Below are 62,629 nucleotides of genomic sequence, written 5' to 3' on the forward strand. Positions count from 1 at the left end.
GGTTGTAGTGAAGTGGGAGTTGGCCTCTTCTCCCAGGCAACTAGCGATAGGACAAGAGGACACAGCCTCAAGCTTCGCCAGGGGAGGTTCAGGTTGGACATCAGGAAGAATTTCTTTACAGAAAGGGTTATTAGACATTGGAATGGGCTGCCCAGGGAGGTGGTGGAGTCACCATCTCTGGATGTGTTTAAGAAAAGACTGGACATGGCACTTAGTGCCATGGTCTAGTTGACAGGGTGGTGTAAGGGCAATGGTTGGACTCGATGATCCCTGAGGTCTCTTCCAATGTGATTGATTCTGTGATTCTGTGATTCTGTGATTCTGTGATTCTGTGAATGTGATGCTTGCAACCAACAGGGGACAGGAATTATATCCCATCCCTTAGCAGAAAATGGAATCATATGTCTGTAGGCATTTGATATATGAGAAAATTCAAGAAAAAAGAACAGCAGAAAACAAGGAAGGGCTTCACATTCACTTCTAGGTATAGCTGTCTACTAGGTGACGTGTAAAATGTAGCATGGAAGCTGAAGTATTTAATGAATGAAGAAACAGTGTCAGGCTCATCTTCTCTCTTTGGACTGTTAAGTGCAATTCAGGCTGCAGGCTGCGAGTTCTGATTGCGCCAGCTCTAACAGTTTGGTATGTGCTCTTCTGTCCTCTGCTTTTTCCTTGTTGCTTCTGACTCTTCTCTTGCATTCCGCATCCCTGCAGCAGCTAGGTTTTTCTCAGACTGAAATCTTCTTGAAGAAGGCTACATCTTACTGCAGGCTGTAATACGATAGAGCCTCCAACGGCAGCAAGGTCTCCAGGAGTTGTATGACTATGAATGCCCTCATTTGTATATGTTGTCTTTTGCATTTGATAAATAAGCTGTGCAATGAGAGAGATTCCCAGATGCAAGAAATTCTCTGAGAGCTTCCTTAATACAAAAAACATTTGATGCTTGAAAGAGCATAGTAACAAGTTGGCACTGCATGTAAGCCTTTTATAACAGTTTAATTCACACCCTCTCTCCAAATGTAAATTAATCCAGACTGGGAAGTGTTGGAAATCTGAAGCAATGTATGTAATTTGGTACTAGTCTAGGGGTGGGGAAGGAAGAATAAAAGAAAATATCTTGCTCAAACCCGAACATTAAGCCAATTTTTTTAAGCCTTCTGCTCTTGAGGCTGATAGTGTTGCTGACCCCAACAATCAGAAACTGAGAGTCAGACCCCAAACTTCCATCCCCAGACCTGCTGAAAATTTCTCTAGTGTTTGAAACTTTACAGTTCGCCGTTCCACATTTTCTTCACAATCAGGAAGGCAAAAAAACAATCTAAGTTAGGACTTATGAAATTATGTCTCCAGAGCACAGACTTTGAGGAAAAACAAACCTCTCCAGGTTCTTTATAAAAACAGTATGATAGAAAAATATGATTCTTGCATAAAAGACCTTGCTATGCACATATAGGAAAAACACACACATAACAGACTGAGTCACGTTTGGAAATGCTTTGTTCTGTTTGCACGGATATTCTCTTAACACGGTTGCATTTTTTTTTGAACAAAATTTTCCCCTCTAATGGTGGCTCTTTAAAAGCCAGGCCACTTCCCATTAAAATGTTCCTAGGCATACCCTAGCAGAGAGCAAAGGCTGGCATCCTGCAGTCAGTCAGACAGGTGGCAGGGCACTGGCATAAAAGCTGCCATTAGCATAAGCACTCCTCTTCTGGTTCTGCTTTTTGCACTTTACTCTTTTCCATCCTCTTTTGAAAGGATGGGTGGATCAGGCCCCTAACCTGGGAGCTGTCTGCGGGGTGAGTCTGTGTTTGTACAGGTGATACAAATGAAATAGAAGGTGTTTTGGTTACTGCAGGTTACCATTTGAGAAATACACGATGTAGAAAACAGGACTGATTCAGGGTGGCTACAAGAGAAGTTAATTAATGAAGATAGCGATAATTTTGCAGTCCTTGTGCTAATGCAGCACCACTGCATGCAAACTCACAAAACCGACTTCCACATACCTATGCTACATCCAGCTCTACTGCCAGGAAAGGACTTGAGGTTTTTAACTTGGTCGAAGTTGTCTATGATTGTGGAGTACTCTGTAAGGTCGTTCATAATTATGCAGCGTTACTCTCTTAGGGGGAAGGCAACCTATATTACTTTCCTCTGATGTCTTTACTAGATGCACTGTTATTTCTGCAAATGCTTATGTCCCTGTGTTCCTGTCTGTCTCTTTAGGTTTCTCGTGGTCAGTAAGATACTAGAGATCCACACACAGGAAGCAGCAACTTCTTTATCTTTTCCAGCTAGAGGACAACACAAAGAGTGCAGTTCCCTGTCTGAAAACATTAAGTAGAATTTTCTGCTGACTTTTTGGATAACCTGAAGCAGGATGACCAGTAAGGGAACTGGGATTTGTCTGAAGCCAACAGACAAATCTAGAACAATTCATCAAGCTTGAAATTAAAAAGATTTACAACAATTGCTGCCAGCATTTTGGCAGTCATTCTAGTGAATGAATGATCACATTACTTATTTCTGGGAGAGGAAGGGGGCACAAATTGGAACATGCAAGAAGATATCCAGTTCCATTTAAGAACTTGTGAATTCAAAAACAAACCCATTTTGACTTGGGAAGAAACAGCTCTCTGAAAATATTTTGCCTGGTTCTAATCACACTTAATCACTGGTTGCCACAGAAATCTTCCTCAGGGGGAGTGTTGGAGTTGTCTGTGCCTGAAATCCTTTTGCTCCTTTCTTGCACTGCTCAACAGCACAAAGGCCATGTAAAATTTATTTCTAAAGCAAGATCTGCTTTGGTTGGATTCATCCGCTGACCAAATTCAGACATCACAGAAGCTCATGCAACTGGGCTGACTCATGCCACCACTGAATTCTTTTCAAAGTCTATTACTATAAGGTAAAGTCTACATCAGTTTTATCTCCTTGAGCTGTTGTTATTGCCCAGCATCAACTGTCACTCTCTGATGATGGTTTAATGGGTGGAAGGAGCAGTGAATTTGGTAGCAGTGCACTCATGCATATTCATGAATAGATGAACTGCTGAGGTATTTTGTCATTCCTAAGTGGCATGGTAATACCAGTTTTCCAGTGGAAAATGTTTCTTCATGTTATTCTTTAAAAATTTCATTTTAAATGCTTGAATTGATCTTTAAAACATTTTTTCCTTGCCCTTGTCACCACAGCTTCTTCCAGCTATCCTGGGAGGAGGTTTTTCAGGTTATGGAAATGGAAGCTCGAGAAGGTTGTAGGCACCTTTGAGAGATAGCTGTGGTATATAGTTTACTTCAGAAGATGGAGGGGGTAAGAGGTGTGCATCCCCTGTTTCCACTGACACCACTGATTCTTCACACCTATTATCCTGTCAACATTAATGACGTGCCACAGCATTTCCATCCTATCTTAGAGAGGTAGAAGTGAAAAAATAAGTGATGAGTTCATGGCTGAGTTTTGACAGACCTTGGACTAAAGGGTTAGACTACCTGTAGTCCTAGGTCAAAACTTCAGCTTCACTCTATTTTTAATCCATACACAGCTGGGATCAGATTTTTAAAAGGTGCTCAGGTACCACGCAAAGAGCTCACTCAGGTACTTCTGAAAATCCAGCTGTAAAATGTGACAGTGAGACCCACTGAGTATTTTGGGATAACTATCCTTCTTTTTTCTTTTTTTCTTTTTTTTCTTCAAAGAGATAGGAGCTGAGCTCTGTTGAAAACTGGTGCAGTGTTTGCAGCTTCGAACAGTTATATATACATTTTTAAAAGCTAGTTTCTCTATATATACCTCCTAAAGAAGCCTGCTCATCCTTAGCTCAGTGTTTTCTGACGGCCATTAAAAACAGAACCCATGAAAGCAATAAAGAAAATAGCAAAACGGTGGTGAACCCCACCACTGGTATAAAAGAGCCAGTCAGCAGGAAAACGTTCAAAACCAAACCACCACTCCACACACAGCAAAAAAACCCCCTCAGCCAACCATTCCCTCATGCGTCTGGTCCTCACTAGAAACTTCAGGACTCCAGTAGCTTCAGATTTTTTTTCTCATCCTTAATCATGGACCAACACATTGCAAAGATGCTCTCTCAAGCTATATTCTGAGGATCAAGGACAGCGTGAATTTCAGGTCCTTAAAGCATCTTTCCTTCTTACTGACTGACAAAACCCCTTAATTAATGCAGAGTTGGGATTTCCTGGCAGTAGCTGGAGCCCTTATAAAATATCAGCTTCAGCAAAATTCAGGCTTTTGGAAGCCAGGAATACAGAGTTGAGGTCAACATTCAGGCAACCTTTATTTTTCCCTCCTGGGAGCTGGCAATAGGAACAGGGAACTGGCAGTATTTGCTGAGTTGAATATTGCTGTGTCAAATGGTAGCAGACTTAGTAAACTATGATAGTAGGAAAGACGGGATGCCATACCTCTCAGATGGGGCCTCAGCCCCACAGTGCTCATCACTTCTGTGGATGGGATCAAAAGAACAACATATATATACATCCCCCAAGATAGCTGCATGCCTCTTTTCATGACTGAGTTCTGTATGATGAATCAGCGCTGGGAGACAGAGACGTTTTAGCCACTGGCACTTGTGTAACGTAACGTAGGGAAAATATTCCCTGGGCTAATAATATTCATGTGACTAAATATTGTTATCTGTGAGTAGTGGGAAAGATAAAATTTAATTACTATGGTATTGTTTCTAGGAAATTGGGTCAGAGCTTGCATGTAAAGAAGTGTCACTGCAAATACAGCCCACTTTTCCAAAGAGAAGGTATGCCTGTGCTATAGTAGTTACATACGATGTCCTCTGAGAGACACTCACTGAAAAGGTGGATTGTTTCCATTACAGATATATTGAGACATTGCTATGAAGGTTGGAGTTAATATTGCTTTATTATCCTCTGTATTTCTTGGTTTCTCAGAGGTTTGAATTATGCTGAGCTCAACATTACAGAAGCAAGTGAGCAATCTTAACCATATGTTAGCAAATCTCTTGAGCAAAGTAATGTTTTTAATAGGGACATATTTTTTGTAGATCTTAGAGGCTCTTTAAGTGCTTGTAGTTACTATTGCAACAACAGCACTACTGATGAAGTAAAGGGAACCCTGTGTCTCTGAAGCCCTGTTCTCTCCATTGTTACAGGGAAGGGGCTTGTCACCCCTCACTGAAATACTTGGAAGGTGAAGTTATTGACAGTGTGATGAGAAAATCCTCAGAAATTATGGTTCCATGTTGAGATTACAATAAACACCTGAGAAGAAAATGATGGGTCTCTCCCCTTCTCCCTCCCCTCCGTTTCCTATCAGGATACACATAACCCTGCCTGAGAAAATTTCCAGCACGCTCTTCCAGCCCTATTAAGCCATTAACTTTTCAGAAGCTATTAGCACTTAAGGTGTTTCTCACGCTTCACAGTGAGCCACTTACAGCCCATGCTCCTCTGCATATCCTAGATTCCCCAAGTCTGGACTTCTGTCCTCAGGTCTGTTTTTGAATCCCCTCCAGCATTCTTCACATGCCAAATTACATGACAAGTTGTTGAAGACGACAGCCAAAGAAGGACTTATCCTTTCCCTCCTAGTGCAGGGTGGGTTCGGGTCCTAGAGCAGGCCTGAGCAGGGATACTGCGGGGTTCCCTGCCTTCCCATTCACTTCTCCCGTTCTCTGCCATCCACTCCGATTTCCCAGTATCCTATCCATCACCATCCTTTACCTTCACTAGACTTTACTTCACTAGGAAGCTGATAACTGGCATGGGTTAAAATATGGCTACATTTTTCTGCGTGAAACATCCTCAAATCAAGAAAGTTGTTTGATTCAGCATTTGGCTTTACAATTGACTCTTACTGGTGTACAAAAGATTAACTAGTTAAGGGGCGTGCTTCTGTCTATAAAGCAAATCAAGAAAGAAGTTGACGAAAGAAGTCCAGACTTCATGAAAATTCAAACCCAAATCCAGACTTCATCAGAGCTGGGGAACATCCAGAGGTCAGTTTTAGGCACAGATTCATTCATAATAAGCGGAATTTAAAAAGGTGTCTTTTCCTGTATATATGTTTAGAGCTGGAGAATTTGCTGTTTGGTTGGTTGTTTTTTGCACAGAGGGAAATATTACCACATTTACCAGAATTAATCAATAATAAATAGTGGCAAGAACCGAGGGAAATAATTTGCATTGGAATTAGCACAGCTCAGTAAAAATGAGATTTGGAACACGTAGGCCTTGCAATGATGACATCTATCCTAGTAAATTAAACAGAGTCAAGGTATATTCTTGAATTCTAAGACTCAGTTGTCAGCACTGTGACATCCCTAGGACATTTTTGGGGGTAGTTTTGGGTGGAGCAACACCAGGACTCTCCCAGGGAACTCACCAATGCCACACAGGAGTCAGTGTTGACAAGGCACCATTCCCAACAGGGTTCGAGACATCAGTGTCATGGACATGGCCAGATGGTGCCTGCTGGTCCCAGGGCCATGGAATAGGCTCAGGCACAATTTAGTTTAGTTGAAGGATTATAGTTTGTGGCCTTTTTGGCTCCTCAAAGATTGTTTTCATTTAGCTAAAATGAAAGATTGCTAAAGCTTTGATTTTGCCCTCCAAGAGCCACATTTGGGATAACCACAGGCATGAGCAGCAAACTGAGACACAACACGGCAGTGATCCTGGTGCCCTCTGGAAGTCTAGTGTACAGCAAAGTACAAAACAGGAAACCTGTTATCTCACGGATTCATCATGTGATGCCCTTATAACTTCCAATAAGGCCAGTGGAACTGGAGGATGATTTGTAATGTACAAAAGACGCTCAATTTTAACTTTACAGAACTAGATGGTTCAGGGGATTAGTTTCATTCCAAAATACATGGTGTCAGGAAGGAGTCAGTATTCCCTATGCAAATCCTGCCCCATTCGTGTAACAAGAATACCTCTTCTGGTCTCTGGTAGTGAGCCAAGGTCCAAGATTTTATTTCATTCTCCTTTTCGTACACCATGGTACATAATAGCCATGCCAGATTATACAGTCTTGAGCAGTGGAATGAGTCAGAGATCTATATTTCTTACCCACCATGAAAGGGAAGTTCTGATACTATGGTGATGTATGGAGCCATGTAGGTGGCATCAACAGAGGATGTTAAGTGCTTAGAGGAAGTGTTTGCTTGCTTGTTCCTCTCTTCTGTGCCTGGGAATGGTGGTGACTCTAGCTGTACAAAGAGCCCCACCATGATACAGATTTTAGTTCCAACAAAATGTCTGGTGAACTGCAAGTAATTGTCAGCAAGTTGGCCTGAGGAAGAGAACTGCTTTTTTTTGACACTTAGCCCAGTGCTAAATAGCTGAGTAGAGATATATTCTGTTCAGGCTCCTTCACTGAAAAGGGAATAGCAGCAAAAGAGCTCTAGCATCATTTGTTTTACAGTTCAATACAATATCTTGAATTCCCAGATTTTTCAAGAAACCTGTGGGAGGTAGGTACCCTAATATCACCAAGTTTCCAAGGGATTTATTGTCTCTGGTTCTTTAAATTCTTGTGTAGAAAACTGCAATTTATGTTGACTTGAATAAACCACAAGCTTAATTTTAGGCATTCTCATATTTTAGGACTTCTCATGTTTGAAATTAAGTACCCTCTCAGAGGTTAACTGGGTTAACACTTGTGTTCCTTTTTTGGTTGGCTGTTTCTTTTTTCTTTTTTTTTAATATCTCTTCTACCTCTACTTTCCTATCCATCATTTTCTCATTCTTCTATCATCTCCCTCCATTTCCTGCAGCATCCTTCACCCTGCTTTGGCTTTCGCTCTCTTTTTTCCTTCCTTTCTCCCTAAGGATTCTTCTTTTCCAACTGTAGTAAAGTAGTGTTGTATTTAATGTCTTCCTTACTTTCCTAAGAGGGGCTGGTAAATAGCATGCTAATGAATTTGGCAGCAAACACTAATTTGGGAGGTATTACAGGGGTCAGCATGGGATAAATAACCCTAGAGAAATCAAGATAAAGATTAAGTAAGGTCTTAAGAAATGTATTTGGGGAAAACCAATCAAATTCACAGCTATTTCTTAGGACAGAGAAACACAGAAAGCAGGGCGTGTACCCATGGTTTGTATCAGCTTGATCCTGTCAATTTTAACCCTGACTTCACTCACTCACTCTCCTTTTTATCTGTTGTGTGTGGTTGAATTTCTTCAGGGACTGGACCATAAAATTCACAGAAGAGAAACTGTTTTTCACTCTATATTTGAGCAGTTGCTATTAAAATCAAACACTCGCCTTAATTAAGGACACAAGACTCTGTTGTGATACAGTAAAATAATTATTAATATCAATGTGGCAATACGGCATTGCTGCAAAATTGGATGTATTCTTGGAATGTATATCTAAAGGAATCACAGTTCAGAAGTGGACAGCACTTGAGTGCTTATACTTGGACGATGATGTTCTGTGTTTTCAGTGTTACTGAAAACACTGACAGAGATTTCAAGGAAAAAACGTATTATGAGTTAGAAGGGAACATGCTATCTTAGCATAGTTTAGCATGTCATGAGCATGAGAGAGTGCATAAGCTGTGCAGAGGATAAAAATTCACTTTTATGAACATTTTTGAGATTTGTCTATGTCCTAATTAGGAATGTAATCTGAAAATTTTGAAATCCCTTAAAAAAAAAGACTTCTGGAAGAAAAAGGAAGCTGATTGATTGAAATGTTTAATGATGGCACCTTTTCATTTATGTTACACTGTATTCTAACACTATGCTAACAAATTGAAACCATAGTGATTTAGAAATGAAAAAGTTTTGCTCTAAAAATATAAAACCTGGATGCTTTGAAGCTGTCAGAACGTTTTTCTGCCTTTCTTGAAGCATTTTCATGGAATTCACATGATTTCAAGAAATATTCACCTCAAAGGAGCTGCCTTTTCAGAGAAAAGGGTTCTACTGATGTATTTCCGGTGACCATCTTTAAAGCTCCTGCACTACAGTTATTAAGAAAAAGCACGTAGAGTAGTGATTATGACACTTTCCAGTGGCTAGTGCCAAATTTATTTTTAAAACATTGTATCTCATTCTCAGCAATGGGTTCTAGCTTTGGTCCTAGTGCCACTGTTTCGCTTTAGTCAACTAAAGACTCCCATCTCAGTCTTGCAAAAGGAAGGAAATTTTTTAGTGTGGTTAATAAAGTATCATAAGGTGTAATTAGCATGACAGAATAAGATGAGACAGTTAAAGAGACCTGTGCAGGAGCTTTCCATCTAGTGGACCACACTAGGTTGCTCCCTGAAGAGAACAAGTGATGTTTCCCCTGCTTGCGACATTCAGCCTCATTCTGAGAAGAGGACCACTCCATGTACAGTAAAGAGCCAGTGTGCTCTAGCAATCAGATGATTACAGCTGACCTAAAATGTGTCATCCTGTTTTATTCTGATTTTATATACTGAGTGCCTTTGCTTGGAGACATCACTGTGTTCATGAAATATATTATGAGGGAAGCAAGCGCACAGTCGGGACCCTTTAAGTTGAGAGGAAATTAGTACCAGTGCTCCTGTAAATGATTAAAAAAATATTGGGGATAAAGTACAGACTGACATTCAGAAGGAATGTGATCTGCAGCTATCGAATTGCCTATCCGTTGTTGGCACATAAAAAATATGTGATTTGTTTCCTCTATATTAGCTGGAATACATAAACATTCTCTGCATTACATAATCTTGGGTAGAGAAGCAAAACTGTAATGATCGGATTCATAAATTGTAAAAATGGCGTCCTCACCATTTATGACAACAGTAAATCATTCTGACTGAAAGCCAGGCTTGTGTTATGTCCATTCGGGTGTTACCTGCTGCTGCTTAGGGACAGCTCTACTCGAAAATGAGAGATTGATTGGTCTGAAAGATGATATGCTGCAACCGGGGCATTCAGATGACATTGCCCTTTTCACTGACTTTCCTATAGACTTAACATTCCTTGTAAGTCTAAAGGTTTTTTTAGAGAATCATAAACCATGGCTCCAGTCTTGCACAGACAGGGATGCCTAAAAAAATGAATCCTCTGATGGACTTTTGTAGGACTAATTTGAGTGTTTTTCACACATCACTTTGAGCTTTGGCTGGGACTTGGCATTTTTAGGGGTATTTCCTCAAATATTGTCTACTCCCATCAAGTCATTTCCCCAACATGGGAAGATGTCCACCTCTGTAGTGAGACGCACAGACACTCTCTAGCGGTGCACATCAATCTGGTGACAAAGTGAAGCACCGCGGCTTATCTGGCAGGGTTAGCAAGAAGATTTGGACAGAGAAACGCTGGAGTGTACTCACAACACAGAATGGCAGCACAACTGATGAAAATAACCATATTGTGTAAATTTTGAGGTTAAATTTAGAGACATGTTAATAACTGAGATGGACAGATTTATCTTTTCAAAATGTGTTGAGTTTAGATGATTAACAACAATTACTCCCTGGTTCCATAGACCAAGCAGGACTTTTGCTGCTTACTGAGGCCTGGATCCCATCACTTTCTCTTCTATTTTTCCTGCTGCTGGTAATTTCCAGTGAAGGACTTTGTGATTCTACTTCACAGTTCCACTTCATGTTCTCACTTGCAAAGTCTGTATGCCCCAGAAATTGCTTCCAAGAAATGTTTATCTTCTGTCATGTAGCTGCATGGTCGTCTGGGGGGTTTCACTAGACTTGTGTCCTCATAGGCTTCCCATCATTGATAAGACCTTCTCCTCTACACACTTTCTTCCATTACTGACTTGAATTATTTGGAACAGGTCTTATTTCTAAGGGTAATCTAGCTGTGTTTCTTCCTCTTAGTGAGTGCTCAGCCTCATATGTATAGAGAGGTCTTACAGAAGTCCTACAAAGCAAAAGTTTAATTCCTAAAATTAAAAAAAATTGGACATTTTAGAACTCATACATGATGCTGAAGTAACTGTTCAGTGCGTAAGCTAGAACTAGTCACAAACTGTCCTTAGAAATTAATTTTTTTGTGAAAAATTAGATTTCTCTGAACTGTTTTTCATTTCCTAACGACTTTATAGGAAGCAATGAGAAATAAAAATACATTTTAAATATCACTGAGATGGTACGAGTTTCCTTTTAACATTTCATGAATTTTATTTTACTTCCTTGAAAGAAGTTAGGGAAAAGTGGTTAGATTTAGTGTCTTTAATAAAGATGTTTAAAATAATATTTGTCATAGGTAGGTAATTATTTTATCACATTTTTTATATTTGTACTGCTGAAAAATGGAAGTGTATTACACAGAATAGATTGTTAATCTATCTGAAAGAAGGTTGTGGTTCCTGGCAAGGTATTCGTTGTGCTAAGATAGAGATGAGTTGAATTCCTCCACAGAGCCATGCCAGTGGACACCAGCAAAGGCTCTAATGCATTCTTAGGGAGCTGCTGAAATTCACAGAAGTTTAAGAGAAGAAATCAATTTCCAGGACCTCTCGGTGAGTATATTCACCTTATTGTTGCACTGTCCTTATCGCAGTGCTGTGGATGCTTGCTGGAAAACGACATCTGCAAAGGGTGAAAAACAAGCGCAAGAAATATGCTGCGGATGAAACCACCTGAGCACTTAACAGTCCTGTTCCCCTATGGGTGATTCCATAGAGCCGTATCAGCCGTGGGGCTCGCATGATGTTTTATGAGGTCCCACTCCTGCAGCCATGTGACTCCCCATGGCTGTGTGACCAGCCAGGCTGGTGAGGAGAGCCGAGCCGAGCGTTTCAATTTACCAGTTCCATATCTTCATTTTCTCTAAATATTTAGCGCAGACTAATTTGCCATCCATTGTCTGAGGGAGATGGGGGACTGGATGAGAATCATTTGGCTGAGATTGTGCCAGTTCAAAATGATGATTACAGGATTTGAGAAGCAACACTAGCAACTAAGCAAGCAGCAGACCGGGGGAAGTACACTTCCCATTGACTGCACAGGCGGCGCCCTGGGGTGCTGCTGCCCAGGGATGCAGGTGTTGGGTGCTCCTAAATGTACATATGGGCAAGTACAGCAAGAAGGAAGTGGACGTCACCTGAGCCACTGAGTATTTGCATGCTTTCAACTCCCTCATGGGTACCTGGGAATGTGTAGCCTCAGGTAGCCTGAATCAGATCACTGTAAAGCAGTTTTCCTGGACCTAGTCCCAAACCCCATCCCGAAAGAGCTGCTTATGCAGGACGTACCTGCTCATTGGGCACAGTTGCTCTCTGGGAGACCTGTGCAATGAGCCCTGCGCGCTGAGCCCTGCGCTGCCTGCGAGCTGGCGTCTCGGTAAATCCAGCTTTCTTTTATAGCTGGCATTTTCCAAAGGGCTGAGGAAATACCTCCTGGGGCAGCTTCTGTCTGCTCCTGGGTTTGGGTTGACGCTCTCTGGATGAATCAGGAGGCGATGGCAGCAGAGCAATCTTGCATGTCCTGCTTTCCCCCTCTGTGGTCTGAAGGCATGAAAGTTCGATTGACTAAGCTGAAAAACTTGCAAAGTAATAACTTTTCTATTTTGTCCTGATTTGAAAACATGTTTTATTGAATATTCAGATAAGCTTTGTGCAATGTGGGATTTGCATTTGTTTTCTCCCTCAAGCATGTCAGATCAAATAGAAACACCAACTATATGACACAGAGGTCTCCTCGCGGTTTGCACTGTTGTGTGCTGTCTTTTATTGTAATTGGATAGGGCTTATAGCATAAATCTGCAAAAAAATATAGGCTAGAAAAAGCAATTGGGTTTTTGTCTGACTGTAAGTGTATTTCACATCATTTGAAAATGTGTAGTTGGATACAGCTTGCTAGGGTGAAAGCCTGGCGTCACTGAATGGTGGGACTTTTGTCATTGACATGAGTGGGAGCATGGTTCCCCTCATTTTTCAGGCAGTATCTGCTCTCTTTAGCTCTTGCTCTCTGGTCCTTTGGCCTTTCAAATGGGTACTCAGGGCTGTTTAAACCACTCACGTTAATATTCTTAAATATGCGCCCACTCCTGAATTTCAGACTCAAAGACAATAAAGTCAGTGCAGGAACAGATCCTTTCTCGCCCCGTTGATTGTTTTCATACCGACTCAGTTACGGGCTAACGCCAGAGGATGCAGCCAAAGTTTCCTTTGTACTACAGGGTGATGGTGGGGGGGACGGGAGGGGTCAGCACAGGAGAATTAACGAGCCCCCGCTGCTTTCACGGGGCAGGGGCTGCCCGCAGCGCCCAAGTAACTTGCGGAGCGAGCCGGCCCCCCGGGAAGGGCTGGGTGCCGCTGTGCCTGCGTCTGCGGGCAGCGGGGCCGGGGCGAGCAGCCGCTCCCGCACTCCGGCTCCAGCCCTGCGGCCCCGGCCGCCACCCGGCCGCCTCGCCCCGCCGCCAGCCCACGCGTGGGGCGTCCCTCCCCGCTTCCGCCCGGCCCCGCGCGGGCGCGTCCCCTGCGCGGCGTGGCGCGGCCGCGGCCGGGGAAAGGCGGCTCCCGCCGGGCCCAGCGCGGCGGCGGATGGCGGGGGGGCCGCGCCCGGCAGGGGCCGGCGGGGGCGCCCGCTGAGCAGCGGCGGCGGCAGTGGCGATGCCGGGGGGCCCGGCGCGGCGGGGCGCGCCCGCGGGGCCATGAGGGCGGGCTCCGGCCATGGCCCATGGCAGCGCGGCGGTCATGCTGAAGTGCGTGGTGGTGGGGGACGGCGCCGTGGGCAAGACGTGCCTGCTGATGAGCTACGCCAACGACGCCTTCCCCGAGGAGTACGTGCCCACCGTCTTCGACCACTACGCAGGTGAGCGGGCAGGGGGCCCGGCCGCCGGCGGTGGCAGCCGCCCTCCCACCCCCCTCACCCTGCCGGGGGGCGGAGGGGGGGGTTCGGCCAGGGTTTGCCCCCCCTTCACCCGCTGTGTTTCTCCCCCCTCGCAGTCAGCGTTACCGTCGGGGGCAAGCAGTACCTGCTGGGGCTGTACGACACCGCCGGCCAGGTGAGTGCCGACCGCTGCCCGCGGCCCCCCGACCCGGCCCCGGCCCCGCGGCGCTCCCGGCGCTGAAGTTATTCGCAGGGCTGCGGTCCGGGCTGGGTGATTCAGAGGCGGGTCGGCGCGGGGAGCGGGGGGGGCGATTGATAAAAACCGGCTTTAAAAGAAAACTATGGATCCAACGCATGTGCCCGAGGGCGGGTGGAGACGGGCTTTATTTTTAGCGGTGCGCGGCCGGCTCCGGGGGAGCTGCGGCCGGGGCTCCACGGCATCGCCCGGCGCTGGGAGCGGGGGAGGCGGCGTGCCCGGCCCAGGCTCTGCCGGTGCTTGCAGCGCTCCGGGCCGGGCAGGGCCCCGGGTCCACCCCGCGGAGTGCCGACCCTCCCGCCGGCCCCCAGGTGGGGGGCAGTGTGCCCGCTTAGCACGGGGGGGACCTGCCGCCTCCAGCGCGTCGGGTCGGATAGAGCCCCAGGCAGCAGCAGCTTGCCTTGTTTACGGTTTACAGCTCTTAAATAGCTAAAGAGAGTTGTTCAGGTGGAAAATAATAAAATGTAACTCTCCGCCACTGCCTTTCAGATAACGTGGGTTTCCTCTGCTATCCCAGGCAATTCAAGTGATTCATTTGGTTAAGATTGTTACAGCCTGTTTTGTAAGATGCTATGTCAGGAGGTGTCCTAAGTAACTTTAATGATGGATAAAATACTTGATGTTTGGAGGGGTCACTGGTGTAGCGGCTACTAAAGGGCTCCATTATTCAAGTCACTTTTTGGTCAGCTTAACTTGCACAACACCAGCCGTGGGCCGAGCCCGGTCTCCTGGGTTAAAGATCAGAAGCAAAACAGTTTGGGAAGGGCCTGACCCCGGGAGGTGCAGGCATCTCCCAAGGAGGCGCGGAGCATATACAGAAATGCTGCATGGGTTTTTGTCAAGTTGTGTATTCCTTACATTAAGACTTCTTCTTGCAGTGTGAGCATGTGTTTTGGTCTCACATGACTTCAGACGTGCTTCCTTGTTGTAAAGAGCAACTAATAAGATAATTTCGCTGGACTCGCATGGACTGAAGCTGTATTTTTTAACCATGATATTCCTATATGTACTTGAACAACTGCTGCCTGAATTAGTGTACCTTTTTAGATCTGCATACAGCCTTAAGTAAGGGAGGCAGCTTTAACTGGTCTTTTATATCTTTGTTAGACCTGAAATCAGTAATAAAATTAATTTCATGAGAATTGTAGGATAAGGCCCCATTTCCAGAAAGCTGATACCTGAAGGGTGAGACTCTTCCCAAACAGACTGACTTCATGATTGTCATCTCACTGTCGTAAACACAAACTAGTGAAACTTATGCCAACTGAGTGCATTTCTTATTACTGTCATAGTCCTGTTTTTCAGTAGTAAGTGGTTCAAAACACAGCTTGTAAAATATTCCTTAAGTAGGTTACAAAATGAGGATCTAGTGCTCAGGCAACTAAAGCATTTGGTTAATATGCAACTATTTTTCTCTTTTTTTATAATGAGCATTGGAAAATGTGAAAGCAACCCTAGCACTACTGTACGTACACATAGCTTATTTGTGGATGCCATCTCAAACTGCTTGTGCTGGCTTGTTGCTATTAATGGGAGCATGTGTTGTTAGCTCTGTGTAACCTTAACTAAGGTGGTTTTGTGGTATCCCACTCTGCCTGAATGTGCTGAGTACAAAACCGAGTGACCTTTGGCCTCCTCAAAAGCTATCGGGGTAAACCGGCCAGTTTGCAGCAAACAGCAAGCGAAGGTATTCCTCTTACACTAAGAAAAGCTTTTCAGTATGAAATTGTATATCCAGATGTGTAAAAAGTTGACGTAAGCTTTTTTTTTCCAATTTTTGAGAAGCTGAAGTCTTAAGTTTGAATTACAGAGCAGTTTCGCGTGTACCCAGGACCAGATCTTGCTGGCCTAATTCAGAGGAGCCTCAGCTCATGGAGGGTGTTTCAATGAGGCTACCTTTACAGATATATCTGGTCTTGGCAAAACTCCCCTTTTAGTCAGACCTGTGGTGCTAGTAAAATATTTACCATTATCCCCATCCCGCTTCAGCATGGTTGGGGAACTGGTGGACATCTGGGGCTCCCATGGGCAGCCCCATTCCAACATCCAGGACAACTAAGGAGGAGAGTCTGTGTGAAGATGCCAGTCCAGCAATTTAATTCTTTTAGCTGCTTCATCAGAGAGCATCCTGACAAGCCCATCTTCCCAAAGCTATGCAATAACAGGAAGCTTACTTTAAAGCTTAAATACTTATAGTGAAGAGCAGAAAAGACATGAGTTGATGGTGCCTTCTTGTGTTGAGGAAACAGCGTGCTGCATCTGGTACACGCCTGCTGCTTGCACAGACTTCTGTATGGCTTGGATTCTTTGCTGCTCAAAGTTGGGATTTCTGTGCCAGCATACATCAGTGCTTTTGTTTCTAAGTCTGTCACCCCCAAATAATTTTACTGTAAAACACTGGCCTGATAGTATCATTTTATCAAAACTGGCAGTGCGTGATCACTGTGATATCTCAGCAGTTCACAGTCTTCAGTGTGTTTATACTCCCAGCTCTGGATAGAGTACACAGGTACAATCTACAGGTCTCATTTTGGGGGAAGAGGAGCGAGGGGGTAAATGGAGGTTCAGACAGTGACCTACTCCATAACCATGCAGGAAGCCCATAGCAGAGCAAGGATTAAAGACCTTTTCATTTCTAGCTGGTGCACAGCAGGCTCATCGCCCTGAAATACTGACTTATCAGCCTGTGGGTCTCTTTAGCTTGCGTGGTTATGTGTTTAGCAACTTGTGACAGACTTCTCTTTGGCAGAGGAGTTGCAAGCTTTTGAGTTCATGGCATCCAGTACTCATTTCTAGCTCACTTGTTCACAAGACAGGATCACGTGTAGTAACTACACCAATGACATAATGCCTCATATCTTTGTGAGTTTAAAGTAGGTTGAGAATAAATCTATTAAAATCCCATTTTTTTCCAGGTTATATATAGCAAGGAAAAATGCCACTAGTGGTTCACAAATCTCAGTTTATATGCAGACAGACCTTCCCTGCTTTGGGTGTGGGTGAGTTCAGGCAGGCTTTTCTCTAGCTGAAAATCCAGAGGCCCTGGTTCAGCAGAAAATAGCCCGTACAACTGCTGGGCAGCGGAGGCTCTTGGAGCCCATTTGGGTTTGCAGCTGTGGAGGCAGGCTCCCGCGCCAGGGAGGCGGGTGGGAATTCAGTGCCGGTGGTGTCCGAGAGGACATTCCTCCAGCCATTCCTCCCAGAGGTGGAGCTGGCAGCTCCTTTTAGCCTTGCTGCTGCACAGCCGTGCGCTGAGACTGGGTGGGCTTGGAGTGGGCCCTGGTTTCCCCAGGAAGATGAGAACTGTGGAACCTACCTACGTTGCCTGGAGCTGGGAGCATCAGTGCCCAGAGGTTTAAATGTGAGGTGCTTGTGATACTGATGCTTGGATGCCTTTGGCTTTGCAGTAGCATATCTTGCTCGGGGAGACTAACAGCGTGTTGGTACTGCTCTTCATTGAGCAGGGGTACGTGGCAAAATCAGCCTGGGAAGAGAACGGTGGCTTCATCGGGGGTCTGTTAACTTCACCGTGTTGGAGTGCTTTTGAACTAGTGACAAGTGATTATCGTTTTGATCTTCCATAATACCAAAAATAATACTGGCAGCTCTCATGATGTTAAAACTTTTGGAGAAATGTCTGTAAGCACTAATGAAGAAGTGTGCTGCCTGTCCCCTTGCCACGTCCCAAATGATCGGGATAAGTGGGAGGACACACAGGAGTTACCTCTTGGGGATTTCGCTCCGTGTTGAAGGCTGCTGCTTGAAATGGCAGTTGGGGTCCATCCTTCTTCTTGGTCCCTCTTGCTGTGGGGTTTTCATTCATGGTGTCCCTTCCCTCCAGTATGTGCTGACCCCATACAGGTGGAAACCTTGCTCTGCTTGGATGTCTTTGCTGTGAAGGACTGTCAGGACCTGAAGGGAAGATGGGGGGGATGCAGGAGCAGAGCCTTGCTGCTCCTGCTGCCCCAGGAAGAGAGGTGCTGAGGCACGGCATGGCCCTCTGGTGCAGGTTTGGCACCAAGCCAGCATCTGGGCAGTGCAGAGCGGGGTACGGAAGGAGCAGAGTGTATCTTACTATGGTGTGGTGCCTAATAGTAACATTTACATCCCACAGCATCACTTACTGTTGTGATGCTAGCATGGCTTTGTTGGACAAAGCTGAGGTAAACTGTGTTCCTTGGCTTTACACTTTTATTTCTCTACCTTAAAGGCCCTAATATGTGTAGGACAAGCTATAGGTCTGATGCAATAAAGCTCTCAGTCCCTTCTCAGCTGTCACCAAAAGAGTAGCCACAAAACACGCTAAGCACAAGAACAGAACAAGTCACTTGGTTCTTCTCAGCTCAGATACCAATGGCTACTCTGGTTGCAGCTGCAGCCATCTTAATTCTGATAACACTGATTTTTTGGTTGTAACAGAGGCCCTGATGTTAAAAGCAATTTTACATTAAAGTTGGTTGGGCTGCTGAAGTGCGTAAAGCTAACTCAAGTATTAGCAAGATCAGTGCCTGCGTTAAGGCCAAGTATAAAAACAAATGGTTATAACTGTGAATGTGCCTGTGGGAAAGAGAGGGGTGGAGGTGTGGTTATTAAAATGGATGGTCACCAAACTTGTGGTGGTTGCTATAAATAAAAGAAGAAATAGCAGTAATCTTTGTACTCATTGCTGGCTGTTTGTCTCGGCTTTGGTAGGTAGCCCTGGTCTAGCAGGTACCACTTCAGTATCCTACTGAAAGGAGAGGCAGCTGCTGATCATTTTGGCTGGTCCCTGGTCCATTGTGAAATAGAAATATCCCTCCTCAGACCACGTTACTCCTTCCTAGTTGCACCTACCACGCAGCCGAAGCACCAAATGCAAGCCTGGCACGTGCAAGCACGGTCTCATACAACTCAAAGCCTGCCACCCTTTTACTGTAGAGTCGTAAACACCGAAACCTATAGCGTGATTTTGGCAGATCTGAAAATGAAACGTTAGCAATTAAGATCCTGTGCCCCATCCATTCCCCCCTGCGCCTCCCTCCTCCCACATGCATTTTCCGTCGCTCCCTTTACATCGCTGGCAGCTGGTGCTGGGAAGCTGTGAGCTCGTGAGCTCGCTCCTGGCCGGCGTGCTGGCCTATGAATAGCTCAGCCTCCGCTGAAGCTGCTCTGTGCTTCAGGACGTTGCCAGCCACGTAGATTTAATGGCTGTGCAGCAACAACTGGATGTGCAGATAAAATAAAAACATGCCTAGATTCTCCCTCTGAAATTTACGTTTTTCAAGGCAAAAGAAGGTGAAGTGCCTTCGATCTCTGTGTCAGGAGTTCTCTAGACAGGTGTTCAAGCAAAGGCAGGCTTTCCCTTTAAAAAGAAAGGGACTCTTACTTTCAGATTCACTTTTTAAAATGGCCTTCCAACAATAATAATCCCAGTGCAAAGCTTACGCTCAAACACCAGAGCTGTGACTCACGCTTTGCAAGCGTCATATCTTTCCTAGAAAGGTAGGTAAGTATTGTTATTGCCAGATGGGGAGCCTCAGGATGGGAGATGCTGCTCTGAGTTCCCAAAAGCATCTGCTAAATATATGTTGGAAATTCAAGACAGTTATGTTTCATTTTCAGAGTGTCAAAAGCCCCACAGCACTTCCGAATAGCGGCACTGAGTTATGTTAAAATCAAATGTAAGGGATGTGTTCGAAAACGTAGATCCAGAATGTCTTCGCCAAATTCGCAGTAAGTTAATGGCAGACCAAAGTAAAGAACCCAAAGCAAACCCAAGATTGAGAGGTTCTCTGAAACTTCAATTTTTGATACGTTAAAAGCATATTTTTATGAAGACTACTGACCTAGAGAGACTTTTGCTAAACACTGATTATGTGATCAAGTAAAAATCCCTTTTTCCTAGGTTAAGAGTCAGTAGATATCCTTTAGTTTGTGACAGACTTCCCTCTGAATTTTACTCATTTGTAATTTCTTCGAGGTGCAGCGACATCTTTCAATGCTATCCAAACATCACCATCTAAAAAGGCAACACTGAATACAAGCAATAATTATGGTTCTTCTAGCGCAAAGTTATTGCATATCCTCTTACTTCTTGACTTCATTTTAAGATGGTGTGTGCACCTGCACTCATTTGAGTATCATGTAATGTACGGCTGTACTGCAGGAGGCAGGAGTGATGGGACAACTGGGTAAGTTGGCATGACCTGGCAGAATTTTTCTGATAGAGAACACAGGAGACCCTGGGAATTTTCAGCAGATCCATAGCCAGACTTCTTGATTGAAATCTGTTTCCTTTGCGAAGAGCAAAGGAATAAATAAATATTTTGGTAAATATGAAAAGTATAAAAAATGAATATTTTTCATTTATAGCCTAACTCCTGATTCAGGAGTTAAAACAAATGAAATATAATTTAGTCTGGAGTACTGCCTCCATAGTGCAGACGTGCAACGCAAAAGGACTTACAACATGTGTTAGGGTCTGATTCAAAGCTCTTGTGTTAGCAGGCACCCTCTTGCTGATTTCAGTAAGCTTTGTTCCAGTTCCTTTATTGAGAACACATGGAAAAAGTGGATGTAAAACTTAGTTCAGCAATGCTGAGGTTTTGTCAGTCCCAGGCATTCAAAATGATGAGTCAACTACTCCTGTCCGCAGACACCACTACCTAAAAAACCTAGAAAATCAAAATGGTTTGAGACTTCTTTTGCCCTTTGCTGGATGCGGGTTTTCTTTAAGCCTTTGGGCTTCATGTATTCAAGTTTTCTTTGTATCTGTGGGGTACTAGAAATTTATCTTTCATTTAAAGGTGAAAAGGATATGATTTTTCTTGATATACTCATAAGACTCCAGGAACCTCGGCTTTAAGAAATAATATAAAGCACACTGATTTCAAATCCTGTAGTTTTATTGTGAATTATAAAAACCAACATTACTAAAACGGATGCTTTGGGATAGAGCTTCAGGACTTTTTTTAAAAGCTCCAAATTAGCAGTTACATTTCTAACAAAACTGCCCCTCCTCTAGTTAGACAAAGTGCAAAATGAGGGCAGAGGGGAGGGGAACTGTATCTTTTTACTGCTCTGTTCTGTGGTTTTATAAGCAGTCTATTGGTTTGGATTGGTGACTGGATGATTTGTGTGAAGAAAAATGCGTCTGAACGCTACACGACGCTTTCAGCAGTTCTGAAGAGGTTGTGTCATTTGACGCGTTAGCAGCTACTGTCCTCAATCTGTTCTAATCCTGCTCTGTGCTGCATCCATGTTGTGGCACATGTGCAATAATTCGTTGTGATGGCTGGCATTCGCCGGTGTGCGTATAAAAATGCAGGTGGCAGCATTATTCTCCAGAGCAAAGGCACATCTATCAGCATCCTAGGTGAGCTTATTGCTTCAGATGAATAAAACACGGACTGAAAGTGCCTCAGGCAGCTTGTGCTCTAAATTAGATGTAGCCGTGAATGCTGTAAGATCATCTGTAGGACTTAATGCTGCTTCCTTGTTGGTCTGATTTCCAGTTGGGATGCAGTGGCGGAGTCAATAAGGGATGGATGCCAGGCGTGACCTGGGCTGCATCTTTAGTTACGACCAACAGACGGCCCAGCCACGGGCAGTGAGATGGCTCACATATTCCTCACTTAAGAAAGAAAAACCGTAGGCAGTTTTTCAACTGCCTTAACATCTGCTGCAGTGCAAGCGCTGAGCGTTTTACCACGTTCTTCAATGGAAGCTGTTAGCCCTGAAAAATGGGACGAGGTGCAGAAGACTCTTAGGAACTCCTTTAATTCCAGAAACTCTTTCACCATGATGTGTTTATTCAATGTGCACATAATGGCACCGGTACTCTGGCACTTTGTCTTCTGAGAAGTTGCACGATGGGCATTAATCTTGAGGAGTCAGTGTGAAGGCTTAGTCTTCTATCTTACAAAGCTGTTGCTCAACACTAGACCGAAGAACGTGCTTTTGGGGTTTATTTGTAAAAAGTGAAAGGGAATGGGACACCTAACTGATCAGTCTTTCTTTTCTGGGCAGGATTTATATAGTTAGTAAATGAAAAGACACATCTGATATGATAAGGATAACTATATTAAACCTTCTCTATTCCATAGTCTGTTTCCCCTGTGAGAACAGATTTGTTGATGGTCATATTCTTCTGTAAAAATAAAGTTAAAGAACCCGTCTTGCCAAAGAGCCGGTTCTGCAGAGGATCTGACCAGATCCCCTGTGCCAGGGTGAATTTTATTTTTTTTCTTTGGTTGCCCGTATCTGAAAGAATGGAAAATCCTGATTGTTCATGGCTGCAGTCACCAGAACTGGGGTGAATTCCTTTCTGGGAGAAAGTAGAAGTCCTGTGTAGGAAGAGTGCTGTTCATAAGGTCACCGATGGTGAGAAAGGAACCGGCGCAGGAACGCACCGCAGCCTTGTGATTCCTCATGGGTAAGGAGTGGAGGGGCTTGTCCATGGCAGTTACTCTGCCACTTCTTAAGAGCTCCGTAGTGGATAAGCAATTGGTGGATAAGCAATTGGTAGAAAGTGTTTAAGTGAAACCGTGCTTGCCGATACTGCTTGCAGTCCGTTGAATCCATGTTCTGTTGTTCCAGATGCTAAAATAATAAGTCTTACAGAGAAAATTCAGAGACTTCCACTTTTAGAAAACCACGAAGAAGCCAGCATGTTGAAGTTCCTGTGGTGACAGAAAGGAGAGGGAGTGTTCTGTTGAGACTGTCTAGGAAAATAGTTTAGCATCACCACATGGCAAGATGTAGGATTTGGACAGTATTAAATCCCACATTAAGACTGGGATCAATTCTGATCACTTAAGGGCAATTTTGTATATAATTAAAGGAATATTCTGTCCTCCTTGTCTCTAATGCTCTAAAATCCATCTTACTAGGCTCCATCTTCCAGCTAGTTATTTCTCTCTATACCAAAAAGCTTTTCAGACATGTAAGCAGCTGCACAGTCCTCAAATATGCCAGAAGGAAAGGTTTGTCAAAAAAAAAAAGGTAATTCACAAATCCTGGGCTTTTTCAATGTATAATTCATACCTTCTTTGAACAGTCCTCCTCACCGGAATTTAGAGATGGATTTAGATCAGCTTACTTCCTTTTTAGAGTACAATGAAAGAGCACTTACCCTGCATTCTTGCAGCCTTTTCTAGAAATTAAAAATAGATGCTGGGCCCAAATCGGCAGCTTTTTACACTCCCTGGGAAACCTGTGCGGACAAGCCACAACAGGACAATTCTGCTTTCTTTAGCAATGCAAACTGTATCCCCAGAAGCCTGTGAGGAGACAGACAGGTCTGCAGTGCACTTTTCCCCTTGCAGCCAGGGAATAATCACATCTTGTTTTGCATATTCAGAAGCTAGCGGCTACAGATGTAGGCGACTGAAAAATCAAACGTAGCGATCAGCGTAACAGGGCTTGGGTTGCAGAATTGGACAAGCAAACGTTTTATGGCAATCCTGTGCAGCTTGCCAAATGGTCCTGCATTAGTGGTGCCTTGTGAGCGGCAGTGCCAGGAAGCCAGTGTCCTGGGGACACTCCACCCCTCCGTCCTTGCAAGGGGTTACAGCGTTGTACAGCCCAGACTGAAAAAATTCGGAGGTTTTTTTAGCCAGGGAAGCGATTTGTGCTTGGCATGGGGCAGGACAGACCACTTCCCTCTCTCTCCTCCCCCACCCAAGCACCTCCTAGAATCAGAAACCACAGGGTGATTCAGCGGGGTGAGGTCTGTTTCCTGGTGTGCCTCTGGAGCAGGCAGTTGCTCTCGGAGGCTTTGCCTGGTGCTTATGGCAAAGCTGCAGATCAGCCTTTAATTCCAAGTAATCTGGGGGAGACGGCAGGATGTGTCCACTGGGGTAACGATGAGGTGTTACTAAGTCCCTGAGGCACGTGTTAGATGCAGTAGTTGTTATGGTTCACTCGTTAATGTTTTCCAAAATATTACAGTGGGCCTTCTGAAAGGGAAATTTATTTTCAGGGAGGAAAACTATGAAAAAAGCAGTCTTGAAGGACAGCTTTGAAATGCACTTCAAAAATGAAAGCACAGCAATTCTTATTGAGAGAGGACTTTAAACTGTTGTTACCAAGCCCTACTAATTTCATAGGGTTAAAACTTGGACTTTTGGCTGGGATTTTGCTCTGCAGAAGCCAGCAAGTGACATATGTGTGCCTCACTGGGACCCTCTGAGCAGCAGTAGTGATTACCCATCACTGCATGAAGGTTGGATTCCTCTAGCAACTCTGCCTGATGTCTATTTTTGGCTTCCCCTCTAAAAACAGATGGTTGGGAGTGAGAACCTCCTCTTACGAGTGCTGTTCTAAGCTGTGAAAGCAACAGATGGTTGCTAACACAGAGGTCACAAACCTAGAGTTGTTGAGCTACAGTTTTTCTTCCAGTGGTACAAGCTTTATTTTGTTCCCTCCCATCCGCTTTATACCTGCTCAGAATAGAAAAGAAATAGGCTTATCCTTTTGCTTTTAAGAGTATGTCAGTATGATATAACTGGAGATGTATCGTTAAAATTTTGTTCCTAAGCTGCAAAACACATTAAAATCATTAACTACTTTGGTTCCATGAGAGTACGAAACACAGGGCCTGGATTAAAACATAAGCAGGACCCACCTTGCCCAGGGCCCCTGCCACAATGTTAATGACATACCAGAATTTGTTTTTTTCCCATTTGCTTAAAGACCCTAGCCCTCATATTTGCACGGAAAAAAAAATCAAACAAACAGGTCTAGGTTAACATCTTCTTTGCTACCTGTAACAGCAGATCTGAGAGGTATGAATTTCCCCAAAGGTCTTGGTCAAGGCGTGGGAAGGTATTGACTGCAAAGGTGACTCCTCTAATTGCCTTTCATCCCTACAAATCAGACAGAGAGACCCTAATACCATTCTAGAGGAGAAAGAGGCCTGTGGTCTCACATCACTGAGAGAGGAGTAAGGACCTCTGTCCCCATCACTTTAACTTGGGCAGGGAGGAACGTGACACCATAAAACGGGAGCTACGGGGCTCTAGTACTATGGGATCTCAGTGTGCCTGCACCTCTTCAGTTTTCTAAGAAATACAAGGAACTAATGCTTTTTGTGGGTCAGGAAGGTTGTCTAGAAATTATTAGACTTCACTTTGTCTTAGTTTATTTTTTTAAAAAATATCCCATTCCACATAAGCTATGTACATCAAAGGCGTTTGGAGTGCTTTGCAAAGACTAGTGCATTATTAAGCTAGCAAACCCCTACAGGTGGGAAGATGCAAGTAGAGAGGGGATAATAATTTGCTCTGGGCTACATATTGTGTCAATGGCAAGCTAGGAATACAGTTTGTGTGTGTTTTAACTATGTCTCTCAGCTGATATCCATGGAATTGGGCAAAAGTGTTAGTTCAAAATCAGTTGTACAACTTGAAATGCTTTTAGTCTGAGCAAACCCTTGAAATGAAGAAGAATGTAATGCTGCAGAATTGCAATACCATTCTTCAGTCTGCGTACAAAAAGTTCCTCAAGACCTCTGTTTTTGAGCAGGTAAATGTCAGGAAAAGAAATAGCCAAATTTTGGACATCTTAAAACAAATCCACCCTAACATCCAAAATAGTGAAAATCAGTGATTCAGTATTCAAGTATGAGGCAGCAGAAAATTGCAGCGAGGCAGATCATTAGGTACTATAACATGGAAAAAGAGACCTAAAGGAGAGATGTTAAGGAGCTAAGATGAAGGCAATGCTAGACTTACCTGCAGAATATCAAAACTAGGGCAAAATGAAAATTTAAAAGTATGAATTTCCATTCTCCTCTCTTAAAAACAAAACAAAACGAAAAACCCAAACAGTCCTTTCCAGTTTCTAGTTGTGAAGCCAAGTCAAGTCATTAGTTCCTCTATCTCATCTCCTTTTCCATGTCTGTTCTCCACTGGCAGCTGTTCTGGGTTACCACAGAGATACTAGGTAAACGATGGACAGTCCTGCTGCAATGTCGTATCTTTTATAGGGATCACAGCTCCATATCACGCTAATTAAGGCAACATACTTGTGTCCAATTTGTTTAAAGTTATTAAAACTCTCATCTTTTTATCATGTTTTCCTATCTGTATTCATCTGCTTCAGCAAACAGTGAACAATTTTTTTTTTAAAGTCCAGAGTATGTTGGAGAATGAGCCATTTCACTATTATAGCCTGGAGTTTTTGAGACTTGTACTGCATATTTTGATACTTAGTGGCTTTCTTTGCCCATCTTATTCAAATTCTTGAAATATTCCAGTTAAATTCTTTAAATATTTTTAACGCCTAAATATACACGCAGTGCCTCCCCCAATTAGATTGGAAGTCTAATTGCTGTACACTGTGGTATGTACATGCACTCAAATTAGAATTTATGTTGACTAGCTAGTATAATTAGATTTTGTCGTTGCATTTAATTTTAGAGTAAACCACATTTATTTCCCTTACCCTAGATTCAGGAAATAAATCATAGTTGAAGCAATCAGATTTTTCCAGGCTTCTCTAATATTCAGTCTAAATTCATTTAGTATTTCAGATTGTTCTACCAAGTGCAGCAGTTATTTAGGCCCAAGACATCAGAGAAAGTTTTCAGGTTTGATTGCTGTTTCTGAGGGGCTGTTGGGGAGCAGAAGGAGTCTTTAAGCACAGATAGCCTACTAGATGCTGGTAATATTTAAGCCAGGGTCTCTCTTAGGAGGACCCAGGACCAGTCTAATCATGTGGTGGGAGGCTGTTAGAATTACCTGCCATTATTAGTATGAATACGAACCTAATTTTCACAGCACCGACAAGGTTTAAAGGAGAGCCTGACAGCACTGGCTGGTTTCAAGCAGCAGGAATGGTGGGTATAGCCAGATTCTCTGTTAATTTAAGTAAGCATAAATGCAATCAAGTCACTGTAGTGAATACCATGTACATTTTTGGCCGTGGCACATGATGTATCCAATCACACTGTACTTGCCTTCAGTTTAACTTCTTAATTACACAGAATGGGCCCACAGCTTGCCCAGTGCAGATGGGACAGGGTATAAATCAAGAGGCATATAAATAGATGCAGGGGCACAGAAGGAGTTCAGCAACGCACACACCTTAAAAAGCGGTAACGTTGCTCACTCCCAGATGACTGCTGATGAATACATGTGAAGTAAGGTGCAGTACCAAGATGTGGCTAAATGTACAAGGATTTCTATCCAATGGGATTTAAAAAGATAAACTAAATATGAAAGTTTTGAAGTAAGCCATGCAAATGTAACTCTGCTTTGAGATCAGAAAATTATTAGTATTTGCTATGAGTAAAAAGTCCGTCTGTAATTTGAAGTGGATTAACTAAAGAGATATTTTAAGGTTAGTGGACTAACAGTAATTTCTGGTGACAGTGAAATGTTTTCTCCCTTCCAGCATTTAATGCAGACAGTATTCTAGTTATTGTAACCCAGATGTGAGATTTTTAGAAAATGTTGAGTGTAGTAAAGGCAGCTCTTTGGTGGGAGGAACAAATTACGACTTTAAACTAGATTTTTTTTTAATAAGAAAATGTATTCAGTAATACCCTGAGATGATTTAGTAGAGCTGGATTTGAGGGCAACTGACGGATCTGCCTGCATGCTCTTGCTTGCAGATTTTGTACTCCAGGGACCAGTGTAATTTGCAGTTGGGAAGCTTCTTTTAGGATTTTGAGCACCACCCCAGAAAACAGAGTGGCAACCCTGAGCAGGATCTAACTATATTCAGTAGTAGAAGTGAAATGTAAAATACATGCTTAAAAAAAGAATTGAACTTTGAATAGTTTCAAGTTGCTGTTGTGATGTTCTTAAAGTTATTCCTGCTTTCTATGATGAACGTCCACAGATGTGGAAAAGACATGGTTACTGGTTTATTCTTTTGAATCAGGATAGGAGCCTGACACTAGCAGGGAAACAAGTGATCTTCAGAAAGGCCTGTCAAATGTTGTAGTTTCACAGTAGTGTCAGTTACTGTGGTTGTGAAATTGGGAGCCCATGTTTACAGCTAAGCATGCTCTACCTTAGTGATGGAACTGTAGAGTATACAAGACTGGCAGTAGAGTGTATAATCAAAATGGCACGTGAGAATACTGATTACAAATAAGAATATTGTGTAAGTAGACACTGAAGAGTACTGGCCAATGGTCACCTCCTTGCTAGTGCAGTTTCCTCCAGTGCTTGTCTTTTCTCCATTTCGTGATAACAGCCCTCTTCCCATAGCTGTTGACTTCCAAATGAAAAGGTGGGTCTAGCAGAAACTGTTCTGAGGAAGTTCTCACATGTTTTCTGAAATTCTAGTGACACCATCTTTAAAACTTAGCAACTAATCCATGATGGGCTTTTTTGAGGGTGCAACTATAGGTTAATAATCTGGTAATGTGACTGTTGACAAGGAAACCAAAATTTAATTTTCTGGCTCGTTTCAAACATGGAGTTGAATTACATTTCTGTCTCTATGTTTAATGAACAAATCATTCCAGTATTTGTGAGATTTAATTGAGATGAGGAGCTTACATGGGGAAGAGGGAGGCTGTTGCAGCAGCCATAATAAACTGGTGTTTATTGTGGAAGAGAAGGCGTAAAACCAGAATTCTTCACTGTCTCTGCAGTGCCTGGGCTCAGTCTTAGTTATGCATGTTAAAAAAAATAAAAGCCTAAGGTAGGAATACTAAGGCATTGGTTCACTGCCATAGACCAAAGGAAGCCTTGCAGAGAGAAGCTGGGGCATGTTCCCTCCTGCTTTTAGCTAAAAAATGTGGCAAAATCTACTTTCTCTCTTGCTGGAGAGAACTGTTTTAGAACAGGGACAGTGCTCCTACGTACCTCAGTTGCCAGGGTACTGTATGCCCTGGCAGTAGGACTGGTGGCTTTAAATGCTATGGCTCTAAATGACCCAAATAATAATCTTTTAACACCAGCTTCCCCCCAAAAAGGGCATTAATGTTCCCCTGATAGTGTTCTTGATCCTTAATTCTTGTTCCTTCCTACTCTGCTGGGCTTGCTTACAGAAAGCAGAGTCCGGACAAAAGAGGTCCCTTCTGATCCTTACTTCGTTTGCCCTGAATACCAGCAACAAGACAGAAAGAAAACTCTAAGGAGGGCCTTAAATATCACCTCTACATATGATCCAAAAGAGAACATTTAAGTGCATTAAATAGTCTTAATCTATCCTAGCTTTGTATAACCTGGATGGCTCTATAGCAGTCACATCTGCTTATTTCTCTTTGGTCAAACAAATGCTAACCTTTGATCTGCAAGTATGTATGTTTGAACCATAGTTTTCACTTAAAGAAAAAAAAGCTTTTTTAAAGGGTAGTCTTCTGTATATTCTTGTACAGAAGTCAGTTACTATCAGTATTAACACACTTTTCAAAATATTTATATTGATGTATAGTTACCCTCATATGCAGATTTTGCTCTAACAGCCACACTAACTAACCTGGAGTAGTTGTAAACATTCAGAAAGTTTGCCTCAACAAAATTCCTGAAATATGAATACAGTTTCTGAATATAACTGTTAAAATTAACAAAATACAAGCAACAATTTAATATTGCAGATAACAGAATTTTTCTTTCTCAGGAAGACTATGATCGTCTGAGACCTTTATCTTATCCTATGACCGATGTCTTCCTTATCTGCTTCTCAGTGGTAAACCCTGCTTCATTTCAAAATGTGAAGGAAGAGTGGGTACCGGAGTTGAAGGAATATGCACCTAATGTTCCCTTTTTACTAGTAGGAACACAGGTATATCTGGTTCTGTTCTACTTTATTTTAACAATTCAGATCATTGTGTGGTGCCTTTTCTTTGGGCTGGCAGTTCAGGCCCGACAGGACCTGAGCAGCACCTCCTTCTGGCTTTAGAGGAAAGACCCTAACAGGTGGCAGAAAAACCTAGATCTGTGGTGTTCTCTAATGAGCTACCTCCATTTTGTTCATAGGGGAGAAGCGAGACGATCTCCTTTTGCTTCTTGAGGGCAGTGGACAGGGCTTCAATTACCAAGTGACCCGCATGTGTTGGTATTATGTTTGGGTTAATCTTTCTGCCACTGCTGGATATACGTTCTGGTATTCTGAGATGATCACATCTAATTGAAGAGCTGAATTACAGAATAAATGTTTGTTCTTTCTGGATTAGTAGTAGTTGTTCAGAGCTTAAATTTCCAGGGTTTTTGGATCAGGAAGGGTCTAAATCATGACTTGACTCCATTTTTATACATGTAATACTCCATTAAATAAATAATTCTTCTTTAAAAAGAGGGTTATCATATAGTCTGCTGACTTTTGTTTAGAAAAAGTATTCCAACATGACTGCAATCTTTCTTGCTAGATTGATCTTCGCGATGACCCAAAAACTCTGGCAAGACTGAACGATATGAAAGAGAAGCCCGTATCTGTGGAGCAAGGACAGAAGTTAGCAAAAGAGGTAAACTGGATACTCCTAAATTAAACCAAGTAGAAAAGAACCAGAAAACCCTATTTCCAATTGACTTTTTCTTCCTTTACCACTTTGCCCATTTCTTTTATCAGTCAACGTATGCAACCTTTTGTTGCCAGTTAGCAATATTTACTTACATTGTTGAATACAGCTAACAAGCAGACCTGTGTAATAGCACTTCCCTGTTAGTAATAGTTGTAACTTTCTGTGTAGACACTCCTAAAAACTACGTAAGCGTTTGTCAGAGAGAGTTAAAATGACAGAGTGGTTGAGGTTGGAAGGGACCTCTCCTGCTCAAGCAAAATGTTGGAAGCATCTTTAAAAAATTATTTGAGAATGCTATACTACCACTTTAACATGCTGCGTGGATAATGCTTATCAGGACACTTACTTATAAAGTCTTATTTTTGAAACATAACTTGGTCATGTAATTCTGTAATTCTTTTTTGCTGTTTAATTATCAAAAATACCTTAGGACTCCACTGCCAATCCAAAGAGCATATTTAACGTGCCTCCTTTCTAAACCAAACCACCTTAAATACATTCCAGATCTTTGGCCAAAAGGCAAATCTTTTTCCTACAGGAGGAAGCACATTAGATAAAATTCTAGATCACAGCCAAACATTGTGATGTCACTACAGAAAAAAAAAATGCAGAAGTGCACAGATAGAACGGAACAGCTGAAATACATTTGGTATTGAATTTACTTATTTTCTTGACAGATAGGAGCCTACTGCTATGTGGAGTGTTCAGCTTTAACACAGAAAGGACTGAAGACCGTTTTTGATGAAGCTATTATAGCCATTCTAACTCCAAAGAAATACACAGTGAAGAAGAGAATAGGCTCAAGATGCATAAACTGCTGTTTGATCACGTGAGATACACGTGACAATGGCCAGGCTTACTGTGAAATTCTGCTGAATTTAAATACAATGCATTAAGTACACAGCGCACTTGTTACAGGTCTGAAAGCTAAAACTACGATTCTGCCTTCTACAACCAGTGAAATCCGGAGGAATAAAAACAAACTCAACAAACTTGTAATATGAAGCCACCACATCTGTTACAAATATTTTATTCAGACTGGAAGGTACAATCTCTCAGGGTTACATAGTCTAGAGGAAGCAAAAACTGCACCATACTGAAACAGCATCTATGTTGATTTTACTGAGTGGAGATGCTTGGCTTGAAATACTCCAAATGAATTTGGATAGTCTTCTGCTTTGACTATACATATATATATGTCTCTCTCTTAAAAAAAAATCCCCAACTTTTGCACAGTCTGTATGGAATCTGCACAAAGAAATACCTTGTCTCTCTTTGCTCCAGTTATCTGCTTTTGTACGTAAGCTGCTTCCGGTTCCAGTGTATCCACAGAGGTGCAATAATCAGACCAGCCATATAGCCAAAGGTAGCTCCGAGGGAACAGGAAATGGGCCATACCTGAGGGGAGAACACAAGGTAAAAGCAGACGATGAGGAAAATGTGTTTTTTTGTACTTTGTGAGCACAAATTCTCAGTGTAATCTAGGTACTGAAAGACAGTACAGTCTTATTCTACTTTAAAGCTTGACGTGCTTTCCTAAAAATGCCAAAAGTGTAACAATCATCTTCATGAACACTAAATGCTGTTGTACAGTTTTTAATTAATATGCATTAAAATGTAACCAGGCTTCTGGCTATCGCAGACTTTAGTTCGATATTCCCAAAACTGTGTGAAAAAACTTCCAAGTATTTATATCCCCTGAAGTGTTCAGCTAACCTAACTTCCTGTTCTGCTGCACACGTTTGGAAACCTGCAGATTTCTTGGTGATTCCTCCTTCCAGTCTCTCTCTGAAACCTTTAGAGGTGCGTATAAATGAACTAATACTCAAATAAGGCCAGAGACTGAGATGGATAGAGGGTTTTTCTTTTTTTTTTTTTGTCTTGAAAAATAGGCAAAGGGATGAATTTCCCTCTGGCTAGCAGCAGGGAGGGAACATAAATTTGGAAACGGACTGAACATCTTGCACCTAGTTCAGCAAACGCAGTAGGCCAGTTATGTTAAAGAGAGCTTGAATTATAAGCTCTATTTCGTAGCATAAGAACAGGGAACTGACTCAATACAGCTGACTCGCTTTCACAAAACATCTAGGACTAAGGCAAAGAAGTAATGGGATTCTCCCCCTACTCCTCTTTTTTTTTAAATTGTTATTGATTTGCAGGGAGGAGCGGCCAAAACAAAACTTAACCAGTCTGTCCTCAGATGTAGCTTATAATATTACCAGTCAACTACTTACTGCATTTGATGAAAATCTCAACTAAGCTGGTGATTAAAAATATTTATTGTAGAATAAACTGAATTCCCACCCCTCTTCAAAATTCTCCTTTGCATTTTTTTTTTGCAAGGACAGTTTTGCACTTCCTCCTGTACAGTGCATGTTCCTGAAGCAAGTACAGACTGCACTCTCCTATTTTTTTTTTTAATTTTTAAATTAAGGGGGATATTTCCACCTTCTATAGTACTTGAGACTGAGAAATGCACTAGACATTAAAGAAAATGTCCACATCTCCGTGTCCAGGCTTCTTTTCTGCTTCATTTTGACTTCCAATTCATGAATATCAAATGATCTTACTCTTAATGGTACTGGTTCCTCCTTTAATTTCCTAGCTCTGAGTCTTCTCTTTATTTCATAATCACTTGAAAAAATATATTTATTCACATCCTTTGATTATGGGAATTTTAACTAGGAATAAGAGTAACGTATTTTGTCCTCTGCTGTTTCATCTTCACAGTCTCCTCAACTGTTTCATCTTCACATTCCTTAGCATTTGCAGTTTTATATATTATTTGGAGGTCTTAAGGAGTGTAGCAAAGATGACTATAAACAAGGTGCCTTAGGTACTCTTTATTGACCTTGTTTCATTCTTCCATTTCTGGACATTCTGTCTCTGCTACTTGTTTTTATTGCTGAGTATTTTGGCTGTTGCCTCTCAAACCAAAGACTTGCTTGTTTTCATTCATTCAACAGTGGTATTGTAGATCTTCTATAAAAAGCCTTGAGATGCTTTGGCATGGTAAGATATTATGTATATTTAAAACTCACATGAGTTTGTGGCCTTGGTTAAACTTACACTGCAGGTGGATCTTTTCAACTTTTAAATGAAATGTAATTTAAGTTATTTCTAGTATTTACATTATGCACGTCTAAAGGACAAAACAACAAAGAAGTCCCTGCAACCCCAGCTGCTCACTCAGCAATGTTCAGTTGCAACAGGAGTCATACTTATCCACTGATGAAGTCAAATACGACTCCAATATCCACAAAAGTATGGACAGAGGCTTCATAACTCAGTGGTCTTTTTACATCAAATTCTCTCAGTGATCCTTCATTAAATTTTACCTACAATTAGGTGAATCTGTAGCTGCCTGTTTGCTTTTTAGAAGTATAGGCAGATGTTGGACTCCAAATTTTTCATGTTCCCTTAATTAGAGTCAATATCCCTGATGACCCATTTACCCTGTATCTTTTGGTATTTTGTGTATAGTGGGCAATTGTTGGTACGATTAAAAGGATCTCTGATGATTGTTGTAGCTTCTTTTACCTGACTGAACTGCAACTTGGAACATGGTTTTTCAATAGTTATGTAACTTTTAATATTAATTATGCCTCTGTCTGTTTTCCAAAACGTTCAATTTTTGCTTTGCTTTTTAAAAATCAGTGTTAACTTTACAGAAGTTTCAGGCTGTCTCACTTAACACGTGTCTCTGACCTCTGAAATCCAATCCTCACCAATGGCAGCTGGCAAAGATAGGGGGCAAGAGGAAGAAAGCATAAAGCACTCCATCTGTCTATGAATGAGACAGAAAAGAAACACCACTTCATCCCTTCTAGTGGCATAGAATAGAAGGGTACTGGGCCAGGTACTCATTCTTACTATGCTGGTCAGATGGCCCAAAGTAGTTCTGAAGGCAGTTTGGCCTTTTGAAAACTCTCTAAGCACGGAGTTAAAAGCCTGGACTTAAGAGCATTGCTGTCCTTATGCTATTTTCTTTAACCCTCAAGGCAGAGCAAAAAAACCCCTAACTAACAGGTAATGATGCTAGTTTTGCACCTTTTATTCTTGACTGCTGATCTTTAGGCTACATATAACCACATGCACCCATGAGCATATCTAAAGCAGCAAATTATCAGAGACAGGTTAAGATGTGGCTCTTAAGCACATCAGCTGCACTAAAATAACAGCCCTTGCATATGCTTTTTTGTCCATCTATGAAAGTGGGTTGCTTTATTTTGCATTAGCTGCCAGCCTCGTTTTTCTGAGAACCAACCACTTTCCGCTGGACCTTTTTAACTGAATTTGACTTGCTTGATTGGTCTGGTTTTGCCATCTTTCATATTACCTCTCAAACTTGGTTTAGCTTCCCTAACTTAGTATGAACTGCCTCTAAGTGTTAAAAATCTAAGCAGCTAATAACCGTCTGCCTGTTCTAAGAGATTCCATTCCGCTTGTTTAAACTATGCGACTTGTAATACACCCCTCTCATCCCCTGAGAACTATTCAGCTCAGCTTCTCCTACTTTATGCTCCCTTCTGCTGTGAGGAAGCAGACATATCCTATCCGAGTACTGATGTCATGTCTAGGCCGGGTCAGCAGCAGGGGAATAAGATGTTAAGCAGCATCGCCTAACTGCACTTTTTTTGAGGGGGAAGAAGGTTGATCTGGAGAGAAAAGTGCAGGGAGCACTGGAGACTGGACAGAACATTCTTCAGGAAACTGTCGTGAAACGCCTTGTCTGTCCCAGCAGCTGGGAAGCATCAGCTACCATCCTCACAGCCTAATACAAGAAGAGTCAGTTTACATATCAAATGCATGCAGAAAAGAGTAATCATATATGGGTTGTTAAAATTGCCAGGAGTCTAAACAGCAGCTTGGCAAAAACAAATCTCCACCTACATGTTTAACAAGCACAAAAATTGCATTTTAAGGGACAGAGCATGAGCCAGAGGTTAATGCAAAATGATCCTGACTTCTACTATTTGTCTAAGTTTTTTTTGCCTTTTCATCTGGCAGCAGTGATGGGACTTAACAGAGACTTCTTTAGGCTAGCTAAAGACACTGCAGAACTGCAAGATTTCTGGTATATATTAGAACTCATTTTAATATTAAGGACTCAAAATAGGAATTGCCAACCTTTCAGGACACAAACGAGCTAGTTTCCTCAGCACTCTTCAGAATACCTATGAACTGATGTGAGAATGCTTAGCATATTGCATGGAAAGCAGAGCATGTTGCAGGATCCCAGCAAGGTATCTAGCTCTGCTGTACTATGCATGTAGCTAGTTAAACCAGAATTCTGACTGCATGACGATTTTGTCATCTATTACAAGCCTGTAACTTGCATCCCATGCGATGGGAATTACATAGACATTGATAAGGACATAAAGGCCAGATTCTCACAGGCCAGAGCAGCGACACACTAATAAAGTTTTTAAAGATACTATAAAGTAAGCAGCTGACTGCTAGAACTTTAATTATACAAATGCAAATACAGTGGGGCAATCTACTGTAAACTGGTCCCATTCTTCAGATGACTGCTTTTCTCATATTCCTAAACTCAATTTTTTGTATGCTTACTATTTCAAAAGATCCATTTCTGACTGTCAATTAGAAAGCTATGTAATAATTTTTGTTTCATTTTAAAACTGAATAAATGAGCACAATTACTTTCCCTCCCTATTTCTAACATGCCTTAAATTCCTGATTGTTTAGTCTGTTCTGTCTTAAAAATTTCAGTACATGCCTTTAATCTATTTTGGTTGCATGCACATGTTAACTAAAAGTGTCTTATCACATTGTACAGAATGTGTGTGTTGACAAGCACATGCCTAGGAGAAGAAAGTGTGAGGTTTTTTTTCAGGCTGGCATTTGTAACTAGAAGTTGGTTTTGTGGATACGTCTTCTAAAGTTATAGCAAGCATAACTGCCTTTGATCTCACCCTTAAGGTTTACATTAGGAAAACATATCATTAAATAAACAATGATAACCACACTAAAGTGGAACAAGCTTCTACCTCTGTTTAAAAAAAACTCAAACACTGGATATTATCCCCTTTACTCAAATCAACTTCTTTTACAACAAAACCTTCACAGGAGGTAGTAGATCCAAAAGCAAATACAAGAAGGAAACTCTCTGAGCTGTGTTAAGAATAACAAAGTAGCATGAAAGTTTATAGTCCTATTTCAGCTTACTCAAGTAGCCACCAAGAACTGTACCCAAGATTCTCCAGATTATTTTTCAGGTTACAAATGTTTGAGAGGTATCTAGGCTAATATTTATGGTCATACTGGCTAAATTACATGGCAGTCAATCAACTCATTTGAGTTACATCAGCACTACCTATTATGTTTGTAGTATCCAGTATAAAGTAGGAATACATCAATTTCACTTTTACCTAATGATATAAAAACACTGTAGGCAGAATATTGTTTCAAAGTCACCTTTTATCATTAGTAACAAGTAGTACAGATCAAAATTATTACAAAAAAAATGGAGGGATGGGTGGGCATGCACCAGTAAACCCAGGAACATGTTTTAAAAGTCTGTTATCAAAACCTGCAATAAACCCAGGCACTTCACAGTTTCCAAAATTCAGTTAATAATGAATGGGGTGTCTGGAATACTAGTTCCACCACATGTAAAGTGTGCTGATAAGGTTTTGGTCTTTAATTATACCATCTTGTTCTGCAACTAAATTACCTAAAGCTGAGCAGAGAAAGGATGTGTCACAACGTGTCTAGTAACACTTATATGATCCTGTTCTGGTTCAGTAGTGTTGTGCTTTAAGGTGCCACTTCTCAGATGACACATGAAGCCAGGATCCTAATCACATGTGGTGATTAAAAGTGCACCATTAACTTGAAACAGATGATCTGAAAAAATTGAGTAACTGTAACAAAGGAAGTTATTTTCTATTCTTTGCTAGAACTGTCCTAACTGTAACCTTTACATACCCACTGTGCATCGTAGGGCTAGAGGCAATGAGAGATGGATGTACAACTATTTAAAACTTTTGAACAATGTCTAGAATAGCCTTATTTAAATGACCATAATTAAGTGTTGCAGACTATTTTTAAAATTGTCTAAGAAATAGATAGCAATCTCAAAGCACTGGCAAAATTATTCTACCAGTCTGACACTTGTAATAAACTGAAACATGTCTTGCAGACTAAGTCTTGAAAAGTTTGGGGATTTTTTTGTGTGCGTGGGTTTTTTTTAATACAGAAGTGTAACTACTGTAGGGACTGACTTGCATTCCTGTCAGGCAACTATCTTTACCTTAGTCTGAGATGATAGGCTTAGTTCTGCAGAGCTACAACCAGGAACACCATAGAGTAGGCCTCCCTGACCAGCCGTCGCACAGTTACAAATAAATTTTTCTGAAAACTAGCAGAGGGGCAATAGGCATGGCCAAATGATGTTAAAAAGTTACTTTAAGAACAACAACAGAATAATGAAAAACAATGAGTCATCAGGATACCAACTGACTTTCAGCAATATATTTTATACTTCTAACAGAAATGCTTTATGTGTTTTTCGTTTCCATTCTGAAACATTGTTCAGATAATGAATGCAATTTTATTTCCAAAACAATATTCTATTCCTATTAAGTAATATTTACTTAGTGTAAAAGTTGTTGTATGCTTAAAAAACGTATTTTACATTATTATTTTTAAATGTAGACAGGCCCACTAATCTGAATATCCCCTGTATGCAATATTTTTAAAACATAAACGTGGAAAATAAAGTGAAGACTTTCTGAGACATCTGTATTTATCTCGGTTTTGTTGCGTGTCACAAGAGGTATGTGTAAAGAACCAATATGTTTTCTTTGGTTTATGGATAACTCGGGACGAAGTAGCCCATTAGCACATAAATTGGAACTCCTAATGATGATTTTCATACCAAGTTTACTCCACAGAAGTCTGAAGTACTTTGAAGTAAAAACAAATTCTAGTGAAAGATATCCAAGACATACTGACATCTGATTTTCTGATCAGGTAAGATATAGGTAATGGTACTACAAACTTTTCAGCTTCTACTAATATATCTCAACCATGATGTAAAGGGATGACTACCATATAATTTTTCAGTTCTTCTATTAAGATTGCAGGAAAAGATGCTAATCCTCATACAGACAGCTAAGGACTGGGAAATAGATTAGCAAAAAACGAACCTAATGTTGCCCTCAATTGCTTTTTCTTTTAAGGCCAAAAAGCAGCAACAAAGTGACAACAGAAGAACTGCCATATGTATCAGTGTGGCAATTTAGACAACAGGTGCCTTACAGAACAGTGCAGGCAGCTTTATTCAGTACTCCACTGGAATTCCAGCACCCTCAGTACTCTCTTTCGTTCAACCTCTTGTGTGCTTCAGGTGAGTGACTACAGGCCATTTTCATTTGAAGCCATTTCTATGAACAAACCTGACTTCACAGAAGTGGCTTTACATATTCCACTCTCCGAACTGGACTACAGTCAATTTAAGAGTAGACTGCAGACACTCTGAAATTGTCTACAGTTTAAAGTATAGACATTAGATTTGATAAAGTGCTAAATCCTGATCAAGTGGAAAAATATACCAATTCAAGACACAGTGCTTAACTTTTTGTGTGAACCTCAGGTTATATTAAATTGTTCTAACAGAGCTAAATCAATAGCAATAGCATTTTTTATTCCAAACTCATAGTGCATTTCTGTACCTGCTGGATGTCAGATGTTTTGCCAGCTTTTGACATTTCAGGGTTACAAACAGAGCACAAGGGCAACAGCAGCAGCCCTTTGGTTTGCTTGATCACGTGATATTTCTCAACTATTGTTGACTCATCCCGTTCTTGTAGTACCAATTTCGCCTTGTCTACAACACTCCTTAAATAATGAACTGTCTGAAGCTAAAGGTACAAATGCAGCTGTGTTTCCATAACACGTTGTTATGCCACAAACACTAACCATAACCAATAGAAACATCAGAACCAGATTTTGCAACAAGCAGGCTTAAAGGCCTTAACACTGCTCTCTAAAATGATAATACCACTTTAGTCTTGCCCATATAATAAGATTTAAACCACATTTTCTGTTCTATAGCAGAACCATTTCCACTACAGATTTTAAAAAAAAAAAATTGTTTACAACAAGAAGTCTGAAATACAAAAACAACGCCTAATGAAACCTGTTCTTATCTCAAAAGCTGGTCTTGAGTCCAAAGACTAAGCTATTCCATTTGAGTCCCTTTTTGGATCTGAGAAGATTAAATCCAAAATTGTAATCCTCAAGCTCTCTGCTTTTAGGCTAATACGAGAAACAGCTGATGTCAAAAGCATGACAGCTTAATACTTTATTCATGTATTCATGCAGATGCCTAGAAGTAATGTGGTTTTGACTGGACTCTGATTACTTTTAAGCCTACATTAAGATCTACATGACTTTTTTCAGACCTTGCTTGGCACTTAATCTGTAGTTGTTCCCGCAAACACACCAGGTGGATTAGGTTCTGTGCAAAACACTCACAGTCCATGTCTTTTGGGGGTATTTTATTTATTTACTAAAATAAAGAACCTCTTCCTGCAACTGCATTATGTACAGGTATTTTTAAGTTCAATAAGTCAGTGGTTGGACCAGTCACTTGGGAGGTAGGCAATCTGCACTAAAGATTTTCTTCCCAAACTAAGCAGATCTGCAACAACAGCAGAATCCTTTATGAGGGCCATTCTTCTTACCCCTGCCTTAGGCTGAAGACAACACAGAAAGCACCTCTCCTCTTTCATTGCTACAGTGAAAGAACCTACTATGTTTCTGCAATCACCTGACATCAGGTAGCAAAAGAAATACTCCTGCAAAAAGGGGTTTTGTTGCTAGTGCCCAGTGAACTTCTGAAGAACAACAGAAATGTCTCCTGGCCCTGAAGATTTCCGAGACAGCAATGCAGAGCTGCTACGTGCAACTCAATGTGTTCTTGAATCCATAGTACTCAGTGGGGATAGAAAGACAAAAGACTTGCATCAACTGTTGCATGAAGTTCAGTGTTTCCAGAGGACCTGATTCATGTGTATCTCAGCTTGGCTGAACTGGGAAGCAGTGTTTCCTGGGCAACTATTGAAAATGCCTGGCCAGGACACTTCCCCCACCCCCCCACCCCTTCTTTTGTGCCGTGGTGACCAATATTTAAGAGATCAGCTTCACAAAAATATTACATTATCAATCAGTGATTGAAAACTGCTGAGAGTTGTGAACACGATCTTTAACAAGCTACTTTAAAGAGGTTCATTTCTGCCTTGAAGATTTGTTACCATTTTGGTGCTTCACTGTGTTGCTTTGCTGAGGTAATCTGACTTTAAAAACTACATTACCTTTTAACAAGAACTTCCTTCATTTCCCCTTATACAGCAGATCTTAAAAAATTAGCACTTAAAACTGCAGTTTTCAAAGACTGTTGAAGTGGCAGCCTGCAGGCCTGATAAGCAAACTTTTCTATGGCTGCTCTTGAATTGCTCACATGTTGATTAAAGTAATGATCAAGCAGTTCAGACCCAAAATGGAAAGCAAGATTTCTTCCCCCACCCAACTACTTTAAACCCTACAAGGTAAAAGGGTGGAGAAGTGGGGATGGGGAGAAACTAGGGGAACTTAAGGGAAAGAACACAGCAGCAAATGCTCTGGATCTAGGCACAGGAAAATTTGATGCAGGAATTGATAGTCAGAAACTCTCCCCTGGCAACTTTGGTATCAGGAGTATGTCAGAAATGAGGGGAGATGGTGACAGAAAAGGGAAATGCAGACATACAGTTTCTGCTGCTGCCTGAATTCTCTGGGGAGCATTCATGCCCAGATCTGAGGTTTCTGCAGATGCTTTGCTGTTCTGAGGAGCTAGATAGTATCTTTTTAGATGTCTAAGTATAGATTATAGAGCTTAACTTTTGTCAGTCATGTTTGGCTTTTATTGACTTGAAAGAGTTTTCAAACAGAAAAAGCTGCCAGACCATTACCAAACTTGTGTCTCCTACTATGGGAAGATGGGAGAATGGACAAATAAAGTAAAAAATTAACTGTACTTAAAGTATCTGTCTTAATCCATTAATGTCTTTGTTTTGTTAATCAGAGCCTACTAACATAATAATTAAGTTTTCCTTATATCATTGCTGCATAAAAGGTGAAACTTTTATAGACAGCATATTAGCAAAGTCCGAGATTTTGGGAATAAAGTAAAAACCCGCCAGATGCGACATGCAATTTTAAAATCCTAGCTGGGCAAGAAAAAAGTGCTTGCCTCTCATTGGAACAGGAAAGTGAATAAGACTTTGCAAGAAGGTAAGAGATTGCATTTCAATGAATCCCTTGATTTTTGGGTTACATTCACGTCCATCAACAATTAACTAGTGCCAACACATACCTATGTCAGACTGATGGTGAAACATCTTGCAAGGGTAAAGCCAAGTGTTTTTAGGGAAGAAAACGTGATTTTTTTAAAGTATTAATCTACTCCTCTATTAGTTTTTAAATAGAAAGTTTAATATCTCATTACACTGTTGTAAAGAAAGGCTGGTGGCATAAAAGCAAGCCTTTAGCTACTTATGGAAGACAAATTTCCATTGCAGCTGTAAGCCACAATGTCTCTCCAATATCAGAGAGAAAAGTGTGTTGCCTGTTATACTGAGTTCTGAAAGAAACCTTTGAAACCATCTGCTTAAGAACAGGCCTGGTAGATACTAATCAGCTGAGAGCGTATGAGTTTGGTAACCTGAGAAAAGAAAATATCCACTGAGGACACTTAGGAAAAAGTGTTACTAGTGTCATCATTTTATGGCAATTGCAGACTTCGGTTATGTTTAATGGAATAATTTCTCCATGCCAACAAAAATATTAAGAGAACAGTGCAGATGTTTGAATTTATGAAGACAGAATCCGCAATGCCAGCTTCAGATTTTTTATTGTGCAACTACAAAGCTAATGCTTGCCTTCCTTTGAAATCAGAAGGTAAGTTTTTAATACAGTGCTTTGGCCACACCATTTCCACAAATCAATCCAAATCCATTTAAAATGCATTCTGTTAAGTGCTTTTATGGAAGACAGAGGGGAACTAAAACACCAGGAAAGCATCTTTCCTTCCCTACCCATAAAAAATAAAAGCTACCAGACTGAAAGCAGACAAACTTGGAGCCATCTTCATCATTTCACATTTCTCCTCCTGCTTGTCTACCACCTTCTTATCAAAATACTTACAGCTCTATTTCATGATAAAATTTGCATGCAACACTCATAAATCTATAATAAAGAACCTGTTAAAAATGGAGGTAAAAACTTTGCATTTTACATCCTTACACTGTAAGCACAAATACTTTCAATGACTTTTTAAGTGTCTGACATAACCCTGTAGGAACAGCTTATGAGTAAGTCCAATACACTTGTAGAGTTTCAGAGCAATTTTGTGTAGCGTGCATATCCAAAAAATTAGTATATATTTATGGTAAAGGTGTACATACTAACCTGCCAAGGCCGATCCCAATCAAGAGGAATAGGAAATGCTCCAAACCAAGCTCCAAGTATACTGCACATGGTGGTAATCTGTAGACTGCTTTCCCAGATGGACATAGCGCTGTAAAAACAGTGTTACAAGATTTCAACAGCAGCAGAAGTTACCATGTCAGAATGTTAGATATAAGTACAAATGTAAGTTACATATTTTAGCTACAGTAACAATCTTTCTATACCACACATTCAGGAGATACTTTTCCCCTTAAGATGCTTACTGCAAAAGCTAATTTATTTTACACGGAAATACTCTTATTGAGCTTGAAACACTGCTTGACTGAGCAAATTAAAGTATCACAATGATACTGTGTGCATTGCAGGGAGAAGCAGACACGAACGGGTAGCATGGGTTTGTACAGAAAAGCACAAGCACAGTCACAAAGTACTCTGTGGTGTAGATATGTTATCATTTGATGACTATGACAATTTGAAATTCAAAGTAGAAGTCCACTATGTGAATATTCCAAAGCAAATTTCCATCAACTGAAAAGAAACATTGCAATAAATGTAACCCGCACATTGCGTCCAAGTTCAAGTACATTGGCTGCAGGACAAATTTACTGCATGCTAAAGAACTCTTGCATTGCCAGTCACGGCACATATCATATCATAAGAGATGTAAATGACTTCAGTTCTCAGTTTATAGCCTTCTACCACTACTGACTTCAGAAGTTTTGGAAAAGTTGGGTTTCTGTTTAATAGATAAGCACTTATTGTCCATCGTCAGTCTACCAAGTGATTGCTTTGCTTTTCTTAAGCCATGAACATTTGAATACTTGGTACCAATTAAGAAACAAGAACCGCAGAAGTTCAGAACACAGTAGGGCACAGTTCCAAGACAGGAGAACTGGGCTGAAATCCCTGCTCCCAATCCCCAAGGCAAGAGATCTGAATCTTAAGTCTGCTACATCTCAGATTATAAACACAAACGTAGCTTTAGCGAACAAAAGAAAAAAGATGTGCATTTTTATGTCTAGAAGACTAGATGAATACTAAACTCTGAACTTCACATGTGCTGTTTAGGTTGCATGGCATGAAAGCTTTAATGCTACGCTTTGTTTTGAAGAGTCTAAAATTTCTGACTTTACTTCTGAGTACACCTAACTCACTGCTACATTTGCTATTGACCAAGCGGCTCACAAGTATAAAGCAAACATTTTTCATTGTTTGCAAAATAAACGTCATACAGAGTATAATATTTACGGTGCAACATTGACATTTTGAGCAAAACTGTTTCTTCTACAATAATCCCATCCCTTTAACTTACAACACTCCAATTCACAATCCTACCAACTTGAGATTTTTTTTTTTAAAGAGAAAGGTCCTGATTCAACTATAAAACTGTTTAGGAGTGTGCACGTAGATAATTCTTGTAAATTATTTTCATAAGCTGAATAACTGAGCGGAGAGCTGTTAGGCAGCACAAGGAAGAGAACATTCACTACATCCTTAAATGACTGAAAGAGCCAGCAGAATATACTGAGGACTGACTGAGGTACATTTATATACCACAAGACATCTTATCTGGTAAACCTACACACATACTGCTGCACCATATGGAGATATCAGACTGAGTCCAAACGCAAAACAACAGAATTAGCAAGGCACAGTGCCCAGATGAAGCCATTGGTAGTTTGGCAACCATTTGAGCTGCTAAGCTGCTAATTCAACCACTCTGCAGCATGGACACTGGCTACTCAGATACAACCGGACTTGTCCTCCAACATTATCCCAAAGGAACAATGCTTTGATTATTCTCTTTTCTTCGTGGAATATCATCTATTGGGATTTTTGCAGGTATTCTTTAACCCATTAACCCATCACATAAACCTCTCATTTTCATGAGGCTAACAACTGCAGCAACATTCATAAACTTTTCTTTATTTTTTAACTATGAATAAACTACAACTAAGACCATTCTCCAAGCATAACTGGAGTATGTAAAGCCATATTTAAGATAATAAGTGATCACTAGTGGCACAAAGGCCTTTTAAAGCCTAAACTAATTATTTAACCCCTTTAAATAATACAATACATTAAGTGCTGTTTTAAATAATGTTTGAATTAAGAGGCTAGTTAACATAAAAGAATTTACTAAGACAGCTCCTGGAATTTTGGGCTGCAGCAGGACTGAAATACTAAGCAGCACTTAGTATTTGATGATGCCTACCTTTACAAAGGTCATTTCCAAGTCTGTAAGAGTATGCAGTTCACAAACAGGTGATAAAGTAGAAGAAATGAAAACTGGAAGGAGCCCTAAAGTTATGGTTTTATACTATATTTTGGCAAGCTCCAAATAAAATCTATTTCCTACCCAGATAACATCTTATAATTGCTATTATACCAGAAATTTCAACACAATCATGTAGACTAGTGATTTGAAATAAACAGTCTCCAAAAGGAGCAATAAAAATCAGCAACTGAAAGCTGATTTCTTAAAGACTTTTATGCAGGAGGCTACTTCAGCCAAGAATTACTGAAAAGCCATTTAAAGAACAGTCACCTGCTTTGATTAGTGCCAATAACCCTTTCTGTAGCTTTTATTTCCCTCTATCTGCTTACAGCAGCACATGATAGCATATGATCAGTGTCATGACACTGGTCAAAACACTAGATGTCAGAACAGAGAGTCCAGAGATAGCTGGCATGGGCCCACCCCTTCCCAAACACAGAATTACTGAAAAGAGCCCTTTTGACAGACTACTTAGAAATGAAGTTTTTATGATGTAGAATAGACAAACTTAATTTTCTCACACGTTCTATGTGTACATAGACTATAAATATGCAGGGAAGAACAAATTGTTCAGATTTCTTAAAGTAATTAAAAATAAGTGTATTTGGTCCATCAAATCAACATTTCCAATTCAAAAGTGTACTCAGTTTGAAAACATGAAGCATGTACAATTTTTTGTCTGAGTTACAATCGTGCTTCATGCAATTGTTTCATGTATACAAAAAAAAAACCACAACCAAACAAAACCTCCGCTCCACCCCACTAACAACCCAAACTTTATAATACAAGCAATAAACCTGCAGTGTCACAGATGACATGTTATCATGAGATGGCATATACAATCCACCTCCTAGAGGCACGGGCACTTAAAAGACTGATCTTGTAGTAACCTTATTAGAAGTGATTTTACTAGTAGTGACTGCACTTCCAAGTGCTACAAGTAGAAACAGAGAAAGCTAAGCACCTCTGCAGAAAAAATAAGCACTTTGCAAGATTATCCCCAAAATATTTAAGTTTGACCAACTCAGTTGTAACATAGCTATTATGATGCAACAGATTACATACAAGTTACTTAAATGTAGCTTTATGAGTAGTCCTGTGACAAGACATTATGTACATCAGTATTTTCACACTAGACCACCTAAAACATAGCAGAAAGCTATCCAGAGCAATAACAAGGTAATTAATATCTGTTACTTATTTACACTTGATATATCAAGATAAACTTTCTTTTTCTAGATGTCTTTTTCTGTCTTTCTGCAAAGACAATAGCACAAGCACATTTTGATCTTATAAATATTGCACAGGCAAATAAGAGTAACAAAAATAAATGCCAGTGGTTCCTTAAGTCTAAATTGTATTTAGGTATTTTTAAAACAATTCCTTTTTCATACTAAGCTATACACTTAATCAGACTTTCCAGCTTGCTGTTCCAGTGCAATTCAATCTGCTAAACTCTTATTTCAAGGCAAACAGCTGTTTTGATCTTACCTAACCACCCTTTTCTTCCATTCAACCAGGCCCACCTCATTCCACATGGTTACGTTAGAGACAACCTTTTAATACCTCATGTCTACACTCAACTCACACCTAAATGCAGGATGTTCCAACTCATTCAAGAGGTCAAATGAAAAAAACCAGGATTATTTTTAAAAGAACAGCTTGCTACAATCCATAAAAAATTTGCTACAATATTTCTTTGTAGTCTGTTTTCATTCAAAGACTAGTCGAAATAAACATCGTTATTAAATAGACATTTTATTCCGATAACGTTACATGGCTCACTAGTAAGAAGTACATACAAGTTGTCACAGCAAAAATGTCAAAACAAGACAACTGTGTTTCCTATGCAATAATTGCGCAGAAATAACATTAAGATCTAGACTAGGAAAGAGAAATTGACAGGCATTCCAAATCTAACCTGGCACAAAGACAGACTTCTTGTCAAACATCTGTTACTTCAATTCAACTATTATTTCCAGTTGCAAAACTTCCAAAGATGACTAAGTGAATCAGCAATGATTTGTTTTGGCTAAACAACTCCATGCTTTTATTAAAGTCTGTTCAACCCTTCCACTGAAAATAAGAAAAACAAGCATAACTGACTTGAATAAGGAGTCAAGATATTTTTCAGTAAGCTGAGAACTGAGATAAACCTAAAGTCAATACCTGAAACTACTACAAAAAGTCTACTTTTGTCCTCCTCTACAGAAGTTTAAACCAAAAGTAACTCCATACGTCAGCAGCATTATACAACTTTTCACTTTCTTTTGAGATTAGACCTCATCCTTACGAGCTATTAAAAGAGAATGAATGCTAACATCATATTATTAAATCTCAAGCATATGTGGGGCTTCTTTATGTTTCAGCATCCCAGTCTTTCAGCAGTCCTGTTATTTAGTGAGTGAAAAAAGGCAGAAGAGAATACTTCTGAAAAATACATTATCCTTGATACATGCTAATGCCATGGTTGTCACCGAGGTGAAAATGAGGTAAAAGGCTCATTTTACTTTAAATATATTCTTGAAAAAAATTAATGCTTGGAAACTGTGACACTGAAAACAGCTTGCTTTGAAATTTGAAAAAGAACATGGGTAAAGATTACATACTTAAGAACACTGTAAATTATATATCATTTTCACCATTATAGTCGTTAAAAATACTGTTAAAATAGTGTTTGCTTTGGCTTGTTATTCCTACTTTAAAAGCTGTATTTACAAAGGTACTATTGGATCATGTGCAAGATTCTCCCTGTACAGCTCAGTCTCAGGGCTCCTCTTTATTTGACTACCATCAAACTGCACAATGGTTTTACACAGTAAAATGTGCGTTTGAAACTTTACTTCTTTCAAACACATATGTAGTGAGATTTAGTGTCTGTACACCAAAAATAAAAAGCCAGTTTTCTGAATCAGTATCTTCAAAATAAATAATAATTTTCTTTGTCAGAAAACCTTTCATAAGCCTGTAATCACAAATATGAAAACCACCCATAATTGAGGAAGTTTTCCTTTCTCTACAAAAAAATCCATGATGTATTGTTTACATCAATTCTGTCCATTTCTATTCTGGGTAAAATCAGAAAATTTAGAACAGAACTTACCCATTTTTACTAAATACCCGTATCCATGCTTGTATGTTTGGTCCCAGCATACACAAGCATTGTAAAGTAGTAAAGGTAGACAGGAGAACTGCAAACAAAAACGTCTCAGTCACTGACCTACAAAGAAGAAATATTAAAAAATTAAGTGAGGTAGTTACTAATTTTCTAAGAGTTCCAAGATTTAGGAAAAAACCCCCCTCTAAGTCGACTTGTGAAAGCATGCATGCTTTCTTAAACCTCATGTAGAAGAATAAAGTATTTTCTTCTTACTCTGTAGAATAGTAAAGAAAGATGGAAAGAATTCTGGTATCTATTTGTTATCTCAAAGACTGAAATGCAGTAATTATTTTAAATGCCTGATACCTGTAACATTTTAAAAGACACAGGTGTACCTCATATAGAATATTAGTTCTGAATTGAAGTACTCTTGGATATTTACTTCACTATTCCATTTATTTTTCTAGTTTGATGTTGTGGAAGCAACCATGAAACTAAACTACATGATAGCATTGTTAGTCAGTAACTTAGTAGCTCTCAGAAATCAGGCTGCTTCCTGCCTCTTTTTTTTTTCTTTTTTAATCATTCCTAAAAATTAAAACACTCATGTCAAAAGGATGAAAGATAAGCAGGATGCATGTTTAGAATGTTGTGGGGAAAATGACTAAACGAAACTTCGAAAAATGTACCCATATATTTAACTTAAATATTAAAGTAAAAGGACTTGTTTGTAACTGTCTTGAACAACACATCCCCAAATATACAAAAATTGTAAAAGCCAGCTTCTAAAAACAAAAACACCCCCTCCCCCCCCAAAAAAAACCCCAAAGCAGCCACCCCTTCTTCCCCCCAGCCAGGAGCTTATCCTTTAACTTTCAATGTACCAGGAAATATACAAGTACTTATACTAATATCTGCAAGGAGAACTGCCCCTTAAAATGTTTAGAGAAAGATAGTTGTGTGACTTACTCTATGAGAGGTGCTCCATAAAGAACAATAATCGTATGAAATAGTATGCAAGACATGAAAAAGTATATACAGCATTTTAGAAATCTGGATATCTAAAAAAGAGCAATGAAATATCAGAATAATGTTTCAAAAGAAAAAAGAACATAAGTAACATATATCTTATCAATAGCTTTGTACTCTACCCATTGCTTTAATTTCACCTACAGCACAGTATGATAATAGCATGACGTGTTTCAAACAGTTTTCTCTATGTTTAATACTTTAAGTAATTAAAAATTATCACAGTCCGTCTATATTTTTTTCATGCACCCTATTAGAATAAGGCAAACATACAAAAAATGTAACTGGAAATGACAAGATAAACAGATTATTTTATTGGGTATTTTTATATCTGTTTTACATCTGAGTGTTACATCCATTCATTAAAAGGCATCTTTCACAGAAAGTGAAAAAATATTTAAAAGCAAGAAAATATGTAATATGGGAAAAAAAAGACATTCAGAATGAAATGTAATACTTAAAAGCATATGAAATAAAAACCACTACATTTTGAACTTGGCATCTTAAATTCTAAATCCATTTGAGAAATGTCCATGACTTTCTATAAATCTGCAAAACACACATAATTTTCTATGAATTTAAGCAACAGTTTCTGAGTACTCACTATATCATACAGAAGCATAGCCACTTGATAAACAGTTCTGGTTAGGTCTGTTCTGATCAGATCACCAAGGGAAATCCATAATTTCACTTGAACACTTGTTTTTGATATTTATCCCTTATGCTAGGCTGGGATGAAGTCTCACCTAGAACACGAAGCCTGCTTCATTTTTAAATCACAGATGGTGAAAATACTTGTTTTCCATAATGATTTTGTGTATTTTGCATCCCCCTCAGTCAGCAAAACTAGACAGAAGCTTTGCATACAAAGGTACTGCTTTCAGGGATGTTTGCTTAAATCACCACATCAGAGCACTAAGTCTTATCTGACTCAGCAAGTTGGGAGTGCAAGGCTATGCACCTGACTTCAAAATACTGGTGTATTCCCCCACTCCTCAACAAGTTGTGTGCTGCTCCAATTTTGCTCTGTTCAAACAGACCTGTTTCATTGGAATTCATACCTTTAATGCTCCCATTACTGTAACTAGAAAAATTTCTCCCAGATGTAGATTCTTCTGTATGCAAATTTCATCATTCAAGGAAATGTAGCCATTTTAATACTTTTCCATGTCATTTTTTAAAATCTACCAACTTTAATTGCAATGAGCTAGTCTCTCTTTTATGTCTCAAATTCTAAAAACTATTTCTCTTCCTTTAAAGTTATTAGAAACTTAAAACTACACATGAGAAAAGTGTTTCTTCATAACGCTGAAGGTCAGGCCTGGATTATGAAATGAGTTCAATTTCACTGATTTTTGCCACCATGCAAACTGCTGGAAGATCAACGGCTGGGACTACAAGCAATATATTGACAAGAAAAAAGAAATGCACAGAATCGCTCACCTAAACAGGTTATTTACAGGTAGAGAAAGTTTAACATCATGAAAATATTGGGAGAATTTATTTCAAAAGGTGCTACACAGCTCATTCATGGAAAACAAGAATTCACCACCAAAAACTGTCTTCTTTCTCATTTGATTATTTCAGTGAAAGAATTTGCTTCCCCTCCATACTGTCTGGTAGCGATTTAATAATAAAAATCTTACCTTGTGAGCAAACGAACTTCTCTTAGGCGACAGATTTGGTTTAAGGACTAAGTGCAAGATTATACTAAGGGTACTAACACAAACACAACAACTACACAGCCACGCGAGGTGCGTTCCCAGCACCGTGAATCCGTCCCAGAAGAAAGCCGGCACAACCGCTGACAGAACTACCGAAAAAGCACTGAGAAGGTTGGCAGCCAAGAGCTGCCTTATTTCTGCTTCTTTCATTGTGTTCCCTGTTCACCGGCCACCTGCAAGACAGCAAGTCGCACCCCGTTACCGGAACAGGCCAGAAGCGCTACAGGAGCTGCAATGCCCGAGGCAGAGCCCTGAGCTCAGTTTGGGGGTGAAAGGGATTTTTTTGGGGGGGGGGGGGGGGGGGGGGGAGTTGAACGTCATTCGTTTAAAAGCCAACCCCAAACCCACGGACACAGCAGCAGCACTGCACTGTCAGAGCCGGGCGAGCCGAGCGCTCGCACCGCGCAGGCGGCCTGCCCCGGCACCGGCACCCCGCACACCACCGAGCGCGCTTCCTGACGGCGGGAACCGCCTCGGGAACCGCCGCGCCCGGGCCGCTCCTCACCACTCCCACTTCAGCCGGGAGACAGCGGGGGGGCACCTGCGCCGGGCCCAGGAGGGGGCTGAGGGTCCGTCCCCCTTCTTACCGCAGCGGCGGCGCCCGCGCGTCAGTTCCGGGGCGGGCCCGGAAGTGGCTGTTTGTTGTGGTGGGGCCGCCATGGTGTGCGAGAAGTGTGAGTGGGGGGGGCCCAGCCCTGCCCTGCCCGGCCCTGCCCGGCCCTGCTCTGCTCTTGGGGGTCCCGGGCGCCCCCTGAGCTGAGCAGCAGCTGCGGGTCTCGGGACGTATAGGGCGGGCTGTAGGCGGCGGTTCCGGGAACGCCTGTGTGTGAGGTGTCATTCTCCCGCAGGCAGCGCTTGTTGTGAGTATTAACGCGGTGTAGTTTTAATTTTTTCCTTTGTAATGTTTCCTTGTGTAGGTGAGAAGAAGCTCGGTACGGTAATCACTCCCGATACGTGGAAGGATGGTGCAAGAAACACTACAGGTAATCTGTGGGGGGGGGTTAACACTTGTTTTTCAGGTATCTTAAAGCCAATTGGGCAGTTGAGCTATCTTATGATCTTAAGGCTAAAATTTTAAATTGGTAATCAGGTTAATTTTTCACTCCTGTAGTTTCCCTCCCACGATAATTTAATGCATTGGGAATTTATTTACCCTGAGCTCGTCAATATTGAACTTGTCTTTTTTTTTCTCCTTGTATGGAATGATGATACGCAAACAGAGCACAGTGTAAAGTGTTCTGTTGTCCTGTGCTTTAATGCTGTGCGAGATGTTTTATCTCTCTTTGTGACTTTATTTGCGCATGTGTAAAAGCTGTAAACTAAGCCTTGTTAAGTGTGCTTGGAACTGGGAAATTTATTGGTTTATGGTTTTGTGCTTTTTGTAGAAAGCGGGGGCCGCAAGTTAAATGAAAACAAGGCACTGACCTCAAAGAAGGCAAGGTTCGTATTTAATACTGATTTTGGCTAAAAAAGTCAGTTTGCTGTAACTGAGGCCTGTTTCCTGCATATCCGGGCAACTGCTCAAAACTTGTCCAAAATAGGCTTTTTAAAAATAAAATAAAATTTGTGGGGATTATGACATTTGATTAGTTGGTAAAAGTATGTCCATATGTGTTTTATGGGTGCTTTCTGCTGAATCATAGAGCGTGGCCAACTATTTTACTGCAGTTCTCACCAAAATTGGTAGGGTTTGATGCTTTTGTTAGGAGAGGAGCTGGGAAGGCTTATTTTCTGTGCTAAGATTGCCGGTACAATCTCTTGAGCATTTCCTTAATGTCTGGGGGACGTTCTGTTATGCAAGGGGGCAAGGTGCTGCTGTAAGGTGTTTTAAGTTCAAAATAGTCTAGTATCTTAATAAAAAGACACATTTTTAGTTCTGCTTTTGTTAAGTTTTTGTCCGTAATGCAAGAAAACTATTAATGGGGAAAGTGGAAGCTTTTCTGTAGACTTTGTGCAGCCTGTTAGAAATAATCCTTGTACGTCCCTTTTCTAAATTACAGGTTTTGCTGGAGATTCTGTCTGTGTTCTCTGGCTTAGACTTTTTAGGATAGGGCAGAGGAAATACTTTATTTCAAGGTGTATAAATAAAATACTTTTCCTTTTTCCCAGGTTTGATCCTTATGGAAAGAACAAATTTGCAATATGTCGGATTTGTAAGAGTTCTGTCCATCAGCCAGGGTCTCACTATTGTCAAGGATGTGCCTATAAAAAAGGTGAGTTTTCACTGAATACCAAATTACCTCAGTTTGCTTTGAAATTAGAGAGCAAGTGGAACTCTTGAATTTGTTTTGCCTTACAAAGAGAAGGCTAAGATGAGATTTAATTGCGATCTGCAACTACTAATAGGAAAGCATAGAGAAGATGGAGTCGGACTCTTCTGAGATGCACAGTGGTAGAATAAGAGACAATGTACACGGGTTAGAATGTGGAAAATTCTAATTACATACAAGGAAAGCAATTTTCACTGTGAGGGTGGTCAGATATTGTAATAACAGGGGCGCACAGAGGTTGTGGAATCTCTACGGGAGGAATTCAGAGCTTGACTTGAAAAGCCCTGAGCCAGCCTCATCCAAATTGGCCGTGTTTTGAGTGGGGCAGGGGCAGGCTTAGAGGCTGCTGGAGATACTTTCCAACCGAAGTCATTCTACGATTCATCTGCTTTTAGAATGTTTCTGGCATCTGAAGCAGTAGAATTGGAAGAATAACTTAACCTTGGCAATTGCATCAAACTATCATCTAGAAAGTTGGATTTTTCTTAATTTAAAAAAAAAATAGATTTTGTAAAACTCAGTTGCTTGTTGCAGTCCCTTTTCTGCTCCCTTCTCCCCTCCTTTATAATAGCTAAATCTGAAACTCTCTTTCAAAAAATAAAAAAAAAGACCAAACAAACACCACCCAACAAACCAACCAAAAAACCCAAACCAAAACCCAAACACTCTAGACCCATCCACCGCCCCCAAAAAAACCCCGCAAAACAACAAAAAATCCGGCTTCTTATATTGGTAAAGTGATAGGCTAGCTTGACAAAAGTAAATACCTGGGGAATAAAAGGCAAAGAGAAAAAAATAAGAGTTGTAAAAGCAATTAGGAAAGTGTCTCTGAAGACAAATCATGCTCATGGTTGTCTTTGTTCCTGCATGTATTGTTACACATTCAGTGGTTTATCATAAGCCATTGAAAGGTTCATTTCTCTTAAAAGAGTCTCTGGTCCAGTTGTGGCCACACTTGATGCAAGTCAAGCTTGACTTAAGGTGAAACTGAAAAATGAGAAAGAACAATATAATCATTGTCCTTAGAAAGCAAGATATTGCACTGTGCATATATAAAATCTTTCTCTACTTATGGGTTATGTGTGAATGACTGCACTGAAATTCTGCTTATACCTGGAAGCTTTCTATCTCTCATATTCATAATGAGTCTTCAGTATTGTTCAAAACTGTTCAAAAATTCCTGAGGGGAAAAAAAATCAATTTCAAGCAAATTTGATGGAAAGCCATAAGGATATAAAACTTACTAGACTTGTGATTTTGAGTAGGTAAGCAAAAGGGCTCAAACTGGTAATTCCTGGAGGGGGGAAAAAAAGCAACATGAATTCAGTTACGTTATTAATACAAAGGAATCCACATAGCACACAGACATGGGGTGAAGCAATTGTTAGATGTAGAGCTACAGCTAACCAGTAGTAAGTTTTGTTTATGAAATTACTTTAATTATTCTATAAATGTGTACTGTGTCCCTGAGTCAGTGATTTAGCAGCCTGGTGTGGGAGGGTTGCCTTTTCTAGTTGCTAGATGCTCACCAGATGGCTGCCTGAATCCCATATGGTAGAACCTTGTTCTCTTTCTTAAGCTTATGGCTGGTTTGGGTGGGCTTCAGGATTTCGTCCTTATCTGCTTGTGTATACTTCCAGGTTGAATCTGGTTTCTTCGTAAAATTCAGAACTTTAGGTTCTAGTTCTGACCATCAAAGACGTGGCTGTGGCATGTTTCTTGAAGCAAAGGCAGTCATATGGCTTAGTGCTTCAACTGTTGCATATCTCTGAAATGGAGAGGCAATCTAAAGTTAATTAGTCCTCAGTTTAGACCTGAAGTGAACAGCCTGTGGACTGGATTTTGGTCTCCAAAGTAAATCATGTGGCATGTTCCCTGCTGTTCTCTTTCCTAATGGACTCTTAGTGTCCAGTCACGTGATGTCAACGTATGAAAGCACACGATTCAGTGAGAGTTAACAGGAATAGTTGCCACTTGACCTTTTTTTTGTCTGCTGATGAATGGTCTTGTAAAATGAGATGTGGCCCTACCAGACAAAAGATTTACCAGCTTTCTGCTTTAGAAAAAGAGGGGAACACTGAGACAACCCCGTTCCTCTGCCTCTCCCGAACTTTTGTACTTCTTGCTGCTCTAGTCTCCTGACTTGCTGCTCTTTGGGTTTAGGTCAAAGTCCTCTGGGACGTCAGTGGTCATCTTCACTTCAGCTCTCAAGTACTCTTGGTGTCCATTGTTTCTCACTTGTACTACTCCATAAATAGCTTAATTCTATGAAACCATATTGTCAACTTTCTCAATTGTCTGATGCTTCCCACCTGTTAATTTTCCATAGCAGTCAGTTTGTTGGTGACTATATTTTCTTAGCCTAGCTAATTTCTGTCCATCTTGGGCCTCAGTTTGGCTACAGGACTTACAAAGTTTAATAATACACCATTTTTACCTGTTTGTCAGATGGGAACCTTTCCTGTCTCAGTATTCCAGCAAATTACAGAGGCTTCAGGCAGTGTTGTGAATCATAATGCTCTCAAAATAGAGCTTTTTTTTTTTTTTTAAGTGGCAGTATTACACATATGCTGCAAACACTAATTTGTGTTAGAAGTCATAATGTTACTTACGAATTTGCAATATCTGGTGGGAAAATGCACAGGTAGATTGTCAATGAGAGCTCATTTAAGCAATTTTTTGAAAACGATCTTTACAAAAACAGAGCAACTATGTTTTTGAAGAACAGCTTTGATTATTTTAAAATAATTTACACACCTTTTGTGTGCTTATAGGCATCTGCTCAATGTGTGGCAAGAAGGTCTTGGATACGAAGAACTACAAGCAGACTTCTGTCTAATTGTATTGACTAGTCTTTTTATGAACTTTAACTTCTGCATCTTTGTACAGTAACTTTTCTCTAAAATAATTTATGAATATTACTTTCTGGAAGATAATACATTTGCTTGGAATGAGATGAAAGGTAAAGACAGACTGATTGTTTGCCTAGAAATGTATGTAATATTTGATTTTTGTTGTTCGAGCACTAATGTTAACTGATATTTAAAAATAATGGTTTGCAGCAACTGGTAACAGTTAAAGTGAATGAGAAGATCCTACTGGATATGTTGAAACTATGTTACCGTCGTAACACAGATCTTTGAGATTAACACTTTTATTCTTTTGCTGTATCTTGAGTCTTCTGCTTGTCCGATAGTAATATGTTATAGATGTATACGATATAAGCTTGTGTCACCTCATTCAAGTAGTATCTTCATTTAGTTCTATGCTTATAGGTATTTATAATTACTCTCACCCCAAACTATTACGTCCTCCCCTCTAAGTATTGGTTTTCAGATTTTAGTGCAGTTGTCCTACAGTGGGGTTGGTTAAATCACAAATTGTTAAACTACTGCAATCTAGTGTGTTACTCTGCCAGTTCTTACTTTGGCAGTAAGGCTGATTAGCTGTTCCCTTGTTAGCCTCTACGGAGGCTTTACATATGGCATTTGGTGGCCCAAGGCAATAAAATAATGAGCATCAATTTCTAATGCCAGGTCTCAGTCTCATCATTTCCTAAGTTAGTCTGGCTTTTAAAAGCTTGGTTTGAAACTGGGTCTTGAATTCTGTGATGTAATTGCTTATATACATGTCAAATTTAAAAGGTCAAAACAGGCTGCCTTCTCTTTAGCATTGGTTTGATGTAAGACTTGAAGTGAGCCTCTCTGAACATGAGAGGCTGAGTGTGGCTCTGCGATTCTTTTGTCCTTTGGTTAGTTTCTACATAAGAAAGCAATTTCTGTTACAGAGAGTAGTAAGTGTTCACTGTGCCTGCATTTTAAGGGAAAAGAATGGTACCCTTAATTCATGGTGGGGTTTTAACTAGACCTATTTAAGTGTTTGCTCCTCCCTGTGATCTCCTCTTGGCAATCTTTTATGCTTTTGCAACTTTCTTTCAACTGCAACAGAAAAGCTATCAGTGGGAATTTCCCTATGAATAGGTACGCTGTTTTACGTTTCCTTTTGTTCTCGTATCTTACTGAGACAACTGCATGACTTAATGGCGACTGAAAAATTGCTGTTCTTTCTATGTGTTAGTGGGAGAAAATAAAGGATACTGGGAATATAGTTATTCTCTTTGCTCTTAGCTCTTGTCATGCTGTGGTTGTGCTGTAAGTAGCCCTCTAAAGGGGATTGCCTGACATTTTCTGTCACTCTTAACTATCCATTATTGAGCATTTGTCACCACAGTTTCTTGTTCCAAATGTGTTGACATCCTGCAGTTGCTAAAATGGTAATTCTTTTCAGCATTTTATATTTGCTAAAGCTTTGTCAGGATAGTGGAATGAGCTGGATCCTCCAAAAGAAGAGAGGAATGTTGCTGCTTTTCATTTCAAAAGGTTCACCCACCTTAACAATTGAATGGAGGTACGTGGATTAGCTAGCGGGTGACAGCTGGCAATGGGCAAAGTTATTTCCACATGGTGGTGCCACTTGTTTCCAAACACATCAAGTAATTCTAATATTAGTGTACATCTTTATGACACATCCTTTGTATGGATGAAAAGAAAATGTTTATCATTGGCTTCAAGTTTTGCAGTAAGTGCTTGTCAGCAGAGTGGGTGGCAATTTCAGGTGGCAGATTCTCCGATATTCTCTGAACTCTTCAGCCTTTATGGGTGCATTCTATAAGATTGATTGATTTCTGCTATTCTGTGAATAAAACTTCTAGTCGTCCTAAAACTTGCCAGTATCTCTATTTCAAAAGCATGACTTTGTAATTCTTGAATACATGGTATGAATTGAATGTTTATTGCACTCTGTAAATATTGGCACTGAATGAACTCTTACCTCATTTTGTGACTGATTTAACAACAGGGATTTAAATAATATGATCCTTTGTTCACAATTATCTTGTGAATAGAGCTTTTATGCACCTGTATCCTGGGCAGCTGCTTTTGCATGTTAAAATGTATTTTTGTTGGAAAAGGAGGACAGATTTTGGTTTTTCTTTTAATAGTGGATATGAACAGTGGTTTGTTCTAGTGGATTGTACATGCTTGGAATCTTCCATCTGTAGCTCTCAAACCTTCTTAGCCTCATGAGAGGTTTAGTTCCTGAGATCTGTAAAATTTGCTGATGTAACAGTCAACTTCCAGAAAAGCCCATTTTCCAAGCATTGTTTTGGAGACCCATTGTTTAAATTTAGATCACAGTCCCTCTCCTGCACCTCTGAGATGCACTACAGCTCAAGGCAATCTTGGCAAAGAAGCACTTAAAGTTGGCTTTTAAACTTATATACACCTTCAGTATAATTGAATTGTCATATAAAAGCATTTTTATTGATATTAAAAATGTCTTGTTAGCATGGGACGGCTTTCCTGAGAAATTATGCAGTGAAAAACAACAAGAAAATCTGTAAAGGGAAGTTGCCATTTTTGTTTAATGTACTGAGAAGAACACATTGATGTTCTGAGATGATCAGACTGTTCTCTAAATCACAGGTTACATAAGAGATTTGTGTTGCCCGATTTAGTAGGATTAGAGTTTTCCTCAGTACTGCTGAATTCCTATACTGTCCTTGCTGTTTCTGCATGTTCATTGGCCACAGCTATTCCTGAGCTAAGTATAAGTAACATTTTGATGCAGAATATTGAGAGAAAAGAACAGATTGGCTATAAAAATGGTACTGTACCTGTAACAGCCAGTCAGATGAAAATTGAACAGGAACTGTTGAGGGGTCCTTGTTGCAGCAGGGTGTTCTCACATTCTTCCCCATGTTGGGTTTTTTGGTTTGGTTTTTTTTTTTTGGTTTTTATTAACCCTGTTCTTTCTGCTGCAGAAGGTGGAGAAAGGACCGTCCAGGATAGTCATTTGGCAATACTGTTCCAAGGCATTAGGACTATTTTAATTGTTTACTTGTAGAAATGTGGCGGGTTTTTTCCCCTCTTAGGTTTATTCCGTTCTGTCATTATCAGAAGGATAGCAAGAAAGACTTTGTCTTATATGCAGGGATGTCATTGACCATTTTGCATTCAGTTTTTCTTGAGAACGGCCCAGACTTGCACCAAAATCTCTTATTTAGCAAAATAAGAGATGTACAGGTTTCAGGTGATAAGTCTGTTGCACCTACATGCTTGTTCTCATATCAGTCCTATCATCAGTCCAGCTCTCTGCAATGCCTCAGATTGTACAAATACTCCAGTTCTGTACTAGCTGAGCATTGCTCTGCCCAGAGACACTTAGGCCAGGACCCTCTGCCAATCTCACCATCATAAATTCTGGGCAAGAATGACTAGTGCCTTTGTATTATCAATGGACATAAGAGGTATGTGCAAAAATTTAAAAAACAATAGCTTGAATTAAGCAGCTGCTCGAAGTAGTGCAATGAACCAGGTTGCTATATTTTCCTAATACAAAGCTGTAAGTTTCCCAGACACTGAAAGAATCCCCAGCACGAGAGATTCGTTCTTCATTGAAAAAGAGTAAGCCAAGAGCAGGAGCTGTGGCTCTTTACATCTGGTATGGCAAAACTTAGTTTGTGATAAGGCCTCTACACTGAGAATAAGATTCTGGGGCTAATGGAGTTTTTAGAAAACCCCTCAGACAAGTCATTGTTTTCCCTGGATTGAAACTGGTCTTCCTGGTCTCCTGTAAGTATATATGGCCTAAAGATGGGCCCCTTTCTGTCACTTGCTTTGGATATTGGAGAATCCAAGAGTGGTTTTGGGGATGTTGCTGCTCAGTCCCTGACTTACTGGTTTCTTAATAGAACTATCTGCTCCTGAGCCCTGGTTCAGCAGGGGATTGTGCAAGTATCTCTTTTGCTTACAGTCTCTTACCAGATCACTGGTTTAGAAAAAAAAAAAATAACGTGGCAGGGTGCAAAGCGCAATACTGGTGACAGGAAAACTCACCCTGAGTATCATGAGAGAATGGATGCATTGCCGCATCACAGCTGAGGTTTGCTATTAAGCAAAAATATTTTTGCTCTCCCAGTCAGCAGAACTGGTTGGACAATCTGATAAGGCACGATGACAGCCCTTACAAATAACAGAGCCAAATGTTTCTTCTAGTAAGGATTGTAAATGTGCCTCATGAAGACCAGTTGGTTTTGAACTGCTTGTCTTCCTCACAGACTTGTGCTTTTATAGCGGAAGTTATCATCTGAAACTCACCAGAAACTGATTTTTTATCAGCTTTTATGGGTGGGGGCCATAGTTCACTTTGCAGAACTTGCATGAGGTATACACGTGTTCATCATGTCTGGCTGACGCCTGCAGAAAACGTGAGGTCTCTGTTGACAAGGAGTGCTTACTTCACCCACTTAAGGGCAACAGGAACAGATTTGTTGAAGGGACCTGGAAGAATTTGTTTGAAATCTTGCCAGGAAACTGAAGGAAGAGTCGAGTGGAGTATTCTTCATGTGAGTATTGCTGGTAAAGATTACTTTCTTACATGGTTCACGAAGACACTTCTGACGCTTATTTTTTTGCCTTGCTGCCATTCATTTGCGATGAGTAGCAAACAGATTTTTCAGGCACCACTGAATTGGTGGTCAAATAACTACCTAATTAAGCAGACATTTCCAGATTGGCTTTCTAGTAGAAAACTTCTAGCAACTACTTCTCCTTACTTTCTGAAAGATACAGACTGAACTTAGCAATGTTAGCGATTCATTAAGCATAAGCACTTGCAGCAAATGCACTTACTCTATGCTCGTCTGCCAAGTGGTACAGGTAAAACAAATGTTAAGGGTTTTTTTTTTTCTGCCTCATCATGGTTATGATGATTAAATATCACTGTTGTTAACTGCTTCAGGTCACATGCAAACACACAGAACTCACTGTTGCCATTTTCTGCTGGCTAATGGGTCTCATCACAGGCATCTTAAATATATCATTATCAGTCCAGTCTTCAGGAAATCATTCCTTGCTGTTAATTTTCTGTTATTCCTTTTGCTGCCATAGAAGGTAAAGATTTTAAGCTTATACAGCTCCCAGATTGTGTCATGGACATTTACTGTTCTGATAGGTTTACTACTGTTCAGTAACAGATCAGTGCAACGGAGACTATGTGTGATGAAAGGCATGGGTCTCAGGGAGCGGGCATTTAGCCCAGTCCAATTGTCATCTTCTATTGATTAAAATATTTAAATACTACTTGTATTAAGCAAAGACCTTGCTCCATCATCTTAAATCTCTGCCTTTCTCTGGAAGGCTTTTGAAAAAGTGATGACATGACATTTCAGTGATGAATAGCTTCCTTTTATGGCTTCCAGAATCATTGTTTCCTAAAGGATGGGAAGTAAGCACAAGCCATATAAGGGAAGAGTTATTCTACTGATTTTCAGATTTGTTTGTTTTGTTTTGTTTTCAGGTAGTCCCTGCTTATTAGGGTTTTACACAAATCTTTAAACAGTCAGGCATATTTTGTGCATGCAGTGGCATCAGCCTGAATTTGAAGAGAGCCTGAAGCAGCGACTGAGAGATTAGTTGCTCTAAGCTTAAAATAGATCCTTGTTCGGATAATGAGATATTAGCAACATTAATTGCCACTGTTCTCATCAGAACATGTAAAATCAAAATTCAGAAACTCACCAAACTGGCACATTTCCCAGTCTAGATTAGGAATAGTGGACAGGTAAGTAGATCAGTATGGATTATTGTGGAGGCTTGGTTAAGTGAGAGGGGGCATGATTTTATGCCACTGAGCAGTCTGAGCAATCCAGGCTTTGAGCAAGAGTTAGGCCCGGACCTCCACAGATTTACCTAGATTTGGTAGGGCTGCAGTGAAGAGGAAGAAGGGGGCGTCATGCACTCACTCCGTGTAGCATGCTTCAGTGCTGTTGTGGAGGCTCGAGGCAGAGAAGCTCAGTGTGCCTGTCCTGGTGGTAGCTAAGAAAAAAAGTATCTGCTAGCAAGGGCAGCAGAATTCAGGCTTTAGGAGTCAAAGTGTTCAAATTTCACATCTGTCGCAGATTCTGTAACATTGCAAATAGTGAGCTGTATGAGTGAATCTTTGAAGCTTCTAGGAAAACTCTGTAGAGAACAGTGAAAGCAATTGATTTCTTAAGATTTTGCTGATAATACTTGGCCCTATTTCTTTCTATTTTATCCATATGTCCTATTATAACTACCTCTCTGCACCTGGCTAACATACAAGCATATGTTATTGCTGGACTTTGAGTAAGTGCAGCATTGATAGTTGCGCTAAGGAAAAAAATAGACAACCAGGTATTATGGTACATGAAGAAAAAAACCTCAGTTTTTAA

General features: G+C 40.5%; 3 protein-coding genes across 7 annotated transcripts; 2 read left to right on the forward strand and 1 right to left on the reverse strand.

Annotated features, from left to right (window-relative positions):
• Positions 1–13,554: 13,554 nt before the first annotated feature.
• On the forward strand, positions 13,555–38,260 carry RHOQ (ras homolog family member Q). Its single transcript, XM_068400220.1, has 5 exons — positions 13,555–13,762; positions 13,897–13,955; positions 29,598–29,762; positions 30,346–30,441; positions 31,176–38,260. Exons 1-5 carry the CDS (start codon positions 13,621–13,623, stop codon positions 31,329–31,331), a joined length of 618 nt encoding a protein of 205 aa, XP_068256321.1. The 5' UTR covers positions 13,555–13,620; the 3' UTR covers positions 31,332–38,260.
• PIGF (phosphatidylinositol glycan anchor biosynthesis class F) lies at positions 31,513–51,710 on the reverse strand. Of its 5 annotated transcripts, none has more exons than XM_068400208.1 (6): positions 51,694–51,710; positions 51,029–51,279; positions 49,323–49,414; positions 48,357–48,473; positions 42,976–43,084; positions 31,513–31,896 (listed from the first exon to the last, which is right to left on the reverse strand). In XM_068400208.1, the coding sequence occupies exons 2-6, from the start codon at positions 51,254–51,256 to the stop codon at positions 31,783–31,785; spliced, it is 660 nt and encodes a 219-aa protein (XP_068256309.1). In that variant the 5' UTR covers positions 51,257–51,279; positions 51,694–51,710; the 3' UTR covers positions 31,513–31,782. The 5 variants fall into 5 exon arrangements, with proteins under 5 accessions (XP_068256309.1, XP_068256302.1, XP_068256292.1 ...); XM_068400201.1 differs by lacking the exon at positions 51,694–51,710 and adding an exon at positions 51,612–51,690; XM_068400191.1 differs by lacking the exon at positions 51,694–51,710 and adding an exon at positions 51,459–51,639.
• A 9-nt stretch (positions 51,711–51,719) lies between these two features.
• CRIPT (CXXC repeat containing interactor of PDZ3 domain) lies at positions 51,720–57,483 on the forward strand. The gene is made up of 5 exons (XM_068400235.1): positions 51,720–51,780; positions 52,024–52,089; positions 52,492–52,546; positions 53,216–53,319; positions 56,151–57,483. The coding sequence occupies exons 1-5, from the start codon at positions 51,765–51,767 to the stop codon at positions 56,213–56,215; spliced, it is 306 nt and encodes a 101-aa protein (XP_068256336.1). The 5' UTR covers positions 51,720–51,764; the 3' UTR covers positions 56,216–57,483.
• Positions 57,484–62,629: the final 5,146 nt, after the last annotated feature.

The sequence above is a fragment of the Nyctibius grandis genome, chromosome 1 (assembly GCF_013368605.1).
Source record: "Nyctibius grandis isolate bNycGra1 chromosome 1, bNycGra1.pri, whole genome shotgun sequence".
NCBI lineage: Eukaryota > Metazoa > Chordata > Aves > Nyctibiiformes > Nyctibiidae > Nyctibius > Nyctibius grandis.

Coding starts and splice junctions, on each gene's coding strand:
- RHOQ (XM_068400220.1), top strand. CDS start 13,621: ATGGCCCATGGCAGCGCGGCGGTCATGCTGAAGTGCGTGGTGGTGGGG. Junction 29,763..30,345: donor TTTTACTAGTAGGAACACAG/GTATATCTGGTT, acceptor CTTTCTTGCTAG/ATTGATCTTCGCGATGACCC. Junction 30,442..31,175: donor GACAGAAGTTAGCAAAAGAG/GTAAACTGGATA, acceptor TTTTCTTGACAG/ATAGGAGCCTACTGCTATGT.
- PIGF (XM_068400208.1), bottom strand. CDS start 51,256: ATGAAAGAAGCAGAAATAAGGCAGCTCTTGGCTGCCAACCTTCTCAGT. Junction 43,085..48,356: donor CGGGTATTTAGTAAAAATGG/GTAAGTTCTGTT, acceptor CTGTTTTTACAG/CGCTATGTCCATCTGGGAAA. Junction 31,897..42,975: donor ATTGGGATCGGCCTTGGCAG/GTTAGTATGTAC, acceptor TTCTCCCCTCAG/GTATGGCCCATTTCCTGTTC.
- CRIPT (XM_068400235.1), top strand. Junction 52,547..53,215: donor CTGACCTCAAAGAAGGCAAG/GTTCGTATTTAA, acceptor CCTTTTTCCCAG/GTTTGATCCTTATGGAAAGA. Junction 53,320..56,150: donor AGGATGTGCCTATAAAAAAG/GTGAGTTTTCAC, acceptor GTGTGCTTATAG/GCATCTGCTCAATGTGTGGC.